This window comes from Grampus griseus, assembly GCF_964374135.1.
Source record: "Grampus griseus genome assembly, chromosome: 7".
NCBI classification, from domain to species: Eukaryota; Metazoa; Chordata; class Mammalia; order Artiodactyla; family Delphinidae; genus Grampus; species Grampus griseus.
In genome coordinates this window covers 31306319-31378407 of record NC_139001.1, presented here as the reverse complement: position 1 = coordinate 31378407, position 72089 = coordinate 31306319, and the positions used below count along the sequence as shown (strand labels likewise).

Sequence of the window (72089 nt, the reverse complement as noted above, 5' to 3'; positions counted from 1 at the left end):
TGATGAAACCAGGCCACTGAGGACTGGAGAGGAGCTGGCGCATCACGTTGGGACATAAAAATCATGTTGGGGAGGGAAGGCAAGGGATCGTTTCAATAGCAGGAAAGATGTAGAAAAGTTCTGGAGTGAAATAGTAACAGTGAGAATGTATAGAAGGGATGACTATAAGAGATTATTTAAGAATGTGGAAGTGATAATAGTGACTGTTTGAAAGCAGGAGTGGAAGACAGGATTACGTTCCACTTGCAGGCTTGAGAACTTTCAGGTAGTTTCATTCTCTGAACTAGACAACACAAAAGATGGGGTAAGTTTTGGACAGGATGGGTTTGCGCTCCTGTTGGATAATTCAGGTAGAGATCCTGCTAGGAGTTTAGGAGAAATATCTAAACTAGTAGTAAGTATTTTGGGAAATCATTCGCATTGGTTTGGCCCACTGGAGTGGAGATATACTAACAGCTAGGAAAGACATTGGTGAGAAGAATGTTGTAGTCAGCTCTCTGGGGAATACCAACACCTAAGGAGATGGGAAAAGAAAACTGAAAAGAAAGGCCCAGCATAAAAGAAGGAAAAGTTCAGTGTCACAGGAGTCAAAGGGGAGGATTTTCAAAAAACTTAAAGTTAACACTGCCAAAATACTGCCAACAAGGTATTGGTTTTGTCAAATAGGTCACTGATGCTTCTGCATTCCCTCTGGACATTTCCTCATTTCCTCTGAGCTGTGTGACCTTAAGAAAGTAGTTTAATAATAATCCTACTTCACAGAGTTTTTGTGAAAATTAAATGAAATCTCTGTCCACCTAGGACAGGCTTGTCTCTCTCTAGAATTTACTTTCTTTAGGCATATTTGCATCCACAGTGTTCCAATATGTTTTTAAAAATATATGATCTTGAAGAAAAAATAGTCTTTTCAATAAGTGATGCTGGAGCAACTGGACTTCCACATGTAAAAATTAAAATTAAAAAAAAAAAAGAATTTAGACACAGATCTTGAACCCTTCACAAAAATTAACTCAAAATGGATCACAGACCTAAATGTAAAATGCAAAACTATAAAACTCCTAGAAGATAGCACAGGAGAAAATTTAGGCAACTTTGGGTATGGTGATGACTTTATAGATAGAATGCCAGGAAGACACATCCATGAAACAAATAATTGATAAACTGGACTTCATTAAAATTTAAAACTTCTGCTCTGAAAAAGACACTGGCAAGAGGGTGAGAAGACAAGCCACAGCCTGGGAAAAAGTATTTGCAAAAGACATATCTAATAAAGGAATGTTATCCAAAATATACAAAGAACTCTTAAAACTGAACGATAAGAAAATGGAGGATCCTATTTTTAAAATGTGCAAAAACTTGAACAAACACCTCACCAAAGAAGATGCACATGGCAACTAAGCATATAAAAGATGCTCAACATCATATGTCAAAGGAAAATGCAAATTATAACCACAATGAGATACCACTACACATCTATTAGAATGGCCAAAATCCAAAACACTGATAATGCCAAATGCTGATGAGGATGTGAGGCAACAGGAACTCTCATTAACTGCTGGTGGGAATTCAAAATGACAGAGCCACATTAGAAGACAATTTGGTGGTTTCTTACAAAACTAAGAGTACTCACCATATGATGCAGTAACTGTGCTCCTTGATATTTGCCCAAATGGATTGAAAACTTATGTCCATATAAAAAGCTATCTTTTGGGGCTTCCCTGGTGGTGCAGTGGTTGAGAGTCCGCCTGCCGATGCAGGGGACACGGGTTCGTGCCCCGGTCCGGGAATATCCCACATGCCGCGGAGCGGCCGGGCCCGTGAGCCACGGCCGCTGAGCCTGCGCGTCCGGAGCCTGTGCTCCGCAACGGGAGAGGCCACAACAGTGAGAGGCCCGCGTACGGCCAAAAAAAAAAAAAAAAAAAAAAGCTATCTTTCATAGTATCTTTATTTATTATTGCCAAAACTTGGAAGCCACCAAGATGTTCTCAGTAGGTGAATGGATAAACAAACTGTGGTACATCGAGACAATGGAGTATTATTCAGTACCTAAAAGAAATGAGCTATCAAGCTATAAAACACATGGACGAAACTTAAATGCATATTACTAAGGGAAAGAAGCCAGCCTGATAAAACTACATGCTGTATAATTCCAACTATATGACATTCTGCAAAATGCAAAACTGTGGTGTCAATAAAAGTAACAGCATGGGTTAGAGGGGAGAAGGGGCATGAAGAGACAGAGCACAGAGTATTTTTAGGGCAGTGAAATTATTCTGTATGGTACTACAGTGGAGAATGCATGTCATTATACATTTATTAAAATCCATAGAAATATACAACATCAAGAGTGAATGTACATCAAGGGGGGAAAGTGGCGGGGGTGGTGGTGGTGGTGGTACGAATTGGGAGATTGGGATTGACAAATATACACTAATATGTATAAAATAAATAACTAATAAGAACCTGCTGTATCAAAAAATAAATAAAATAAAATTCAAAACTGCAATCAATCAATCAATCAATAAAAAGAATGAATGTAAACTACAGACTTCGGCTGATAATGATGTTTAATGTAGGTTCATCAATATACCACTCCGGTGTTGGATATCTACAATAGGAGAGATTTTGTGGGGTGGTGAGGGGGAGAGCCAGGGGGTATATGGGAATTTTCTATACTTTCTGCTCAATTTTGCTGCGAGCCTAAAACATCTTTAAAAAATTGTCTATTAAATATATATACATAACTTTAAATTTTTAATTTTAATATATATAAAACTTTATTAAATTTAATTTTTAATTTTCCCCCTAGAAACAATGATCTGTCAAAGTCTTCTATTTCTTAACTGGAAGTGGAAACATAGCATATATCACATTTGGTAATATTGCTCCAACCTATATACTGAATGACCCAGCACATCTTTCCCATAAATTTGGAAAAGTAATCAGTATTTAACATTATTATGTTGATAAATCTGATAAAATTGGGAAGCAGGCAATGACTTTCACTATCTCTACTTCCATTTTATGTTGGACTTGAGGTCCTAGCCAGTGTTATAAATGAAGAAAAAAAATTTATATGAAAGATATAAAACTGCCTTTGCATATGATATGATTATATACATAGAGAATCAAAGGGAATCTATGATCTAGTAAAATGAGCAAATTGATCTATAGACTTCATACAATCCCAATCAAAATCCCAGCAAGATATACATATATACATTGACAAGCCGATTTTAAAATTTAAATGAAAATGCAAAGGACTTAGTATAGCCAAGACAATCTTGAAGGTGAAGAAACATGGAGTATTTATTTACACTGTCAGATTTTAAGACTTCTTATAAAGCTATGCAATTAAACAGTGTGGTGTTTGGATATAGACAAATACATCTATGAAACAGAATACAAAGTCCAGAAATAAACCAACATTTATTTAATTATCTGATTTTCAACAAAGACCCCAATGCATTTCAATAATGAAAGAAAATTATTTTCAATAAATGATGCTGAAGTAACTGCATATCTCAAAGGGGACAAAATGAACATTGACCACTAACTTACACTATACATATAAAGTAACTTGGGATGGATCACAGACCTAAATGGGAAGGCATAGCTATAAAGTTGTAGGAAAATATCACTGTAACCTTAGGGTGAAGGAAGAGTTATTGGGCAGAATGCAAAAAGCACTGACCACAAAAGGAAACTATAACTGGGCTCCATCAAAATTTAATGCTTCTCAACAAAAGAAACGTTTAAGAAAGTAAAAAATGGAAGCCCAAGACTTCGGAGAAAATATTTGCAGTATATATGTCTAACAGATAATTGCAATATGTATATATTGATAATATGCAAAAAGACAAATATCCAATAAAACAATAGGCAGAACACTAGGCACTTCACAAAAGAAGACATCCAAGTGGCAAATAAGGACGTGAAAAGACACCCAACATTATCAAGCAACAGAAAACTGAAACTTAAAACCACAATGAGAAATTAAAAACACACACACAAGAATGGCTAAAAGTTTTTAAAGACTGACAAAACCAAGTTAACAAGGATGTGGAATAACTGGGACCCTCATATGTAATTAAAGGAGATATAAAATGATCCAACCACTTTGGACAATTGTTTGACAGTTTCTAAGAAATTTAAATATATGCTCACCTTGTGACCAGCCATTTTCTTCTTAGCTGTATACCCAAAATAAATGAGTACATGTGTCCACAAAAAGGTTTATCTAAGAATGTTCACAGAAGCTTCATTCATAAGATATCCAAACTGGAAACAACCTAAACATTCATCAACAGAAGAAGAGATAAGCGTATTTTGGTGTATCCGTACAGTGAAATGTTATACCACAAGAAAAAAGAACCAATTTCTGAAACATAAAACAACATACATATATTTCAAAAATCATGTTGAGCCAAATAAGTCAACACAAAAGTGCATATGATTCCCTTTAGATGAAGTGAAAAACAAGCCAAATTAATCTATGAAGACGGAAGTCAGAATAACTGTTACATTTGGGAGGGTGGGGTATTGACTGGAAAGGTCATGAAAAAGTTTCTGGGACAATAGGAATGTCCTTGATATGGGCCAATCTGGGTCATGATTACTTGAGACATCTCTCTGTCTCTGTCTCTCTCTCTCTCTGTCTCTCCCTGTCTCTCTCTCTCTCTCTATATATATATATATATAATCATACACTTAAAATTTATACTTTTTACTATATGAAAAAAGTTAAAACAAAGAAATAATGCTAAAATGCATATCTCTTTCTTCACGGTAGGAGGTTCAATGTGCAATAATTTGTCTTTTATATTGGAGGGAGTGTCCTGGCACAGTAAGACAACTAGACGCCTAAAAATATCACCAATGTGGGAGGTCCCTCTATCTTCATAAGATCTCCCTCTCACCATGATGTGCACATTTCTTTCAGGGCATTCAGAGTACTTGCCATTTCCTGCTCGATGGGTCTGATTAACATGATATCATTAGTATGTTGGATCAACTTCATATCTTTTGGAGTGTCAAACTATCAAAACTAGGTAAGTGTCATAACCCTGGAGCATAACTGTAAATGAGTGTGCTCCGTTCTCATTCCCAGGTGAATCTGAACGCCTTTTGATTCTCCTTCACGATGGGAATTGAAAAGAATGCATTCACCAGATCAATAGCTCTTTTCCAAGTGCTAGAGGATATTTTGATCTCTTTTAATAAAGATACCACATCTGACACAGTAGCTGCAACTGGGGTTCCCACTTGTTTAAGTTTATGATAGTTCACCATCCTCTGCCATCGTCTATCTGATTTCTCAGGGACCACACAGTGAATCAAACGAGAATAATATCCACCACCTCAGCAACCAGTAAGTCCTTGAGAGTGGTACTCACCGCTGCCATTCATCCAGGATGTGTTATTGCTTTAATTGTAACTCCTTGCAGGGGTGGAGAGTAGTTGCAAATTTAAGAGCTTCCTGTATTAGTTTTCTATTGCTGCTATAACAAATTACTACAAATTTAGTGCTTAAAACAACAGAAATTTACCTACAGTTTTGAAGTTCTCAGTGGGATAAAATCAAGGTATTGGGAGAACTATATTCATTCTGGAGGGTCTGGGGAGAATCTCTTTCCTACTTTTCCAGCTTCTAGAGGCTTCCTGCATCCCTTGGCTTGTGGCCTCTTCCTCTGTTTTCAAAGCCAGCATAATAGCATCTTCAAATCTCTCTTTGAATCAGACTTCCTCTTCTGCCTCCCTCTTCCATTTGTAAAGACTCTTGTGATTACATTGGGTCTCCCAGATAATCTAGAATAATCTCTCCAGCTTAATGTCAGCTGATTAGCAACCTTAGTTCCAGCTGCAACCTAATTGCTCTTTGCCATGTAACTTAACATATACACAGGTTCCAGGGAGTAGGACATGGGCATCCTTGAGGAGCCGTTACCCACCTACCATGCTTCCACTAACTTCCCCTATCATAACACTCCACAATCAAGTAATGAATGTGAGGGCTCTGTTGACTTATAGGTAAATCATCCTAATGATGTATGTAGGGCTGGAAAAACCATCATAGCGTGGTCCACAAATACACTGTATTCACTGTATAATGGACTTGAGACAGGACCCTACTTATCGTATGACTTCCATAGCCCCTATAGGCATTTTGATTCCCTTGCTCTATCAGTATCACCTATAATCCAGTACCCAAGAGCCCTTGAAAAATCTGCTTTCCCTGAATGTACAGTTATTCAGTAAATGACCTAAAGTCCTTTGCAGGTAGATTGGGGAAATAGCTACTGCTATGTGGTGTCATACTTCCTGTGACATCACAGCACCTTTCCTCTGAAGGAAATAACCTCCCCTTCAGCTAATGGGCTCTGGGTCTGAGAACAGTGCAAGGGATTGTGATTTTCCAATACAGCATCTGACATCAGGTTTCTGTTGGCCCACTGTTGATTTTTTTTGTTTATGTAGTTCAAGCAATACCATAATCAACTGTTCAACTGTCTTGCCAATAGGAACACCTTGATCTGTTAGATATCTTCACAGATTCCTGTGGGCCATGGGCTCCTCGTTTTAATTCCAGCTGTACACCCGTTATGGAAATTATTGATACATTCACCTTGCTTCTGATGGTTAAATGCTGCCAGCTGGCCTGTAGTGGGCCAGAGGCTTATCATCCCCACTGATACGAAGTAGCCCAGGTCTATAATAACCTTCCATTCCACCCCGGCTCACAAATGATATAACCACCATGAACTTCTCTCATTCTCTCTTGCATTAGTGAAGAGGTGTCTTCTGGGCCCTCTGGAGAACAGAGAGCTGGTTTGGGTTTTTTTTTTCTTTTTACATTATGTAATAAATCCATTCAAACATGTCCACATCTCTGATCCTTTTGACCCTTTCCTTAATACCCTGCCAAGACAATTCTGGCATCTCCTCTTTATTTACTCTAGGCCTCCAGAAAATGGGAGGCTGGTGAGTTAAGTCGCCATTCCTGCCGTAGATTAGGCTAGCCTCCAGAAACCCTTGCCAGGATGGAAATCCTGCCAGTACTCCTATCAATACACTTTTCCTGATCAAACTTGATATTCCTCCTCTCTGAGCAGCCTTAAGGTACCTTTCCAAGCATGTTGCCTTAAAATTTGTCAGTGAACGTAAGCCCTTTGGTGAATAATTCCCCTTTTTTCCCGTTGTGTAGAACAGTGTGAGGGATTGTGGTTTTCCAAGATGGTGCTTGACATCAGCTTTCTACTCTCCCACTATTGATGTTTTGGTTGTTTAAGTCAAGCAACACCATCATCAGCTACCAGGCTTTCTTGCCTCTAGGAATACCATGGTCTATTAGATACCTTCACAGGGTCCTGTGGGTCATGGGTCCTCGCTGTCATTCCAGCTGTATTCCTATTATGGAAATGACACTTACCTTGTGTATGAATAGTGCTTCTTACTGGCACTATACTAAGACTTGACCCTAGTTTTTGTTACAGATCTGTGGTTGGTCCATGAGGGCCCATGGGCTGGACACTGAAAGTTGTAAAATTAAGGAACACAGCCACGCCTACTTATTTATGTATTGTCTATGGTTATGTTCATACTACAATGGCACAGTTGAGTAGTAGAAACAAGGGCCATAGGGCCTGCAAAGCCTAAAATATTTGCTATCTGACGCTTTAAAAAACAGTTTGCCAACCCTGGTCTAGATCAGCTCTGTCCAATAGTCCTTTCAGTGAGATTAAAATGTAAATTCTGCACTGTCCAGCATGGTAACCATGAGCCACATGGGGTTATTGAGGACATGTAATATGGCTAGTGTGACTGAGAAGAAAAATTCTTGATTTTATTTCATTTCCACTGGTTTATAGTTACATGAGACCTCTGGCTATTGGATTGGACAACACAGCTGTAGAAGCAGTGAAGAAGTTGGGAAAAGGTAGAGATCTTAAGGAGGACAAACACATCTTGAAGTCATCCGTAGCAGGGAAGGATCTTGCATGGTCTTCAGAAAATGCAAGGTTGCTTTCCTCTAGCCAAGGTGAAAGGCTCACCTTTGCTGGTCCAGGGGTCAGAGGAATCTGGGAGTTGGCAGAGCTCAAGCACATCTACCCAGAAGTCCTTGTTCTAGGTCTCAAGTTGCGAATTCAGTCTCTTTGTAGTTCCCCCACTCATATTTAAATCTTGGGTCTGAATGCAGGAGATAAAGATCTCTTTAAACAATGCCACTGATGCATTCTGGTTTTCAGACCATACCTTGAATTGATAGATTATTGACCTGAGTTTTTTATTTTCTTCCTTCCTATGTATGTATGCAACTAATTTCCCAGTCCTCATATCTTCCAAGCATTGGAACTGCTGCATAAACCAGTACACCTCCTTCCACAAGTTCCTCCTCTCAATCCACCACAGGTGAAATCTAAGAAACTGGTGCTATGCCATGCCAGAGGTAATCGTTGCCTCACTTAATGGGGGCTACCCCATCTTTCCCATCAGTATGCCATTCTGAGTGTCTGCTTCCTATACCTACTTAGGCTGGGTTCTCCCAGGAGCAGCCCCCTAGACAAGCATTTGAGTGTATGTGGTTCATGGGGACTGACTCTAGGGGAGAGGGGTCAGGGAATGAGAAAGCAAGACAGGAAAGTGTAGGAAGCCAATACAAGGTATGTTAATAAGCAGGTCACTGTGGAGGGCACCTGGGGCTCAGTCCTGCTGGGACCCTTGGGAAATGGTGTGGAACACACCTCAGACTTGTCCTCCTACCTCACTGACCGAGGGGTGCCCCCAAGGTGTCAATTTTCTGGCACTTCCTGCTGGTCCTATTCATAAGATGAGATCAAATTCTCAGGTGAAGAGTTGCAGGTGTTTGCCATTTTCATATTCAGGAAAGGTGAGCATTGGGGTGTTAGGAGCAGGGCACCAACCACATCTGCAACAACACTGAATATATTAAAAAGTCCATGAGTCCATAATGGTACTCAAACAAAGAGAGGTAGCCAAAGCAATAAAAGCAAAAGCAAGACGCAGTGCACACACACACACACGCATACACACACACACACAACCTCCTTGGTCACCGTTGGAGGTAATCAGTAAATAATACTTGACTCTGACAACTGGCAATTAAACGGGAAAATTAAGCATTGAACTTAACTTTCCTGTATGAATTGTGTTTCAGAGTAATCAGTTAGCCCTGGTCAATGAGGAAGAAGTCTTCTTTAAAGAAAAATTACCATTTTCATCATTGTTTTGTAGGACTGAAATAACACAAAGTCATTAATTTGCTCTAACATTTTTCAGAATTCCTAAGATGCGTGTTCCAAATCATGATGCCCATTCCTGCTTTGATCACACTATAACCTTCAGATTTCCCTGATGAACTGATCCCCTCCTAGATAGACAAAGCTTGTTATGAAATCTTGCCCATGTACACGTCTCATGGGTTTGTTGTGTGGATTTTGAAAACGGTGACTACAGAGCTCCTGTCAGAGTGTCTGGCGCAGGGGGAAGGTCCTAAGTGTTGACACTGTTTCCCACCATCTCCCCCCCCTTCCCAAACCTAAGAAGGAAAAAGACCCTTTCAGTTCCTTCCAAATGTAAATATATTACCTGAGAAGGGCACTAAATTAACTCATTAGCAGCTTTTAACACATAAGCAGAGTTTACTTTATCAGATTAACTGCAGAAAACAAGGTCCCGAGGCAATGGGACATCAGCTGCATAAATATCGACAGGGACGAGGTAGCAGGGAAAAGTAAATAAATAAAATTCGATCTTACATTTGTTTGTGGATATGCACTTTCTGGGTGGCTTTTGTTATCAGTCTCATTTAATCTCCAGACCTCTATTTAACAGAGACGGCTCAATGAGCTTAAAGCATGAACCCAGCTTCCAAAAGCTAATAAAAGGGAAAGCTAGCATTAGAACTCGAATCTTCAGACTCCGAAGTCCAAAGGAAGTGTGGATGTCTGGAGCCCAGAATGAGAACACCGATGAACAGGGAACAGCAGAGTGAGAACTTCCTAAGGAAGGGAGAAGAGGTGGGATATTTGCCCCCTTTGTAACGGTGTCCCCTTAGGCTTCCCTGGTGTACCTGGGATTTCAGTTTCTATATTTGTCTCTATCTTATTTACATTGAACCACACCTGGGCCAATCCTCTCAGTGCCCTGGTATGCCTAATGTTCAATCCTCAAACACCTTCCCCAGAAAAGTCCTGATTGCGTTGTTTTTACACACAGCTAAAAGCAAAATAAGACCTCATTTCGAAATTTCTAAAAAAGTTTTCTAATTATACCTATAGAATATATTATGATTCTGGGGAAAAAATGTAATTTCATTTTTCCTATTATTTTTTTTTAAGATATTTATTTATTTTTGGCTGCGTTGGGTCTTCGTTTCTGTGCAAGGGCTTTCTCCAGTTGCGGCAAGCGGGGGCCACCCTTCATCACGGTGCGCGGGCCTCTCACTATCGCGGCCTCTCTTGTTGCGAAGCGCAGGCTCCAGACGCGCAGGCTCAGTAGTTGTGGCTCACGGGCCTAGTTGCTCCGCGGCATGTGGGATCCTCCCAGACCAGGGCTCGAACCCGTGTCCCCTGCATTGGCAGGTGGATTTTTAACCACTGCGCCACCAGGGAAGCCCCATTTTTCCTATTCTTGACTTCATATATGATATTTGATTTTTTTTTCCTTGAAAAACTATTGATAATTACCCAATTTAGTCATTTGAAATCCAGGGCACAATGAGTTTTAATGGCAAAAGATCGCCTATTTTTATATTCTTTCCTGTGGAAAACACTTTAAAAAAAGGAAAGATTCTTATATATTTTGCTGACCGTATGTCATACATATTTATAGCTTTAAAAATTCAATCATTAGAGGAGTATATAAATGAGACAGTTTCCCCCCCATCCCATTCTTCAGCAGGAACCCTAGTTAATAGCTATATGGTTCTTCTTTCAGACTTTTTATTTTGCAGAGTTTACAAAGTACTTTCACATACTTCATCTCATTGAAACCTCACAACAGCAGTATTCAATTATAAATGTGAGATTGGGGAAATTGTTTTCCAGTGAACTTTAATAACCTTCTCACAAAAGGGAGCTACCATGACTGACTACCTGTTATTCCCATTTTTGCAAACCCAGGCCAGGATTTATTTACTGTGACCTTTCATGCTCCATTCATACAACAAAGAGCAAACTGGGTTGTGGAGAGCAGAATCAATCCAAAATCTGCTAAGCACTTTGGTTCTGTCAGCTACAGCCTTAGCTGAACACAAAACATTTGCATGGGTAATAGATAAAGATGGAGCAGTCTTCCAAAACACTATCAAGGATGCTTCTTCCAGATCACTAACAAAAATGTGAGACTAGCCAGTCTAAAGTGTGGTATAAAACTGAGCTCAAATTAGAGTAAATTGTTGTATCTCCTCCCATATAAGTGGGTAGAGATAGACTTAACACACTGATTACCACTGGAGATAAAGTAACAGCTCTCAAATTAACGGAATAAAACGAGTTCCCCCACCCCCAGGCTAACAGCATAGTCTTGGGCTTAGCTGCTTAATTAGTGGGCTCTTTGTTCTAATAGATTTTTTAGACAAGATCTTGAAATCGAGTAGCTTTGCGGGGGAGCGGGGAGAGTATTGGAGACAGCTTGGAGTCTTAGGTGAATTTGGTTGCCATATTTTTAAACTAGACTAATGGAAAGATAAGGACCTTGATTCCAAAAAGAGACAAATCAATCTTATCTCTTGAATTAGTTTGTATATAATGAACTGTTTATTTTGGCCTAGGAATTTGCTTCAATGAACCCATTATGATGGCCAAGGGCTAAACATGATTAAATTTCCCTCCAAGGACGAATGAAAGGATAGTTAATATTTTTTTAGTCTTTCCAAATCATAAACAAAAACATTTACTGTGTAAATTATTCATCTTTATGATTGTGGCTTCTTTAACACTTGATGCCTGTATGCTTCTCTTCAACTCTTCAGTCTCAATGGGAAGTGGTGATTGAAATGGATTTGATTTCCACTGAAACAAAGAGGCAGTAAAAATTCTCTGAGCTCCCTGGCCTCAGAGCAAAATGCAGAGTGATTTAGAGTACTGTGACCTAGCTTGAAATGTTGTAATGGCCCTGATAGTGATTCATGTCCTCACAAAACAAACAGCTATCTCTCTAACCCTTCACAGCTTAGGCGGGGCCTCCACCACAGAGCTGCCTTTGGTCAGCTCTGCTGGCTTTGATGATGAGACACTGGCAGCCCATCTAAGAAAAAGACATTTGGGGAATTTTAAGTGGTTTGGATCAGCAGTTGTCATGTACAATTGATGTTCATTTCTATTTTACTAGCCAAAATCTAATGCTGCCCCAAATTGGCAAAGAAATATCTCAAATACTAATCAGGCCCAATCCTGCTTTAATGTAAAAACTGAGCTGTCCTACCTTTTTTCAATCCCAGTCTCAGAAGACAGGTTTAATATTTCCTAACAGTGCTTTAAATACTTTGCTGTTCAGACTTCAATGAATCACAATAACTACATCAGTTCAACAAGCCTGGTTTTTCCAAAGCTGTTTCAAGCTTAGGGTACTTCTGAACTCCTTATCATGGCATTCTTCCTTTGATATTAGGTTTAATAGAGAAAGAGCCAATACTCTGATGGGTCACGACTTAACCATTTAACCCATTTACCTATTAGCTATCTTTTTTTTTGTCTTTTGTCTTTTGTTTTCATCTATTCGTTCAGAGGTCTACCGTTTCCCAGGCTCCTCCTCTCCAGGAACTTAATTGCACAGACTTTAGGAGCCATATGCTATTCTCAGGGGAGGGTTTCAAGGAAGGCTCAGTGGTTTTTAATTCCCAGAGGATGAAACAATAAAGACTTCAGTAGATTATCATTAAGAACTGACTTAACAGTGTCTAACTAAGCCTTTTATAGGAGCTTTTATTTTGTCATTTCCATGAAGGAAGCTAAAAAATTATCTTTGTTTCACAGATGGAGAAAGTGTGAGATAGTACACCATTGTTCTGGGGGGGACCTGGGGAAGTATCCGATTCTTTAGCTGGAACTTCATTCTACCCATTCCTCGTCACTCCCTCAAGAAACCCAACAATTTCATCATAGTTTTGGCTTCAATCAGTGTACTCGTGCTTACGGAACCACACTCTCCAGTAAAATGAGAACGTCTCAAAATGCTGTATTGGCGATCTCCAGCCTTCGCCTCCACAACAATCAAACAAACAGAAGAGCCCAGTTGAGAATGATTTTCCTAAAGAAGAATAGCCGGAGAACCCTAAACACATTTACGTACAGCCATAAAGCAAGTGTAGGAATTGGAAGGCTTTCCCTCTGTGTGAGTGGGGCAGCGGGCCTAGCCTTCTGAAGAAGCATGGGAATGGGAGGTGTAGAACCCCTTTATTTCTTCAGATGACCATTGAATCCCCACAGCAGAATCTGTCTTGGCTTCTCTGAAAGTATAAACAATACCACTACAAATCAGTGATCAAATTTAGGAACTCTTTAATTGTTTTCCCATGATTTCCTCTGGGAAAATAAATTAGAAGCCATCCATAAAGTGGACGCTTATTAATAAAAAAAGTTATCAGAGAGGTTAACATAAGTGGTTATGAAATCAGAGCAGGCCTGCAAATACAGACATTGCAGAGTCAAAATAGAGGAGGGTGATAGTAAGACAAAGTTTGCTTTGAACTTCTCTGCAACGTTTATCATGTCTCCTCTTACTTTTCTAATAATCAATGATTTGTCATTTTACATTTGACCACATCTTATAAATCCAAACTTTCATTATCTGATGCTGTTTTTTGAGGGGGGGGTTTGGCGGTACGCAGGCCTCTCACTGTTGTGGCCTCTCCCGTTGAGGAGCACAGGCTCCAGACGCACAGGCTCAGCGGCTATGGCTCACGGGCCCAGCCGCTCCACGGCACGTGGGATCTTCCCGGACCGGGGCACGAACCCGCGTCCCCTACATTAGCAAGCGGACTCTCAACCACTGCGCCATCAGGGAAGCCGCAGACGCTCTGTTTTTTTAATTCTGCCTTAACCTCATTTACAATGATGCTCCAAGATTAATAGCAGCAACTAAATTTGCTGCTTTTAAGTGGAAAAATTTTTGATAATAGGCTAACTTAGAAAAGTTTACTCCTTAGAGCAATGAGTTTGGACTGTTTTAGAATTAATGCCAACTTGAAATGCTATAGTAGCAAGACTTTCAAATTTAGGAGTCAGAGGAGCTTAGGTGTAGTTCTGATTTTGCCCTTTATTAATTACATGAACTGCTTAATAGAATGTGTATAATTTAAATATCTCCTTTTAGTTTATAAGAAGTATAAAGTTATGTATATGTTGGTTAGCTTAAGCTACACTGGAAGGGTGGTCATTTGCCCTAATCAAAATGTCACACCCTAGGTGTCATCAGTCTTCTAATCAGAAATCCCACTGTCCAGAGGTGCTTCCTAGCAACGATGTAGCCATCTTAGCCTTCCAACACCATCACCAGAGTATTCTTTCTTTTTCTTTTTACTGTTTGCAACTGTCTATATGTATATTTATTTATTTAATTTTAACATCTTTATTAGAGTATAATTGCTTTACAATGGTGTGTTAGTTTCTGCTTTATAACGAAGTGAATCAGCTATACGTATACATATATCCCCATATCCCCCCTCCCTCTTGCATCTCCCTCCCACCCTCCCTATCCCACCCCTCTAGGTGGTCACAGAGCTCTGAGCTGATCTCCCTGTGCTATGCGGCTGCTTCCCGCTAGCTATCTGTTTTACATTCGGTAGTGTATATGTGTCCATGCCACTCTCTCACTTCGTCCCAGCTTACCCTTCCCCCTCCCTGTGTCCTCAGTCAATTCTCTATGTCTGCATCTTTATTCCTGTCCTGCCCCTAGGTTCTTCAGAATCTCTGTGTTTTTGTTTTTTTTTTTTTAGATTCCATATATATGTGTTAGCATACAGTATTTATTTTTCTCTTTCTGACTTACTACACTCTGTATAACAGTCTCTAAGTCCATCCACCTCACTACAAATAACTCAACGGTGTTGGCTGTGGGTTTGTCACATATGGTCTTTATTATGTTAAGGTAAGTTCCCTCTATGCCTACTTTCTGGAGGGTTTTTATCATAAATGGGTGTTGAATTTTGTCAAAAGCTTTTTCTGCATCTATTGAGATGATCATGTGGTTTTTCTCCTTTAATTTGTTAACATGGTGTATCACGTTGATTGATTTGCGTATATTGAAGAATCCTTGCATTCTTGGAATAAACCCCACTTGATCATGGTGTATGATCCTTTTAATGTGCTGTTGGCTTGTGTTTACTAGTATTTTGTTGAGGATTTTTGCATCTATGTTCATCAGTGATATTGGCCTGTAGTTTTCTTTCTTTGTGACATCTTTTTCTGGTTTTGGTATCAGGGTGATGGTGGCCTCGTAGAATGGTGGCCTCTGCTATATTTTGAAAGAGTTTGAGAAGGATCGGTGTTAGCCCTTCTCTAAATGTTTGATTGAATTTGCCTGTGAATCCTCTGGTCCTGGGCTTTTGTTTGTTGGAAGATTTTTAATCACAGTCTCAATTTCAGTGCTTGTGATTGGTCTGTTTATATTTTCTATTTCTTCCTGATTCAGTCTCAGAAGTTGTGCTTTTCTAAGAATTTGTCCATTTCTTCCAGGTTGTCCATTTTATTGGCATAGAGTTGCTTGTAGTAATCTCTCATGATCCTTTGTATTTCTGCAGTGTCAGTTTTTACTTCTCCTTTTTCATTTCTAATTCTATTGATTTGAGTCTTCTTTTTTTCTTGATCAGTCTGGCTAACGGTTTATCAATTTTCTTTATCTTCTCAAAGAACCAGCGTTTAGATTTATTGATCTTTTCTATCATTTCCTTCATTTCTTTTTCATTTATTACTGATCTGATCTTTATGATTTCTTTCCTTACGCTAACTTTGGGTTTTTTTGTACTTCTTTCTCTAATTGCTTTAGGTGTAAAGTTAAGTTGTTTATTTGAGATGTTTCTTGATTCTTGAAGTAGGATTGTATTGCTATAAACTTCCCTCTTCGAACTGCTTTTGCTTCATCCCATAAGTTCTGGGTGGTCGTGTTTTCATTGTCATTTGTTTTTAGGTATGTTTTGATTTCCTCTTTGATTTCTTCAGTGATCTCTTGGTTATTAAGTAGTGTATTGTTTAGCTTCCATGTGTTTGTATTTTTTTACAGATTTTTTCCTGTAATTGATATCTAGTCTCATACTGTTGTGGTCAGAAAAGATACTTGATACGATTTCAATTTTCCAAAATTTACCAAGACTTGATTTGTGACCCAAGATATGATCTATCCTGGAGAATGTCCCATGAGCACTTGAGAAAAATGTGTATTCTGTTGTTTTTGGATGGAATGTCCTATAAATACCAATTAAGTCCATCTTGTTTAATGTATCATTTAAAGCTTGTGTTTCCTTATTTATTTTCATTTTGGATGATCTGTTCATGGGTGAAAGTAGGGTGCTAAAATGCCCTACTATGATTGTGTTACTGTCGATTTCCCTTTTTATGGCTGTTAGCATTTGCCTTATGTATTGAGGTGCTCCTATGTTGGGTGCATAAATATTTACAATTGTTATATCCTCTTCTTGGATTGATCCCTTGATCAAAATTGGGTCATTTATAGAGACATGGGTGGATCTAGAGACTGTCATACAGAGTGAAGTAAGTCAGAAAGAGAAAAACAAATATCATATATTAACGCATATATGTGGAACCTAGAAAAATGTTACAGATGAACCGGTCGGTGTTCAGGGCAGAAATAAAGACACAGGTGTAGAGAACAAACGTATGGACACCAAGGGGGAAATGTGGCGGTGGAGGTGGTGGTGTGATGAACTGGGAGATTGGGATTGACATATATGCACTAATATGTATAAAATGGATAACTAATAAGAACCTGCTGTATAAAAAAAATAAATAAAATAAAATTCAAAAAAGAACGAAGGCCTCAGGGTAGTAAGGTGACATTGTACAGAGTATAGGCTTTAGCAAATCTAACCTTCATGACAATTTTTACTCCTCCACCCTGAGCCTCAGCTTTCTCATCTCTAAAATGGAGACTATACAAATTCATCTTAAACATTTACTGAGAGTTGTGTGAAATGTCTAATTCAAGTGGTACATATGTGTGTATTTTTCATTATTATTAAGTCCCCTCTCTTACCAATACAAATGGAACAAATCATCTCACCCTCTACTACTCCTTTCTCAATGCATCCCTCTGTCTTCTCGTTATAATAAGAATGGTTTTTGGAAAAGGATCTGCCCCTAGGGTTTGGTCCTGGTTTTCATTTTAGGTAGACTTTTTGAGGTTAAAAAAAAGTTGGTGGGGAAGGGAGTGGGGAGAAGAAAAAGTCTGTAGAGTATAACCCCAGGCATGGATTGACTCTGCTTTCAGGGAGAAGAGAACCCACAAGAAGAGAGAAAACAGCTCCCCCTTCCTCAGATCTTGCATTTCTCCCAAGTAAAAAGACTTGAGTTTGTGACGATATCTTTAGGCTCATAAAGTATAACTCCACTTTTAATTAAGGTTTTCCTCGAGAGCTACGTCTTCTGAAGTACGCTTTTGGTATCAAGTCATGATCATCCATACTATATATTTGTAATATGCACATATATACACCACATACATATTTATATATAATATTAGAGTCTGTTACCATGACGACTATTACAGTACTAACAAATCAAGCATTGACTCTGCTGTAATAAGAAAAAAAGAAATTCAAATGAAACACGAAGCATTTGTTTAAGCACAAATAGCTTTAGTAATTAAATACACAGAGAAAATTTTTTAAAAACACACATTAATATTTAGAAGCCTTTTCCAGTGTGCAACTCAGCTTTGATGTTGTTTTCCATTGCATTGCATTATACATCTTTATAAATTAAGTTTGGCATTGGGTTAATGAGAACAGATCTGCTGTGTTGGAGCCCTCACACACCCAGAAGCTCAGTTCCCATTCTAAATAGTTACACTTTACATAGTTGGTGAGAAAGATTTTATGGCTTTTTATTCATCAGAAAGAGGACTTTTTAAAAAGAAAGCTTAAATGTGAAGTTGGTCTTACATCCCCTGTTTCACTCAGACAACATGTAGAACTACCCCTGGGGTTTTGAATATATTAACATCCTTTCACAATTAACCTTAATGGGACAAGTGTAGCATTTTTCCAAGTAGATTTATTCAAAGCTGGAAAATACACAGTGTTTAAATAGATCTCATTATATCATCTACACCAAATCTCTCCTCTTTACATACAGAGGATTGTACCTCTTTTCACTGTCATGCAACATTAGAATAGGAAGGCATACACAAAGATGACATGGATATGACAAAAAATTAATGATTTGTACATCACTTTAATGCTTCAAATCTGCAATTCATGTATGCTAATTAGTTCATAATGGTCTGTTGAAGAACAGAACTGTCATCCCCCTTCTTCACAGGTTTCTGGAAGCTCCGATTCAGCACAGACTTGCCCGGTTGGCTGCTGGATTCTGGGCTGTAACATGGCAGATCTATGAGAACATCCCCCTCCCCCGGTGGCATATCTCAAATAAGTGATTCCTGGGTGCCGCAGTACACACCAGGAGTAAGAGCATAGCATCGGTATATCTAAATGATTGATTTCTGGATTTTAGGCTGTCAGGCTATATACCTCAGAGGGCAGCTGTCAGCTTCCTAAATGTATGAAGTTGTATTATGCGGCACATTTTGAAAATGTATGTACAATTTTTTAAAATTTATTTACAGATAAAAAGGGCTGCAAAACGTGGAGAGAGCTGACAAAGGGGGCTAAAAAGATCAGATATCTTTTATTTCTGTGAAATCATGTCTGTCTTCTCCAATGCAAGAAAAGCAGCTACCCATCCCATTTTCCTTTAGTCTTTGTGCTGCTGGGGCGGAGACAAAGGCTGTCACAACATCACGAGAGGGTGAGCTGAACTGCTTCACAGACCAAATGGAAACACAAGGGCTTGCTGGGAGCTGCAAGATTTGAAAACACGTTGCTCCGTTTTTACTGGCGAGAAAGCCGATTTTCCCTGATCTCATGATAGAGGCTTGACCCAATGTGTTTCTCATATCACATCTGCTGATCTGTGAACCCAGCTACAGCGCATGACCGAAGAGAAGTTTACGCAAAGGAAACAAGCATCAAATTTGTCTTCAGGTTTGAAATATCAGTCAGGTTCCTGCTTGCTGAAATTTTGTCTTGAAGACTCTAAAATGAAGATGTATTTAATTTAAAATATTTTTTTCACTGGGAAGTATGAATCAGAGATGATAACGGAAGAACTGAACTAGGCCAGGAAAAAAAATGCTCCAAATGTAGTTGAGCTATTAAGAGATTTTAGATAATGAGGAATAGACAGTTAATAAACATACAAAATAATGATATCATGAAAGGGAGTTTAAAAGTGATCAAATTAATAAGAAATATTTTGTTTAGATCTTTAAGTAAGGAGTGTATGTAACCAGGGAGGAAAAAATATTTACTAATCAGAATAGACGTTTAATAAATGTTGAATGAATGAAGGATGCTCTTCAAATAATGTTGTGACTTAGGACAGATATAAAATGATATTTCAACCTAGAGGCTGAACACGGTTCCCCGGTCAGCAACAGGAAACCTCACATTGACCGGAATGACTGTATTTTATCTACACTGGATATCTGAATAACACTTTCTTGTGAAGAAAACTAAACCACAAACTTGAAGCTCCCTCCAAAGCTTGGGTTATTCAAATTTGCAGATTTAAATTTGTGTTCTGGAAAATACTTAGGAGTGGGATGGCTGGGTCATTTAGTAGATGTACGCTTAGCTTTTGGAGAAACCGACAAACTGTTTTTCAAAGTGGTTGTACCATTTTACACTCCCACCAGCAGTTTATGAGGGATACTCTTCTTCCACATTCTCACCAACACTTGATATGGCCAATCTTTTTAAATTTAGACATTCTAATAGATACGGAATTATATCTTGCTGTAGTTTTGATTTGCATTTCCCCAATGACTAATGATGTTCACCACTTTTTCATGTTCTTATCTGCCATCCATATACCTTCTTTGGTGAAGTGACTGTTCAAATATTTGCCAGTGTTTAATTTGGGTTGTTGGTTTTTATTTTTATTGTTGGTTTTATTCTGGATACAGGCTTTTATCAGATATACAATTTGTAAATATTTTCACCTAGTCTGATTCTTCTCTTTTCATGCTCTTAGCACTATTTTTGGAAGAGCAGATATTCTTCATTTGGTGAAGTTATATATATATGTGTGTATGTGTATATATATATATAGGCATACACACACACACACACACATATACGTGTGTGTGTGTCTTTTGGTGTCTTCTTTCCCTAATCAGTCTGTCAGTCTGCTAGAAGTTTACTATTTTATTACCTTCTGAAAATACAAATTTTGTCTTTCTTAATTTTTACCTGTTTTTCTGTTTTTGATTTCATTGATTTTTCTGTTCCCATCTTTACTGTTTCTTTTCATCTGCTCATTATACATTTCATTCGCTTTTATTTTTCTATGTCTTAAGATGGATGCTGAGGTCATTGATCTTAGACCAAAGAGAAATGAAAGCATATGGGCATGCAAAGATTGTTATACAAATATTCATTTGATTTATTTTTATTTATTTTTTGCTTTTGTTTTTGTTTTTTTGTTTTTGTTTTGCGGTACACGGGCCTCTCACTGTTGCGGCCTCTCCCGTTGTGGAGCACAGGCTCCGGACGCGCAGGCTCAGCGGCCATGGCTCACGGGCCCAGCCACTCCACAGCATGTGGGATCTTCCCAGAGGTTCGTGCCCCCTGCATGGGCAGGCGGACTCTCAACCACTGCGCCACCAGGGAAGCCCTGATTTATTTTTAATAGTCAAAATCTGGAAACTATTCAAATGCTCATCATCAGATAAATAAATACATAAATTGTGCTATATTTATGCAAGGGACTACTACTCAGCAATAAAAAGAGAAGAAATATCATTATACAAACTATGTAGATACATCTTAAAATAATTATGCTAGTGAAAGAAACTAGAAAAAAAGATGTAACACTGATTTTATCTGTATAAAATTATAGAAAATGCAAAGTAAGCTATAGTGACACAAGTAGATTGAGTATTGTAAATACTCAATTGCCTGGGGATGGACATGGAAGAGTAGTAAAGAAGTATTCAAAAGGGGCTCCAGGAGACTTTTGACAATGATGGAATTGTTCATTAACTTAATTGGAATCAGTGTTTCATGGGTGTACATGTATTTTGAACCTGATCAAATTGTGTATTTTAAATATGTGTAGTTTATTGTATGTCTATTATATCTCAACAGAGCTTTTAAAAAAGACACCACTATAAAAATGATAAAGGCCACAGAAGAGGAGAAAATATTTACAATACTCATATTTGACTTGTACCCAGAATATATAAAATAACTCTTACAACTTGATAATAAGGAGAGAAATACCCCAATAAAACAATGGGGAAAAGATTTCAACAGACATTTCGTAAAGAAATATATATGAAGGGCCCATAAGCCTATGAAAAGAGGCTCAACAATATTAGTCATCAGGGAAATACAAATTAAAACCACAATGACATATCACTACATGCCCATTAAGATGGATAAAATTAAAAAGAGTGATAATGTAAAAACATTGGCAAGGATGCAAAGGAGCTAAAATTTTAATGCATTGCTGTAGTGAATGTAAAATAATAAAACCACTTTGGAAAATTATTTGACAGTTTTTTTAAAAAGTTAAACTTTTATGATCCCTAGGACCCAGCAATTTCTCTCCTTGGTGTGTACCCAAGAGAATTTAAAGCATACGTCCACATAATGTATGAATATTCATAGCAAATGTATTCAAAATAGATCAGAACTGAAAATCCCTCCTCTGCTCTGGGGACTCCAATTACATGTATATTTGATGCTTAAAGTTGCTTCCCCTCCACCTCAAGTGATGCTCTGCTCATTTTATTTTTCAATTTTTTTTTAACATCTTTATTGGAGTATAATTGCTTTACAATGGTGTGTTAGTTTTGGCTTTATTGTTTTTCAATTTTTAAAAAATTCTTTCTGGGTTTTATTTTACATAGCTTCTATAGGTATGTCTTCAAGTTCACTAATCTTTTTTTCTCCAGTGTTTAACCTGCTGTATTTATTTATATCAGATATTTTAGTTTTCATCTTTGGAAGATAATTTGGGTCACTTTATGTCTTCTATGTGTCTAGTTTTCATGTGCAATCTTTCCTCTAGCCTCTTGAACTTATGGGATACTGTTGTAATAACCCTATTAATGTCTTATCTACTAATTCTATTATCTGTATACTTCTTCAATCAGTTTCTATTGACTGATTTTCATCCTCATTATGGGTCATACTTGACATCTTCCAAATGTTAATTCAGAATGTTAATTCTGTTCATTGCTGAATGGATGTCAGACATTGAGAATTTTACCTTTTTGTTTGCTGGATATTGTAGTATTTCTGTAAATATTTTTGAGCTTTGTTCTGGGATGCAGTTGAGTTACTTACAAACAGTATTATCCTTTCAGAACTTGCTTTTGAGCTTTGTTATCTGGTACTGAAGCAGGCTTTATTCTAGGGTACCTTTGTCTCAAAACTGAAGCTAAGCCTTCTGAGAACTCTACCCAATGCCACATGAATTATGAGGTTTTCTACTCTGCCTGCTGGGAATAGGAACTATTTCTGGCTTTGTGTGAGTTCCTGGTACTGTTCTTCTATTCTTTTCAGAGAGTTCTTTCCCCAGACCTGGATAGTTTCTTCACAAACCTGCACTGGTCAGTACTTAGCTGAAGACTTGAGCAGGACCCTCTACAGGTCTCTTTTCTATCCTCCAACTCTCTACCCTGCAAACTCTATCCACACAGACTCCATCAAAGTACTCTCCCTGGGATCCCATTCTCCGCTTCAGACAGAAACTCCCTCCAAGGGGCACATCAAGGCAAGTGTAGGGTTCACTGCATTTATTTCCCATCTCTCAGGGTTCACTGTCTTTCATTGTTTGTTGTCCAAATCTTAATAACTATTGTGCCATATATTTTATCCAGATTTTTTTTAGTTGTTTTAGGAAGGAAGGTAAACCTAGTCCCTGTTATTTAGACATTGCTGGAAGCAGAAATCCCATCTAATTTTGCCCCGCTACTCAATGATGTCTTTCTTTTTCTTTTTTATTTTTCTTTAAAAATAATTTATTAGTTTTGGATCACAAAATATAGGGAAGACACAAGGGCAATGCCTGTGACCCCTTGGGCCATATTTCCCTTCCATAAACACCTTTTAGAACCCCAGACTCATGCTGCCCAAGCATTCTCTCACATCCTGACAGCTGCAGAGTATAGTACTGACCATGTGGGACACTTAAACAGACTCCCTGTAAGCGATGCGGGGGTCCCTTCCAATTAGGTCTTCCAGCTCACTTTTGCCAATATTGCAACACAACTGGTTGTTCCAACTGTCCATGTCCTAAAACTCTCACGAATGAATAGGTCACAGGCAAATTCTGCCTGCACAGCCCTTATAACTGTCTACTCTTTTAAAATGGCCTTTCTTAAACAGCAGTGACTAAGGCCACTTCACTATACCCAGTCTTCTAAGCCCCAGACTGCCTGTGGCACCTGGATGGCAGCCCCTGGGGGTCCCCCACATCCTAAGGTGGCGATGGAGGAAGGGCAGGCCAGGCCAAGCATTAAGAATAAACAGTCCGTTTTATTGCGCTCAGACTAGGAATCCATGGGTCTTGAGGACCTCTGTGAACTTGTCAGTTTTCTTCTCTCTGTTCTTTTCGGCCTGCTTCCGTAGCCTCAGGAGCTGCTTCTTTTTGCGGTAGTGGATCTTGGCCTTCTCCTTTCTCTTCTCCTCCAGGGTGGCTGTTACTGCCTGGTACTTCCAGCCAACCTCACGAGCCAGCCGCCCTAGGTAGGCAAACTTCCGCACAGGCTTCAGACGCACAACCTTGAGGGCGGCAGGAACCACCATCTGCTGTTTCTTGTCATAGGGTGGCGGGATCCCATCAAACACCTTGAGGCGGTCCCGAGCGGCCTGGCCTCGCTTGGTCCTGTGGGGCAGCACGCCTCGCACTGTCCGCCAGAAGATGTGGCTGGGGGCTCGGAAGTGGTAGGGGCCGCATCCGTTTGCAGAGGAAGGCCAGGTACTTCAACTTGTTTCTATAGAAATTTCCATAAATGCTGATGCCTTCACGGCCGCACGACCACCACCTTTCAACCCAGAAGCACCTGCTTGGCCATGATGGCCGCCTGGAGGCCCAGGAGATGGCCTCGGCCATCGAGCACCAGGACCTGCCCCTCCGCCATCTTCGGCAGCTGCCTGGGAAAGCACTCAGTGATGTCTTTCAATGGGCAGGAGTTTTTAATTTTCAGTAAGTCCGTTTTATTGACTTTTTTTCCATCGTGCTAAGGACTACGAAGAATGCAACAGTAAGTAAGCAGAATACAGCATCTGCTTTTCTTAGACGCTCTCAATCTTGTAAAGGAGTAGGAAGTTACAAGTAATACTTTGGGTCAGTTGAGATGAGTAGAGCCAGAGTTAAATATAGAAATGTCCAATAGCTTCTGGCTTGAAAATGAAAAGGGGTACTGGGTTTGGCAGCATAATAGCCTCCAGAGATGTCCAAGTCTTAGTCGTTGAAACTGTGAGTATATTACCTTACATGGCAAAGAGGATTTTGCACATGTGATGAAATATAATGATCTTGAGATGATCCTGGGTTATCTGGTTGTGCCCAATGTAATCACAAGGGTCCTTATAAGAGAAAGAGGGAGTCAGGAGGGTCAGAAAAGGAACCGTGACAATGGAAGCAGGTGTCAGAGTGGTGGGATTGCTGGAAGGGGCCACGAACCAAGGATTGAGGGCAACTTCTAGAAGCTGAAGAAGGGAAGGAAACATATTTCCCTCTAGAGTCTCCAGAAGCAAAGTAACTCTGCTGAAATCTTGATTTTTGTCCAGTGAGACCCATTTTGGACTGCTGAACTCCAGAATTATAAGATGCTAAGTTTGTGTTGCTTAAAACCAGTAATGCCGTAATTTGTCACAGAGGCGATAGGAAAATAATGCAGGTACTGAATTGAAGGGCTGCTTTTTCCTCTGGTCACAGCAGGGAGGTACCTGGCTGAGTAAATTTCTCATATGGAGGCTTCCTCATACACAGGTGATCATTGCTTACCTGTTGCTCTATGAAGGACTAAATTCAAAATGCCTGTCAGTTTCTGTCAGCCTCTGCTGCTGGACTAAATATTTGGACTCAAAATGATAGGTAGTTCTGAGGCAGGTGCTTGTAGCTACACTGGTTTCCTATGAATCAGAAGGAGTCCCTCACACACTACCCTCACAGCCAAAGGGGATCTAAATCACGTAAGGACTGAAGGGAGGCAATGACTTTACAAGACCTGGACTTGGAAATTTTATAATACTTTTAGCACTCAATGGAAGAGTCTTCTTCCCTTTGTAAAATTTAAGTCTATTCTTCAAGCTTCCTACTTATGTTCAGCAACACAGGCTTTGATATCCCTAAACAGAGGACTAGTTATATATGAGTCTCTTGGCCATATTTCTCTTCAGCTTGATTTCCCTTTTCTTGAAGTAATTTTCTAGTATTGATCCAGTGAAGTTCTCATCGTGATGCCTGGATACCTTAGTGACCACTTGAGGTTAAGTCAAAGTGCCTTAATAACCAGCACAAGATGTCCATATAAAGACTACAAGCAAACTCGAGTCCTTTTCCCAGATAATTGCATTAGAGGGTTAGCAGCCAAGGAGATAGAATGCAGAGCACAGAGCAGTCTCCTTCCTGTCCCTGGTGGGAACAAAGCCAAGGACACATGGTTGTCACTTTGGATTGCAAAACTCCTCCCCGTGTGTGGGGATGTACATGGACAAGCAATGAGCTGAATGTGCACAAGCGTTGTATTGGATGAGAACCCTGCTCCTGGCCAAATAGCAAATAGCAGGGTGCATTGTTGAGGCTAATCCCGACTCACTTGGCCTCTCTGTGAGCAATGAATAATGCTCCACAGCCTCATACGTCCAGGCATTGTGCTCTAAGTCCAGGCAAGGCTAGGAGGAGACAATGGGCTTAATGACTGTACTGCTCCACTTTTTTGGTGGGGGGGACGGGAGGAGGAACATTTCATAAGGTCCTTGTGGAACAAGCCAAGACAGGATTTCAAAACAGAACAGATAAGACAAGAAGATGCTCATGAGTGGAATTAGGTTTGCAGTGTCCTAAATCTGTTTGGTTATTTACCAGATGAATAATACTTTCAAATCAGACTGGTCCTACATAAAATCAAAACAGCTGTAAAAAAACAAAAAATCTAGATAACCAACTTTTCCTTCCTTGAGGACATGATATTGAGGAATTGGTTTGACTGACAATTTTCTCTATTTTTGTTTTAGTTTATTGAAAGAATTCACTTATTTCACTTATCTACGAAAGTTTCAATTTAGAAATGGGTTCAGGGGCTTCCCTGGTGGCGCAGTGGTTGGGAGTCCGCCTGCCGATGCAGGGGACATGGGTTCGTGCCCCGATCCGGGAAGATCCCACGTGCTGCGGAGCGGCTGGGCCCATGAGCCATGGCTGCTCAGCCTGCGCGTCCAGAGCCTGTGCTCTGCAACGGGAGAGGCCACAACAGTGAGAGGCCCACGTATCACCAAAAAAAAAAAGAAAAAAAGAAATGGGTTCAGTATGCAGTTGTAGTGTGTCCCTGCTTTAAACACACACACACACCTTTCTTTCATCTCTTCTTTCCCTCTCCTGACCTGGGAGATTCTCAATATGGCAGAGGCTAAAACAATACTCTTAAAATTGAGTTGAAATTATTGTACTTTTTGTGCTATCATATGGCTCTCAGAATACTGATATCGAAGTCCACAAATAATAAGTGCTGGAGAGGATGTAGAGAAAAGGGAACCCGCCTACACTGTTGGTGGGAACGTAAATTGGTGCAGCCACTATGGAAAACAGTATAGAGATCCCTCAAAAAACAAAAATAGAGTTGCCATATGATGCAGCTATTCCACTCCTGGGCACACATCAAAAAAACTATAATTCAAAAAGATACATGCATCCCAATGTTCATAGCAGCACCAGTTACAATAGTCAAGACATGAAAACAACCTTAATGTCCATCAACAGATAAATGGATGAAAAAACTGTGGCATATGTATAACATATAGACACACTGCAATAGTACTCAGCCATAAAAAAAAGAATGAAATAATGCCATGTGCAGCAATATGGATGGACCTAGAGATTATCATACTAAGTGAAGTAAGTCAGAGAAAGGACAAATACCATATGATATCACTTACATGTGGAATCTAAAATATGACATAAATGAACCTATCTGTGAAACAGAAAGAGATTCACAGACATAGAGAACAGACTTGTGGTTGCCAAGGGGGAGAGAGGGGAGAGGAAGGATGGATTGGGAGTTTGGGGTTAACAGATGCAAACTAGTATATACGGGATGGAAAAACAACAAGGTCCTACTGTACAGCACAGAGAACTACATTCAATATCCTATAATAAACCACAATGGAAAATAATATGAAAAAGAATGTGTATATATATGTACAACTGAATCACTTTGCTGTATAGCAGAAACACAACCTTATAAATCAACTATACTTCAATAAAATAAATTTTTTAAAAAGAATACTGATATCAGGTACTCCATTTGTAGATTGCCAACAAAGTAGTATGTAGAGGTTGGAAATAGTGTTTGAAGAGCTCTGGCTTGGAGATACACGGTTGGGCCAAAAATCTCTTAGAAGCCTGTTGGGCTGGAGGATGCAGCTGATTCCTGCAAATTGTGGCATTCATGAGGCAGGTGAGAACACTTTTAAAGTAGAAGGAGTTCAAGGGAGTTTGGTCCCAAGCGTTAGATAATTAGGCAAAGATAATTTAATGTAGAAAAACTCTATAGACAAAAATAGTGAATCACTGAGTCGTGGAACAGGTGGTTTTTAGAACAATTTTGGCTTGAGGCTAGAAGGTCCAGGTAGAATGGGCCCTCTTTCCTTAATGGCTACAGAACTACAAAAGACATTACAGTCTTAAACTTGGAAATAAAACTGAAACATGGAATTATAAAATCTAAGCGAATTGCATGCAAGTGGCCCCAATGCTATTACTTTACGCAGCAAATGTATTATTTAGCACCTATAATGTGCAAGGCACCTGCTAGCAATCTGAGTGCAGCAGTGGACAAGACAGGTGTGGTCCTTATCTTCAGTAGAGCTTAATATTTGGGGAGAAGACAAATGTGATAGGCCAAAGAGTGGCCCCCAAAATGTCTACATCCTAACATTTGGACCTTGTAAATATGTTACCTTGCACAAAGGGACTTTGAAGATATTATTAAGCTAAGGTTCTTGAGAAGGAAAAATGAGCTTGGATTATCCAGGTAGGCCCAAGGTAATCACCAGCATCCTTATAAGAGAGAGGCAGGAGGACCAGAGTCAAGAGAGATGTGATAAAAAGCAGAGTCAGGAGAGAGAGAAGGGGCCACAAGCCAAGGAATGTATGTGACCTTTAGCAGCTGGAAAAGGCAAGAAAATGGATTTTCCCCTAAAGTTTCCAGAGGGAATGCAACCCTGCTGACACCTTGATTTCAGCCCAGGGAAACACTTTTTGGCTTTCTGACCTCCAGAAATGTAAGATAATAAACTTGTGTTATTTTAAGCCACTAAGTTTGTGGTAATTTGTTATAGCCACAATAGGAAAATAATACCAAAAAAAATAAAATAACAAGTAATCAGTCTAAACCCTGTTTCACAATCATTGTGATGGTACCATGAGGATTGAAAGCACAGGATGCCACTAGAAAGGGTGACAGAGTCTTGCTCTAAAACAGGACCAGAGCCCACCTCCCCTCCTGGAGGAGATGAGGAGTAAGTTGAGCAGGAGAAGATGGGGAGTGCTGTGTTGCGGGCAGAACGACCTTGGCCAGACCCCAGTGCATGAAGGAATTTGACTCACTGGAGATGGGGGAGGGGAGGAAGGGTCGGAGTAAGTGGGTGCCAAGATCAGAGTCATGTTTTGGAAGATCACTCTGGCTGCTGTGTGGGGAATGGATGTGAGGAAGGATGAGCAGAAGGGGGGAAGCCAGGTGAAGACTGTTGCATTCCTCAGAGTGAGGGATGATTATGGGAGTTTGGACTAGCATGGTGATAGTGAGGGGAGGGAAGCAGATAGATTTTGGAGAGTACAGTCCATAGGACTTGGTGATCAGTTGATTTAATCAGTAATTGTTTTTAATTGCTAACTACTGTTCCATTACATGATTATATTATTATAGGTCTCTCAATTCTCCTGTGGAGGAACATTTGGGATTTGTCCAGTTTGGGGCTATTCTGAATAACATTGCTGTCAGTATTCCTGTACAACCCTTATAATGAACATAAAGTTTCATTTCTCTTAGGTAAATACCTAAGAGTCAAGCTGCTGGGTCATGAGGGAGGAGTATATTTAACTTTTTAAGAAATTGCCACACTGTCTTCCAAAGTGATTGCACCATTTCATCCTCCCTTTGATGATTTATTGGACTGTGAGGGTGGTGCAAAAAAAACAGGGGTGTTCTTTCAAACTGAACAATGTGCCCAGCTCTTTAAGCAGCTCCCTGTGTTTTGAGTGTTGAGAGAGACAGAGAGGTGAAGTCCATTGTCCTATGAGCACCTCCCCCGAAAGACAGAATCCCTCGGTTCCTTGAGTAGAGGTGGGGAAAAATTTTTTTAAAAGTTGCTTAAATTGTCACCAAATCATTCTGGGAAGTATTTTGCTTGCAAACTTGTAGAGACCATATTTCACCAAATCAAATAATAAGATTGGATCAGAGGTTCAAATTTCAGAAGCTAATTGCTCTTGGACTATTTCAGACAGGGAAACAGGCCCCACGCTGTTAGGAGAGGCTCATTCTCCCCTTAGTCAGTGGAATGGAGTCTGGTCTTGATCTACTCTGTGGCCTATTCTGTGTGCTACTCTCTCTTTCAAACCTTCCCCACGCCCATTTTTTAGCCTCCAAATTTGCAAGGTCAGGCAAAGGCCTCACCCTCTTCATCACTCATCACTCACTAAACAGAATGCTTTCTGTCAATTGTCCCTTAAGTCCTGCCTCTAGAAAGGAAAATGTTCCAGCTAAGGGGTATCACCCAAACCAGGATTTTGAGAGATAAGAGGGTATCAACCAGAAAGGACACTGAGATCAGCCAGGACTGTCTCAGGCAAACCAGGGTGTACAGCCTCTGGTCTGGAAATCTAAATGGATCTGTTGATACATAGTAAAGTAACAAAGGAAGGACTATGAAAGGTATACCGACTAGAATGAGAGCTGAATACATAGAACCCTAAAGCCAAGCAGACTAGGAGTTTCAAGGGAGATCTGAGAAAGAGATTACAAGTGAGTGATGATCTTAAACAGCTGTGGCTTATAAGAAACCTGGAGAGGCCAGGAAAGTATGTTACAAAATGCCTTGGTGGATAGAAATGGATTCCTTTTTGATTGATTATTCTCTTGCCTAGGGAGTAAGAAATCCTTGAATTTAGAAGAAGGGGTTCAGTGATGGCTCCCCACCAATGGATATGACCACCCCAAACCTCTGGTGGGACTTTATTCTGAAAAGGGGTCTTTGCAGATGCCAGTAAGTCAAGGATCTCCAGATGAGATCATCCTGGGTTATCTGAGTGGGCCCGAAATCCTGTGACAAGGGTTCTTATAAGAGAAAGGCAGAGGGAGAGGAGGAGAGGGCTATGTGAAGACAGGGGCAGAGACTTGAGTTCTGCAGCTGCAAGTCGGGGAACACCTGGGGCCACCAGAAGCCTGAAGAGACAAAGAAGGATTCTCCCTTAGACCCTTGAATGAGAGTTCAGTCCTGCCATCCCCTTGATTTCAGATTTCTGGCCTCCAGAACAGTGAGAGAATGAGTTTCTGTTGATTTTAAGCCTCCCGATTTGGGGTAATTTGTTACACAACTACAGGAAACTAATATAGGGTGAAAAGGAGACTCTTGGTAAGCAGATCTGAGGCTGGGGAGGGAGGCAATGAATATATGAGTATGAATGGGTGTGAAATTCCAGATAAGTCCAGACAGAGTGGAATCTGAGGGCAGGAGAAAAAAAAATAATAATAAAAGTGGAAATTGTGTACATGGCCAGCTTCTCTTACAGGGTCACAGCCAGGGTGACCCCAGGACAGCTCTCTCACTCTGCTGTTAAATTATCCACCCAGTTTGAAAACAAAATCCAGTTAGAGATTGGGAGGAACCTACTCCCCCCATCTATCCTGTAGGTTCCATAAATACATGCAACTTAGTTCAGGCTCATTACCCATACAGCAAGCCACACAATTCAGTTCTTTTAATCATTTTTCTCATTATTTTTCGTTCTCTATTTTAGCTGTCTCATATTTCTTCACTTCTGTCAACCAGTCCCTTGGTTATACATTTTTCTTGTCATTTGCCTTGGAAAAACAAAACTAAACAGCATAATTAGTATAGTTTGTATGAAAGATGTGACTTTTTAGGGGGGAAGAAGTTGCTCTTAACTGCTGATTCACATTGTAAACATCTTTGACTACTGTGAGTGTACTGGATTTCTGGTCCCCACAGGGCCCTTCATGGGGTCCACAGACTCTGTCCAAAAATGGTGACTCAGGCGTGACTGTAGCAGAGGGACCTGGACATTGGGACGCATGGCTAAGACTAGGGTGGCATGTGGTGGGGACAGATGTCCATTCTCAGCCAGCGCTCCACCAAACTGGGTGTCTACATTGAAAATTTTAAACCCAAGATTTTAAAAAGGAGGGCATTTAATCCTGAAAATAAAATAACAACTCCCTTTGAAATATATTCTCTTTAATCCAGCAGCACTTGATGTTTGCAGATGGTTTTCCTCTGCAAAGCCTAAGGAGAAAAACCTTCCTAAACCTGGTTCTTGAACTTCAACCCCCAGCATCAGAGGATTAAGTTGCTAAATTTGATTCAAATTTTAAATTGAGTTTAGAATTGAGACAGGCGGTATAAGAGGGTGGCTAAAAGCCTGAGCTTCAGGTTAAGCTGAATGTGTGTTTTGAAGTGCAAACGTGTCCTGCTCTGAGACCTGGTCTACATGATAACAGGGCTGTTGTGAGCATCAAAGGAGAAATGTCTGCAAGGACCAGGCACACAGTAACTGCTCATTAAATGTGTTCATTTCAACAGCACTGGGGTGGGCTTACCCCACCATGAAGTGTGGAAGTGAGATCTACCCCTTTTCTCCTTTTGAAGCCATTCATGAATTCTACCATTTAAGCCATTAAGAAAAACCTCAAGGAGGGGTCCCAGCAGCTCCTCCTGGCCTTTCTACCACAGCCCTCACCATCCACTAGGAGGCACTGTGCTCAGCCTCCTCTGCACCAGCCCTGGGCTGACGGTTGGCTGAGATTCCCAAGGGTGGCATGCAGCTTCCAGCCTCTCCAGGACCCATGCAGCCAACCCTATTTGAGTCCTTCCTACCCTGGTGCAGGTCCCTGACCCTCTCAGGGCCCTGAAGAGCCCAGCTTCCAGCTTTAGATTGGGCCCCCTCAACCCTGAGAAACACTTTGAGACAATCCAGTCCCGTGGCATCAGGGGTCTGGACTTCGGAAAATGAAAGCTTCTCAGTTCTTTCCCAGATCCAGGGACACGTAAGGCACTGGGTACAAATCCATTCTAAGAGGGGGAAAACATCACTTTCATCATATTCAGTTGGTTAAAGCGGTTGTAGACTCAGCCCAGAGTCAGATGAGAGGATAACACTCAAAAACCTGGATCCTGAAAGGGATGGTTCTCTGGGGTCATCAAAGTGCAGTCTATCATATCTACTTTGTAGGTTCTATAGTACTTCCAAAACAGTACTCGGTCTCATGTATACTATTCAACTGAACACGTATTTATGAATACTATCAATTTCAAGTCACTCTACTAAGTTTTGTTTTGTTTTGCTTTGTTTACGAAACGGATGCTTGTTTCCGCTTTACTTAGGGGTCTCACAGTTGAACAGACAGAACAAATACACATGTACACAAATTCCAGTGGAAGGCATATTACAAACCCTTGCTATTTAAATAAGTCAAAAAAGAAGAGGATTTCGTAAAAAGAAAGATTATTTTGAGATATAGGATTATGGGAAAGTTTCATGGAAATTGCTGGGAATGTGCTTTAGAAATTGTAAACCACGATTAAAACATTTATTACCATCGTTGTTATAAAATCATAGCCTCTGCAATAACTATATTTAGGAGTTTCTGCTTCCTCAACATCTAGTGGACCAATCTGTTCACTTTGCAAAAGCATACTGGTGAAGAGTTTGGGCTCTAGAGTCAGCCCACCTGGGTTGAAATCCTAGCTGTCTGACGTTGGGCAAGTTACTTAACCTCTTTGCGCCTCAATGGCATGACCTTAGGGTGGAGAGAATATTATCTTTCTCATCAGGTTTTTTGATTGAATGTATTTGAGGTGCCTAGAATGGTGCTTATCACGTAAACAATGCTCGTAAGTGTTGTGTTGTCAGTAATTATGATGGCCTGAATGTTGCCCCTCCCCCAAGATGTGCACCTCCACAGGAATCTGTGAATATGTTATCTCACATGGCAAAAGGGACTTTGCAGAGGTGATTAAGGGCCTTGAGATGGGGGGAGGGTATCCTGGATTATCCAGGTGGGCTGATGTGATGTGATGAGCACAAGGATCCTTATAAGAGGGAGGCAGGGGCTTCCCTGGTGGCGCAGTGGTTGAGAGTCCACCTGCCGAAGCAGGGGACACGGGTTCGTGCCCCGGTCCGGGAAGATCCCACATGCCGTGGAACGGCTGGGCCCGTGAGCCATGGCCACAGAGCCTGCGCGTCCGGAGCCTGTGCTCCGCAAAGGGAGAGGCCACAACAGTGAGAGACCCGCGTACCGCAAAAAAAACAAATAAATAAAAATAAAGTGTTTTTTTTTTTAAAAAGAGGGAGGCAGGAGAATCAGATTTCAGAGAAGGTACGGTGATGATGGAGGCAGATGTCAGAGAGATGCCAAGAGAGTCATTGACCCAGGCGGCCTGTAGAAACTGGAAAAGGCAGGGGACAGATTCTCTCCCAGAGCCTCCGGAAGGAACACATCCCTGCTGACCCATTTTGGACTTCTGACCTCCAGAACTATAAAACAGTAAATCTGTGTTGTTTTCACGAAGTTTGGGGGAATCTGTTACAGCAGCAATAAGAATTAATGCGATGATGATGATCATCATCATCTGAAAGCCAGTGTCTCCTACACACAGTCAAGAGACAGAATGTGACCAATCAGAAAAGTGTATGCTCTCTAACACTAGGGAGAGATATCAGGTAGGGGGCTTGACAAGACTGAATGTAACCAATCAGAATGTGACCAATCAGAAAAGTGTATGCTCTCTAACACTAGGGAGAGATATCAGGTAGGGGGCTTGACAAGACTGAATGTAACCAATCAGAATGTGACCAATCAGAAAAGTGTATGCTCTCTAACACTAGGGAGAGATATCAGGTAGGGGGCTTGACAAGACTGAATGTAACCAATCAGAATGTAACCAATCAGAAAAGTGTATGCTCTCTAACACTAGGGAGAGATATCAGGTAGGGGGCTTGACAAGACTGAATGTAACCAATCAGAATGTAACCAATCAGAAAAGTGTATGCTCTCTAACACTAGGGAGAGATATCAGGTAGGGGGCTTGACAAGACTGAATGTAACCAATCAGAATGTAACCAATCAGAAAAGTGTATGCTCTCTAACACTAGGGAGAGATATCAGGTAGGGGGCTTGACAAGACTGAATGTAACCAATCAGAATGTAACCAATCAGAAAAGTGTATGCTCTCTAACACTAGGGAGAGATATCAGGTAGGGGGCTTGACAAGACTGAATGTAACCAATCAGAATGTAACCAATCAGAAAAGTGTATGCTCTCTAACACTAGGGAGAGATATCAGGTAGGGGGCTTGACAAGACTGAAGTGATTCTGTGCATTTGATTCAGTCAAGCTGTCACAGCTGTGTTTCTTCTTTTTCGATTTTGAAGCCACTAGTTCAAACATCAAAACAATGCTAACTATTTGCATTTATATTTTATGACTTGTTTTTGAAATTTTCATCAATATTTTATCGTGAAGTCACGCATTTTACTTTAACTATATATATACATATATATATATTATTATTTATTTATTTATGTTTGGCTGTGTTGGGTCTTCGTTTCTGTGTGAGGGCTTTCTCTAGTTGCAGCAAGCGGGGGCCACTCTTCATCGCGGTGCGCGGGCCTCTCACTATCGCGGCCTCTCTTGTTGCGGAGCACAGGCTCCAGACGCGCAGGCTCAGTAGTTGTGGCTCACGGGCCTAGTTGCTCCGCGGCATGTGAGATCTTCCCAGACCAGGGCTCGAACCCGTGTCCCCTGCATTGGCAGGCGGATTCTCAACCACTGCGCCACCAGGGAAGCCCCCAATTATATATTTTATAAAGGTTTTCATCATGCTGAAGTATGATTTTCTTATGTATTGGGACCATTTGGGGGTTCTTTTCACCTTTGGGTTACACCTCTCTAAGCATGTTACAGCAGGTAAAGAGAAGTGTTCAACATTCTGCAGTTACTAACAATTCACATCTGCATAGTACTTTACAGTTTACATGGTTCTTTTGTCAACCTCATCTCACTTTACCCTTACAACACTCCTGTGAGAGGAAAACAAGACTTAGGGAGGCGGAGGATGAATTAGGGGACTGGCATAGCTATTAAGTAGTAGAGCCATGTTTCAACACAGGCCTCTTGACTCAGAGATTACTATCCCTCAGATATCTTCAGAGTTTCAGGAAAATTTTCAGAGACTTATCTATTTGGAAAAGAAGGCTTCCCATCTCTCCCTTTCTCTCCCCCACTGCTCGTTTAGTTTGGAAACATCTAAAATGTTCCAGATGTGAAGATACATGCATGACATGCAATACAGATGTCATGGTAAGTCCAAGTTTGAACACTGGTCCATTAAAGCATGTGTATTACCATGGTCAAAAGCAAGACGTTGGAAGCTGAGTGCTAAATATTTGTTAACACTATCAATAGAAGACACATTTTTTAGGGACTTTGAGGGTTGTGGAGTAAGAGAAGGTAATATGACTTCTTGGCTACCAGTCATTCTTTCAGAATCACTCCAAGTTCAATTTCAACCTAGTAAGCCAAAAGTCTAAAATGTTTATTGAAAAACTTGGCTGTGGACTTCCAATATAGTTCCTAGTAAAAAAATCTGAATTCACGTCTTAGCTCTTCAGATTTGGGGGCAAAAGAAGATATTGATTACCAGTAAGAACAACTGTGAGCAATGCTGGAGCTGTTTCGGGAATTTCTGCTGCAATGCTTACTCAGCCCATCACGTTATAGCACCTTTGGAAACAATTGTGCAGGCAGGGATTGAACAATAAAGAAATGCAGAGGAGCCTGAAGGAAGCAGAAAGCCTATCACTAAAAGTAAACAAACCACTAAAAATAAACAAACACACAGACTTGGAGACATTCCCACCAGTAGAATTAGCCTTAAATAATGATGACAGTGAAATCTCACCCCTTCCGTGAAGCTTTTCCTTTGACCTTGACCAAGTATCACCTTCCAATTATGAAGTTCTATAACACCTAAGTTCTAGCACTTTTAGAGCTGAAATGGGAATCCTCGAAAGCATCTGAGGGAAATAATCTAGCCAGCTGGCTGAATACAAAATCAAGATTAATAAAAAATAATAGCTTTACCATAAATTAGCAAAAACCAATTAGAAAACACAATGGGAAAAAAACAAATCCCATTCACAATAGAAACAAAAGATATAATACCTAGCAATAAATCTAACAAGAATGTGCAGGCCCTATGTAAGTAAAACTAAAATGTTACTGAAGGAAATATGGGAGATCTAAATAAATATGGAAGATCTACAGAAATGGAGGGTTATGCTATGTTCCTCCTAGATGGAAATACTGAAAATTTTAAGATGTCGATTCTTCCCAAATGAATCCATAAATTCAATGTAATCTCAATCAAAATTCTACTGAATTTTCACAGAAATTGACAAGCGTGTTTTAAAATTCATAGGGAAGTGAATATGGACAGAATTAACTAAGGCCTTTAAAAAAAAATAAACAGAGGCATTACTCTAACAGATTGCAAAACATCCCATAAATCTATAGCTGTTAAAAGTGTGATTTTAGCATAGAAATGTGTTTTAAAAATCAGTGGGAAAATTTAGTGGGACGGGATGGTTTAAAAGTATAGAAAGAGAATCATGTGTCTATGGGAATTTAGTACCTGATAAATGCAGTATTTAAAATTAATGAGTATAAGTTACGGATGCATTCTGCAACAAGTAACAGACACCTGAAAAATAGTGGCTTCATCAAACAGGGATTTATTTTCTTCACATAAGAAGTAGAGGCTCTGAAGATCCATGTTCCCTTCAGCTTTTTATTCCAACCTCCTAACCACATGTTCTTACCTTCATGTTCATTGCCTCCTAGGCAACCAGCTGCCCATCCTTCAGTCTCATGTCCCCATTTTAAGCAGGAGTAAAAAAATAAAATCAAAGAAACAAGGAATAACGAATGTTTCTTGAAAGCAGGACTTCTCCAGAAGTCCCAGTAGGCTTCTGCCTCCATCTCGTTGGTGAGAACTCTTGTCATGCCATCACAACACGAGTTATAGTCATCTTAAAATTCTTTTATCTTTGAACTTGTGTGTTGTAAGTGAAGTCCAATGGGACAATGGAGCATGTGCATGAACCCAGGAGGTACGTGCAATATGCATGCTCACTGGTCTGGTTGCCCCGCTCATGTATAGCATTCATGATGAAAAAGGAGCAAAGAATTCTAGTGGATACATGGAAATTCAGTGAGACTCAAAGCGAATACAAAATAAGCACACTGTATCTGTAACTGAGGGAGTGGGGGCTGTGACAGCCCGAAGAGGCATGTTTTTCATTCAAACCAGAACTTGCTTCAAGCACAGAAGAAAGTTCCTTGTCCTTTCTGTTGTTCCTTACTAATCAGTAAGTTTAAGGTAGAGAGCGTTGTTGGAATGTGCATGTATCAAAAAGTGACATTTAAAAAGCTGAATTAGTTTTGTACAGTGTCCTCACCATTCTAGTAAGAATAAAATACATATATGCATGTACAAGCCATGATATATTGATACAAATTGTACAATTTCAGGGATTGTGCAAAACAGTTATGCACAGGGCTGTGAACATGTCAGGACGGTTCACATGATTAGAAAAGACCTGAGAATACCCTGAGCTCTCACCTTTGGATAATGAAATCTCTGGTGGATTACTAGGGACCACCAAAGCTAACCAAGCAGAGAGTTCAGTGGTCACACATGACAAAGAATACAGGCTCTACAGAATTGTTCAGAAAATTTACTAAGTAAACAACAATTACAAAAAACAGCAATAATAACAAACTCTGGAAATGGGGCAGACTCTGAATTCTAGAATTGGCACATTGTATTATTTTAAACGTCCAGTTTTCAACAACAACAAAAAATATAAGACATGCAAATATACAAGAAAGTATAAACCATACACAGAGGGAGGAAAAAGCAATCAATAGAAACTGTCCTTGAGGAAGCCCAGACATTGGACTCACTAGTCAAAGACTTTAAATCAACTGTTTAAAATATGTTAGGGGATTCCCTGGTGGCGCAGCGGTTGAGAGTCCGCCTGCCGATGCAGGGGACGCGGGTTCATGCCCCGGTCTGGGAAGATCCCACATGCCGCGGAGCGGCTAGGCCTGTGAGCCATGGCCGCTGAGCCTGCGCGTCCGGAGCCTGTGCTCCGCAGCGGGAGAGGCCACAGCAGTGAGAGGCCCGCGTACCGCAAAAAAAAAAAAAACAAAAACAAAACAATAAAATATGTTAAAAGACAAACAAACAAACAAACAAAATACTTAAAGAAAGCCATGTTTAAAGAGCCAAAGGGGAGTATGAGATTAATGTTTCATCAAATAGAGGTTATTGTAAAGAAACAGAAATAACAAGAAAAGAACCAAATAGAAATACTGAAGTTGAGAAGTACAATAACTGAAATTTTAAAATTCACTACAGGGGTTAAACAACAGATTAGATCAGGCAAAAGAAAGAATCAGTGAACTTGATCATGTTAATTAAGATGATCTAGTCTGAGGAATAGAAGGGTAAAAGAATTAAAAAAGAAAAAGAACAGAGTCTGAGATATGTCAACCATAACATCATATGCACAGTGAGAGTTCCAGAAGGAGAGGAGACAGAGAAAAGAGCAGAAAGAATATTTGAATAAATAATGGTTGAAAGTTTCTCAAATTTGATGAAAAACATTAATCTACATATCCAAGAACTCCACTGAACTCCAAGTAGTATAAACTCAGAGATTCATGCCGGGATACATCATACTCAAACTCTCTAATACAAAAGGCAAGGAGAGAATCTTGAAAGCAGCAAGAGAGTAGCAACTCATTACATACCAAAAAAAAAAAAAAAAAGGCTTCAATAAGTTTAGCAGCCAATTTTTCTTCAGAAACCATGGAGGCCGGAAAGCAGTGCTGAAAGCAGTTTCTTTCAAAGTGCTGAAAGAAAAAGGTGTAAATCAAGAAATCTGTGTACTGCAAAACTATCCTTTGAAGAAGAAATTGACAAACAAGCACTGAGACAGTATTCATGTATTTTTTGTTTATAACACTTTTTTTCTCCTAACTTTAAAGACGGAAAATAATAATTATAAATATGTGTTGAAGGGTACACAGTGCAAATTTTTATAATAATAACAACACAAAGAAGTTATATAGGAACAATGTTTTGTATACTATTAAAATTAAGTTGGTTTTAATTTGAACTGGACTGTTTTAAATTAAGATGTTAATTGTAATTCCCAGGACAACTACCAAGAAAATAATTCAAAAATATATAGTAAAAGAATTAACAAGAGAATTAAAATGCTACACAAGAAAATAGTTATTTAACACAAAAGAAGGCAGTAAACGAGTAATACAGGAGCAAGAAGACATAAGATATGTAGGAAACAAATGGTAAAATGGCAGATGTAAATCCTACCTTTATTAGTCTGCTCAGGCTGCCGTAAGAAAATACCACAGACTAGGTAGCTTAAACAACAGATACTTGTTTTCTCACAGGTTTGGAAACTGCTAGCAGGGTTGGTTCTGGTGAACACTTTCTTCCTAGCTTGCAGATGGTCACCTTCTCACTGTGTCATCACATGGGCTTTTCTCTGTGAACACGCAGAGAGAAAGACCTCTGGTGTCTCTTCCTGTCTTAGAAGGATATAAGTCCAACTGGATTAGGACCCCACTTTTATGACCTCAATTAACCTTAACTACCTCTTTTAAGGTCCTTTCTCCAAATATAGTCACATTGGGGGTTTGGGCTTCCACACATGAATTTTAGGGGGCACAGCCAATAAAACTATCTCAGTAATTACAGTAAATGTAAAAGGAATAAACACCCCAATTAAAGTAAATGATTGGCAGAATGAGTTAAAAAAATTTGACTCAACTACATACTGTCTACAAAAGACATACTTTAGATTCAAAGTCACAGATAGATTGAAAGTAAAAATAACAGAAAAATATGCACCTTAAAACAATGATCAAAAGAGAGCTGAAGTGGCTGAAGATAAAACAGACTTGAAGAAAAAATTGTTGCAAGAGATGAAGGACATTTTATAATGATAAAAGGGTCAAGAAAATATAGGCTATATGTGCATCATACAGAGGTATTATATATTACATATATTATACACCTATATATAATATATAATGTGTATATATTATATGGTATAATATAGATGTATAATATATATTGTATAAATATATATATTATATATTGCATATATATACACCTAACAAGAGAGCACCCAAAATACATTATATATTATATACTTTATCATCTATATTATATTGTATAATATATATATTATATATTAAATATAGATGTATAATATATATTGTATAAATGAATATATATTTTATAATATACATATAGTGTGTGTGTATATATATATATATATATAAAACAACAGAGCACCCAAAATACATGAAGCAAAAACTGGCAGAATTAAAGGGAGAAATAGACAATACAACAACAATAATGGGAGATTTCAATATACAACTTCCAATGATGGGTAGAACAACTAGCCAAAAGATTAACAAGGAAATAGACTTGAATAACTCGATAAAACAACTAGATATAACAGACATCTATAGAAAACTCCATTCAATAATGACAGAATACATATTCTTCTCAATTGTACATGGAATATTCTCCAGGACAAACCATATGTTAGGTCATAAAAAAGTCACAAAACATTTAAAAGGATTGAAATAATACAAAGCATGTGTTTCCCAATCACAATGGAATGAAGTTAGAAATCAATAACAAGGAAATTTGGGAAATTCACAAAAATGCAGAAATTAAGCAACACACTCTCAATAACCAATGTGTCCAAGAATAAAACCACAAGGGAGATCAAAAAATACTTTGAGATGAGTGAAAATGAAAACAAACTTACCAAAATTTATGGGGTGCAGCTAAAGCAGTGGAGAACTTTTGCCCTATCTGCTTTGTTTGAAATTCATAAGAATGCACTCAAATGCAGTAATACAATTTTTAAAAGTTTGTAATTGTCAAAAGTTTGGCAATTCCTCATTTAACAGTTGGAGACCCAGTGGTCCAGAAAGGTTGAAAAATTTTCCCACAGTCACAGTGCTCGTCAGTGGAGACTCAGTAGAACCCAGGGACCCCAAGTTCCTGCATTATTTGTGGATCCATCACACATCCCTTCCTTCTCCATCATACGTCTGTATTACACCACTAATATTCAAATCATTCTTTCTTTGCTGTCACAGGCTACAATTCATTGTGCATTTACTTTAATCCACTAGACTATTAGTTCATCCAATATGAAGACTTCCTTGTGTTTCTCTGGGTGCATTTGCATGGCACTTTGAATAGTGATTATGAAAGCATACTTCGGGCACCCATTATATTGCAGACACTGGGCTAGGCAGTAGAGATAAAAGGTGAACAAGACACAGTCCCTTCCACTGAGGAGGTCAGTCACAGTCTAGTACGTGCTCAATAAATTCTTTGCTGATAAAGTAAATGGATTATGAAGCCTCCAAATAGACCATCCTGCTTACTTAATAGCACTTTCTACGTTTACTGAAATACTTTAAAACATCACATAAAAAGCTCAGAATGAAGAGCTAATCAGACACTTACTTCTCCAACAGTGTATTAAAACCACTAGTGAGCATCCCAAACTCACATTTTTCAGACCAAAAAGATCTAAACTAAGGTCTAAGTAAAGCTTTTCCCATCCAGATAGGTGATTTGTGCCGATAAATGCAGTCATATGCTTCCAAGCAGTAGGTCCTTGGGGATATTTCCTGCACTTTGAAAAATAAACTTAAGGGAGATTTCTTTTTAAATTATTGACAGCAACAATATAAAATGCATCCCTAGTTTAGAAAGTAAATTCAATTGCGGATGCAAAGTTAACATACTCACACAGAGAAAGAAACCTGAAAGAAATGGGTTGCATTACAGACTGGATTGGTCAGGTCTAGGTCTTTCTAAAGAGCAGTAGTTTCCTGGGCCTTTCCTAGCTCTGTTACCACCAGACACACACAACTGCTGTAGAAGGGATAGTGCCAAGGCTCTGAGGAGCTGGGCAATACTGGTTTTTATTCTCTGTGGGCTCTGAGTGTCAGGCTGCTGCAAAATGTAGCTCTGGGAAGACCCTGCACGTTTGTTTTCAGAGGTCACCGCTGCCTCTTGATGCTTGCTGGAGCTTTTCCCTAAACAAACAAACAAAAAAGCTCTGTTACTGACCAGTTCAGTTACAAAGGATAAAGGCTGGAAAGTGTAGAAAAGAGTTCATGGGTAACAGGAGGTTTCAAAAATGGGACCCAGAATTGGAGTCATGGTGACCTAGAACCTAAAGAAGCATTTTCATAACTTCTAAATGGATGGCCCAAGTCACTGAATTCAGATTTTTAAAAATCTTAACTTAGTACTTATTAGTATTTAGTGACTATTTTAGTCAGGGCTGGCTAGGTTATGCTACAGCAAAACAAACAAACAAACAAAACAAACAAAAACTCCACATATCTTCGTGGGTGTTAATAAAGTTTTATTTCTGGTTCTTGTAATATGTCTATCACACGCTGGCAGAAGCCTCTGCCCATTGTAGACACTCAGAATTCTAGGCTACTGGAGCTGCCACCATCTCAAACACTGCTGGTCACCATGTGAGAGGAAAGAGAGATCTGGAGGGTCTTTTTCTGGCAATTACATGACCTTGCCCAAAGCGACACACATCCCTCCACTGACAACACAGTCGACAGAACTAGTCACGTGACCCCACCCAACCTCAAGGGGGCAGGAAGTGCAAGCCTACTGCTGCACCCAAAGTCAGAGAGCCAGAAATATTTGGAGAACAGCAATGACCTTCACAGGTATAAGAGCGATCATCAAAGCAAAACAGAAATTCCAGCATTCCAGTTAGTAAACCTCTGCCTATGTACCATCAACCCTTCATCAAAAGCATTTCAGCTCCTACTAGGGGCCAGGCTCTGCATTACTGTATTCCAAACATCTGCCCCATTATTTTGTGATCAGCCCTATCCTGTTCAGCCCATCATTTATGTACGAGCAGGCAATTTGGACTCATACCTTCTACGTCTCCATTGATTGCAGAACCTACCGTGTGGATAAGCTGTGACTAAATAATCAGTTCAACTGAAAATTGCAGGTGGAGTCATTTCAAAACAGGTTCTGCTGCAGTAGAATATGGGGTTTAATATGATTTGGAGTTTGATATCTGTAAAGACAGGGTTGCAAACTCAACTGCCCACGGGGGACAGACAGGTAACGTAACATAAAGGCACGGAGAGGTTGGGTTCTTATGGGAAATTTTGGTTTGGGATTTTGGTCCCCCCCAAATCTATTTTTTAAAATTACACTCTATGAAGCAAATAAAGCATATTATAAGCAAAATTTCACCTGCAGGCTACCAATTTTCACTCTCTGCTGAAAAGGTTTGGGTTATTAATATGTGTCCCATGAGGCTGATTATTTCCTGTTAGGTGCCACTTCGTGTTAGGCACGTAGGCTCACACTTTAGGTGCCTGACACTGGGTTAATGATGGAAGGGGCATCTGAAGTCACAGGCTGTGAGTGAGGATGCAGTGTTACGGTTGAATTATTGAAAGAAAGGGTCAGAGAGGGCATGAGGTTTACCTTGATGAACTAAGAATCCTTCTATAGAAAGATCACTCTGACAAATTGAAAGGACGCATTTTAATAACAGCCAACATTTCCTTTCAAACACAGAGAGTACTGAAATACATATTCAAATAAACAGTTACAGTTAACGTTTGGCTGTCACTAAATTTCATCATTACTAACTTGTATTGTGATAAATTTTTATCTCATCCAATGCACGTCCTCAAGTTTTCCCCTCAGCTCCAAGCTCCTCCTCAGAGTATATGTACAGGATTGTTTAGTGATTTCAGAACATGGAATATGGAGCCACCTTCACCTTCATCAGCTTCATCACCTTAGGTAAGTGGCTGAACTTCTCTGTGCCTCAATTTCTTATCAGAAAAATGGGGATAATAATAGCACCTTCCTTTCTTAAATTAGTTTCTTAGCACTTTCTTATTAACTATAAGAAACTTCTGTGTTGTCACTCTTTACTAGAAAGAAAATAATTTTTTTGTTTTCCAACAAACTCTGTCCTTGACATCTATTCTTTGAGTGTTTTTCAAAGTTTTTGAAAATAAAGGAATGTCTGTATAGTTTCAGTAAAATCTTAGCACAATAGTCCTTCTTTAGTTTAGTTTCATTACCATTTCAGAACCTGGCTCTGGTCAGTACTTCTCAGAAAGCCCAAACCTTGCCTCCCTTTAGATAGCTGGTGACTCCTATCTCACACCCCATCCCTCTGCAGACACTTTCAAATGCACTTGAACACCATAGACCAATCACATAGCAAAGTTAACAATAATTTCTTCACAGGGGACTCCTGAGGGGATCTGTGGTGCTTGGATAATCTGCAGTCATGGCAACAGCAGATGAAGTGTTTGGGTCATTGGAATGCTTTGAACTCACTCTTCCTGTGGCACAGACTACTAATTGCTTCTCGATAGAGTTTTTCCTCTTCCTTTTTAGAAAATTTTAGCTGAGTACATTGCTATCCCACTGAAACATTTCTCTTACAGCTTAATGTTGCCATATGAAAGTGTTAGCCAAAGAGATGTAAGGAGGAATGCTGTGAGCCTTCCAGGAATTCTTCTTAAAGAGAAAGTACCAATCTTTTCTTCAAACTTTGTCATGACACCTTGAATGTGAATAGAATGGCTGGAGCTCCAGCAGCTACTTCAGACCATGAGGTTTAAGACAGCAATTCTCAAAGTGTAGACTGAGGACACATAGGGTCCCCTAAGTCCTTATTTGGGAGGCCCAAAAGTTTCAAGTCCCTTTTCCAATCACATATCTATGTGAAGCCTAGAATTTTCTTCATAGACTTCAACCAAAGCAATTCATTGCAACAGATTGCATGCAGTAACAGGTGTTTGATTCAAGCTGTTTTCTATTAAGCCAGCTAGGGATTTACAAACATGTAAAACAATTATTCTTCTCAATAATTTTGTTTTGTCTTAGAAAATAGCATTAATTTTCAGAAATCTGTGTTATTAATGTTTACATTCAATGGGTTTACTAGTATTTTAAAATAAAATAAATTTGTAAAAAATGTCTCAGTTTTAATTTCTAACATGGTAACCCACATTAAAAAAGTTCTTGGGGCTTCCCTGGTAGCACAGTGGTTGAGAGTCCACCTGCTGATGCAGGGGACACGGGTTCGTGCCCCGGTCCAGGAAGATCCCAGATGCCGCGGAGCGGCTGGGCCCGTGAGCCATGGCCGCTGAGCCTGCGCGTCTGGAGCCTGTGCTCCGCAACGGGAGAGGCCACAACAGTGAGAGGCCCGCGTACTGCAAAAAAAAATAAATGAATAAATAAAAAGTTCTTGGGGGGGGGGCTCAATAATTTTTAAGGGTGTTAATGGTATAAAGGGTGCCTGAAACTTGAAAACTAAAACTGGTCTAGTCCCACATTCCAGGAATGGCAGAGAAATGAGGTACAAAGAGCTTGAGTTAGTGTCAACTTCCTTTCAGGTGAACAAAAATTAAACTTCTATTGTGTGTAAGGCACCATCATTGGAAGTATTTCTGTTATATACAGGTAAATTAATTTTTAACAGATACATTCATACCTTCTGTTATTTCAGTTGAGACTGTGGCTAAGAACACAACAAAGCAATTAAAAACTCAAGGTGTTGGGCTTCCCTGGTGGCGCAGTGGTTGAGAGTCCACCTGCTGATGCAGGGGACACGGGTTCGTGCCCCAGTCCGGGAAGATCCCACATGCCGCGGAGCGGCTGGGCCCGTGAGCCATGGCCGCTGAACCTGCGCATCCAGAGCCTGTGCTCCGCAACGGTGAGAGGCCCGCGTACTGCAGAAAAAAAAAAAAAACTCAAGGTGTTTTATGAAACACCCTTGGTTGAGAGCGCTATTTAAACAAGACAGTGTGAAGCGTGCATTCCTGGCCTTTTTTATACCTGGAATGTCACAGATGTCTAACTGCAGATTTTGCTGAAGTTCTGCATCCAGTTAGTCCTTCCTGTCATCAAACCTAATTTTAAGGGAACAGAACTGGCTCCAGTATCCTGGTACTGGGGTAGCCAGGTGTGTCTGAAGATCAGGATCACTCACAGGTCTGCCCCAGTGCCCCTGGCAGAGGGCCAAGTAGGGTGCAGCAGAGGCCGTGCCGCTGCGCAAGCTGCCCCCAGTCTCCAAGGCACCCCCTCTGTGTTTCCTGCCTTCACAAAAGATGAGAAGGAAACCCAGCAGCTGGTCACTGCCAGGAAGTAACAGACACAAATTCTAGGGCCGTGGGAAAGGGAGACAGGGAGGCCAGGGGAGGCCCTTCCATCTGAGCACAAGCCTAAGGAGCATTTGGGAAGAAGAAAAGCAGAAGCTTCCTGTGATGTGAAACCCACTTTCTATACCAAAAGGAAGAGCCTCTGGTCTGCCGTATAAAGTGCATATAATTCCCCTTTGTAACAGAAGATACAGCAGGTGGGCTGCACTTCCTGCAATTCACAGGGCTGAAACACATCATTTCTAAAATTCAGTTCGCGGCTAGAATTTAAACCTGGTTTGTGTTGAACACTTGAATAAAGGTGAAGCAGGATTTTCTCCACATATTTGCAATACATTTTAAGTCATAACTCTCTTGAGAATAATATGGCAAATGTGCTCTGTTTTAAGGCCCACCAATCTCTGCATTGTTCTCCAGTCTAGACTTTCTTCCCTTTCTTTACATTGCTGTGAATCTCTATCTGATCTGCCCACCACTATACCTCCAGCACCTATAATAATACTGCAGGGCTGAAAATGCTCTTATGCTCAGTTTGTCATCAGCAAAAGGAGTCATTATGCTTCTACAAGAGACATCTTGGGAGGACCTTCAGTATATCTAACGGCCATAAGCAAATTATTTGGAAAAGATTATTTAAACTGTACACTGGCAGGAATTAAATATTCAAGTGTAATCATTTAATTGATTAAGGGATTTTTTTTCCAGATGATGTAGTAACTAAAAAATCAAATTGGTGCAAATGTACTTTTAAGAATATATTTAAATGATTGATTTCCTGTACAGCTCCCCCATTAAGAAGCTGTTTTGTTCCTACTGAAATGGAACCACCACTTAAGGGCTGTGAAATCATGGAGGTTTCTGTGAAGAACTCAGCCAGAGAGACCTGTCCTTGTCCAAGCCGGATGCACCTCACCAGCCTGTGCAGAGCCCAAAACTACACGGGGGGGAGCATTTCTTATTCTTCTCCGGCTTCTGAGCTGACTCTCAGATGGTGATGTCTATTTTGTTGGGTTGTATAAATTGCTAGCCACGCATCCCCCCCAGAAGGCCCCCTGGAGTGCCAAATTTGTGCACGTGCGCACGCGCGCGCGCGCGCGCGCGCGCGCGCGTGTGTGTGTGTGTGTATGCATGTGTGTCCAAGTTTTCCTGTGTTGTGCTGTATTGTATAGTAGATTGGAGAAGCAGGACTCCTAGGTTTAATAGGAGTGAGTCATGCCTCAGTCATGCCCTTTGGAAAGAACTTTAAAATAAGTGCCAGTGGGCTCTCCGGATTGTTAAATGAGGGATTGAAAGGTCATAGTAATAATGTTGGCAAACCGAAAGAAAACGCACATGTTATCTCATAAATGAAGAAACAGAGGCCTGGAGAGGTTCCATGACCTGCCCAAAGCCACACAACTAGTTAGGGGTAATAGACCCAACCTACAGCCTAATTCTCGTGGCTCTTAATTAGTGCTCATTTCCTATACCACACCACCAAAGGTAGCCTGTAAACAAAGCAAACCTGTGAAGGCATTAGGAATACACTTTCTGTATCCTTATAGCATTTACCACCATTTATTAAAATTATTTGTTGACGTGTTTCCTCCAGTAAATTATGAGCTCCTTAAAATAAAAAAATATGTATTTATTTATTTGCTTCCCCTGTGCCTAGACCCAGTGCCTTACACATAGTGGGCACTAAATACCTTTGGGAGAAAATTCATATTTATTTTGAATTTGTCCTGACCATTCTTACAGGAAGCTACGAAGTGGCCATAGTGGGAAGATAGATCAGTTAGGGTCCAGCCAAGGAAACAGAAACTACTCCCCATCTTTATAGGGCATATACAGTATAGGAAATTAGCTACACAGCATGGAAGAACTGGGAAGACAAACAGGGGACGGTGAGGTAATGATCAGAGATTATTAATGGAGGGAACTTGGGAGGAAGTGGTGCTGAAAGAAGTGTTTAATGGGAACTAGCATCATGGAGGGAATGGTTGTGCTGTAGGATCTGGGGTCTTTGTGGAGATGGACCCAAAGCTGGAGGCCCCAGAGACAGAGGAGAAATACCCATGTCCCCTCCTACCACCACTGTCTCGTCAGTAAATGGAGAAGGAAAGAGGACATGGTCCCTGGGAGCCTGACCCACTCCTCTGGTGTGCTCGGTGCGTCACTTCCACTAACACATGGAGGTCCTTCAAGGTGATCCACTTCCCTTCGTGCTGATTCACTACGCACCAAGTAGCCCTCAAACCTGAAGCCTAATTCTATTTGCCATGTTGTTATTTCAACCAAAGTGTGAAAAACTTTTTTTAAAAAAAATAACTGGTCAACTGATCCACAAGTAGAGGGGGGAAAAAAATCAGTGAAAACAACTAAAATTTGTTAGTTTAGGGGTTTCTCTTGCTTTTTTTGTAAATTATGAATGAAGGGCCTAGAAGATATGCAGATGGCCAACAAACATATGAAAGGATGCTCAACATCACTAATCATTAGAGAAACGCAAATCAAAACTACGGTGAGGGGCGGGTCCCAGGGGCTCGGGCAGCCGGAGGTGCGGCAGCGGCCAGGCAGCCCAGCTTTGCGAAGGCTCTCGGTGCGCCGCGGCCCGCAGGCACCGGACACGCGCCTGCCCCGCCGGCCCGTTGCCCAAGAGGAAGGTCAGCTCCGCCGAGGGGGCTGCGAAGGAGGAGCGCAAGAGGAGATCGGCGAGGGTGTCAGCTACACCGGCTCCTGCAAAAGTGGAAACGAAGCCAAAAAAGGCGGCAGGAAAGGATAAATCTTCAGACAAAAAAGTGCAAACTGGGCTTCCCTGGTGGCGCAGTGGTTGAGAATCCGCCTGCCGATGCAGGGGACACGGGTTTGTGCCCCGGTCCGGGAGGATCCCACATGCCGCGGAGCGGCTGGGCCCGTGAGCCATGGCTGCTGAGCCTGCGCGTCCAGAGCCTGTGCTCCGCAACGGGAGAGGCCACAATAAGGGAAAAGGGGAGCAAAGGGAAAACAAGCTGAAGTGGCTAACCAAGAGAATGGAGAAACTAAAAACAAGGAGAGCCCAGCTTCTGATGAAGCAGGAGAAAAAGAAGCCAAGTCTGATTAATATCACACACCTGGTCCTATCAGTGGCCCCAGTCTCCCTTCTTGTACAATCCAGAGGAATATTTTTATCAACTCTTTTGTAAATGCAAGTTTTTTAGTAGCTCTAGAAATATTTTTTCAAAGGAGGGAATCCCAACTCATCCCATTTTTTAAGTGTAAATGCTTTTTTTTAAGAGATGAAATCATTTGCTGGTTGTTTGTTTTTTTGGTAAAACCAGAAAATAGTGGGATATTGAATATGGGAGGTTTTGATTGTCTTGGGTGTCAGCTTAACATTCCACAGATGGAGGGTAGCTTTTATATCTTATAATACAAAGCATACTAAGTGGCAGTTTGGAGTCCGTTGTGCATTTAATGTTTTAAACACTTTAAATTACTTCTCTTCCCATGTTGTTTTTGGTAGAATTGTTTCCTAAAGCAAACCACTCACCCCTTGATCTTGGCTCTCCCGGGCAGAATTTTGTGCACTCTGGAACATATTTGGTCGTGGTTGTCCAGTTCTTCTAGAAACTGTCAGTGTGCTATGAACGATTGACAATTTGAGTATGTAGTGTATATGATATTAAATTGTGAATTAGTGGGACTTAACGATGTAACAGCATATCAATATTTGAAGATATTGGTACTTGATATCCTATGAAGAAAAATTTGCCTCCAAATTTTAAGCTGGAAAGTCACTGGAATAACTGTTCAGAAAAGAATCACAACTACATAATTTTTTAGATTTTTGGTACGTATGTTGAGAACTGTGTACAAATTGAAATGTCTGTGTACTGGTCCTCAAAACAACCAATAAAATCTCAACTATGAAAGAAAACAAAAAAAAAACTACAATGAAGTATCACCTCACACCGGTTAGAATGGCCATCATCAAAAATCTACAGACAGGGCTTCCCTGGTGGCGCAGTGGTTGAGAATCCGTTTGCCAATGCAGGGGACACGGGTTCGAGCCCTGGTCTGGGAGGATCCCACATGCCGCGGAGCAACTAGGCCCGTGAGCCACAACTACTGAGCCTGCACGTCTGGAGCCTGTGCTCCGCAACAAGAGAGGCCGCGATAGTGAGAGGCCCACGCACCGCGATGAAGAGTGGCCCCCGCTTGCCACAACTAGAGAAAGCCCTCACACAGAAACGAAAACCCAACACAGCAAAAATAAATTAATTAATTAATAAACTCCTACCCTCAACATCTTCTTAAAAAAAGAAAAAAGTCTACAGACAATAAATGCTGGAGAGGGTGTGGAGAAAAGGGAAACCCTCTTGCACTGTTGGTGGGAATGTAAATTGATACAGCCACTATGGAGAACAGTATGGAAGTTCCTTAAAAAACTAAAAATAGAACTACCGTAGGACCCAGCAATCCCACTACTGGGCGTATACCCAGAGAAAACCATAATTCAAAAAGAGTCATGTACCACAATGTTCATTGCAACTCTATTTACAATACCCAGGACATGGAAGCAACCTAACTGTCCATCAACAGATGAATGGATAAAGAAAATGTGGCACATATATACAATGGAATATTACTCAGCCATAAAAAGAAACGAAATTGAGTTATTTGTAGTGAGGTGGATGGACCTAGAGTCTGTCATACAGAGTAAAGTCAGTCAGAAAGAGAAAAACAAACACTGTATGCTAACACATATATATGGACTCTAAAAAAAAACGTTCTGAAGAACCTATGGGCAGGACAGGAATAAAGACACAGACGTAGAGAATGGACTTGAGGACACAGGGAGGGCGAAGGGGAAGCTGGGACAAAGTGAGAGTGGCATGGACACATATATACTACCAAATGTAAAACAGATAGCTAGTGGGAAGCAGCTGCATAGCACAGGGAGATCAGCTCCGTGCTTTGTGACCACCTAGAGGGGTGGGATAGGGAAGGTGGGAGGGAGACGCAAGAGGGAGGAGATATGGAGATATATGTATATGTATAGCTGATTGATTTTGTTATACAGCAGAAACTAACACACCATTGAAAAGCAATTATACTCCAATAAAGATGTTAAAAAAAAAAAAGAATGTAGGACCTAAAACTTTTTGACAAATAAAGCATATATTTCAGCACAACCGTGGAGTGTCAGTGAGACAGGGTGGGCCAGGGCAGCCTCCCAGCAAGGGTCTTGCAGTTGCTTGGATTATTTTACAAGTTCCACATGAGGGTCATCTTTTACATCTAGGTGTTTCTCCCCTCTTTCTTTTGGAAAAAGATAGAAATAAATTCTAGCCCAGAGAAAGAAAGATATCGTGGCCTAGGATTAGGAAAAAGATAAAGAAATAAAAGGAGGGAGATCTAAAACTCCTTGCTGAGACCCTTCCTCCCACTGTCTCCGGCAGTCCTGGCCTCATCCCTGAAAATGAGTTTCCAGAGAAGCCCAGAAAGAACTCCCTTTAGTCTTGACTCTCAGATATGTGCACAGTTAAATTTGTTGATCTCAGTGGTTGCAGCAGAAACTGACAGATATCGACATTTAGACAAAATGCTGCAGGCCAGATAAAATTGAGATTAAACCAGAGCGGCTCTGAGGTCCAAAGGTGCCCCTGCTCCCCAAGTCTGGCTGGCAAACACATGGCATCAATAAGTATTAGATATTATCAAGGAATTATTGCTAGGGTTCTTAGGTATGATACTGGTAGTGTGGTTAGAAGGAGATTGGGCATAGTCTTAGGAGATGCCTGCGTAAGTATGTAGGGGTGAAGCTTTAATGATGTTTGCAATTTATTTTCAAATGATTCAACAAAAAATATTTTTAGATATCATACATGTATGCATAGCTATATACCTATAAATGTAGATGGTTAAATGACACAAATATGGAAAAAAGGTTAACTATTAAACCTAGGTGGTGAGTATAAGGATGTTCTGTATTTTCAAAGCTTTTATGTTTGAAAATTTCACAATAAAACTCAGGGAAAAATAACTGCTGTCCATTTGGCAATTATAGTTCCTATCATCAACTATTAACGTGGAATTACTTTATTTAAAAAAACTGTATCTCTTGAGTTTGGCAAATTTGAACCAATTAACTACAGTCTAAGTGAGATAAAGAATGGACTTTCTAAACCTGGTAAGCTTGAGTGATCAAACCCTTGTCTAGATAGAGTTCACCGTGATGAAGCAAGAATTAAGACCCTCCAAAATACTGTGACATTCCAACTACTCTTGACTTAGGGCACTATTCTCAGCTGTTCATTCATTCATTCGGCGTTTAAGCACATGCTATGGCCCTAAGATTGGGGAATAGGCACCGTCTGCTCTCCAGGAGCTCCTAGACCACAGAGGAGATGAACATGGGAATGAAGTGGGCAGTGAAGTATGACAGGTACAATGATTCAAGGGGTCACAAGGATAAGAGTGGGGACAAAGGAAGGAGCAGGCATTTCAACTAGGCATCAATGAAGGACCAGCAGGATGGGATTCAAAAAGGAAGCATATCAGTCAGAGAGGTTAATGAGGGATGATTTACAAAAGTGTGGCTGAGTTAGGGAAAACCAACAATGGATGGTGAAGCCACAAACTGTGGGGACCCATTCCCTGCCCTCAGTGTGAAAGGAGCAAGAGGAAGGGGCACTACCAGACCTCAGAGAAAGCAGTCATGACTTTCATTTGAAGGATCCCATCAACCTGCAGTGACTCAAAAGAGAGGATGCCAGGGGAGGAAATACCCTGGTCCTGTCCTCCCGTCCAGCTCTCATCTTCCACCAAGACCTCCCACTGGCTCAGCTCAGTACAGAAAGCTTGGTTGATGCAGTCCCTAGAGCTCAGCCCCCAGAGGCAGAGGGCAGGGTAGAGAAGGTCAGGGACAACAATGTTATTCAGCAAAATGGATAATGCTGGAGGGGGCATTAAACAGGAGTAGGGGAAGTGTGGGCCAGGGGGGAAGGTAGAGACGTGTCCACTACGGGAGAGTGAAGGACATGTTATACAGCAGGGACAGCATGAGCCAGGGCAGAAGTTAACCTCACATGCTCAGGAATTGCAGGCGTCTCAAAGTGAGCTTTGAATTGCTTCACCAGTGGAAGAAGGGAATTAGTTGTAGCCATCTCCCTCTCTCATGGACACTCCCTTAGGATCAATCTTTGACCATTTTGGCATTTTTATATATGCAAAATAGATGAGCTTTAAATTCCTTGACAATTGGTCCATATGGATCTTAGAAACCTTCACAATAACTCCACAGTTAAGAGTCTTCCAACTATAAGAGACACATGCTTAGCTTAATTAGCATAAGCAAAAAGGGAATTAATAACTGAGACATTCAAGAGGTGGCATGAGTTTTAAGCAAAGCCCTATCCAGGCATTGAAATGATGTCACTATGCCTTTATCTCCCTCTTTTCTTCTAGTAACTTTACTTTTTCATCTGTTGGCTTCAGTCTCCAGCTGATCTTCTCTAGTTGGTGGCAAAGATGGCCACAGAAGTTCCAGGGATATTTTATCTTTACAACCAGTGAGCCAGGAAAAAAGAAGAGCAGCTTCTTTCTCATTCAGCATTCCTATCAGTCCCTCAGTGTGGATTTACATCAACCCTAGCAGCTTCTTTCTCATTCAGCATTCCTATCAGTCCCTCAGTGTGGATTTACATCAACCCTGACTGTGTTAAATGCCCACCTCACCCAAACCTAGTATCCAAGGAGGAAGAAATCTTTGTCATCCAAGATCGTGTGATCATTATGTGAGGGAAAATGGCAGAGGAGAGGTTGTAATTAGGCCTGGGCAATTCATAAATGGCCAGTGATGAAGAGACTAAAATATGGATGGATGTTACTGCAATCCACATGCTGTGGATCCACCCTTTTCTGCTTCTATTCTCCATTTTCCTCATTCATTCATGCAGCGTTTTTGAAGATTCACTTTACATCAGGTGCTGTAAGAAGAGTAATACACCAGTGAACTATAAAGCCCAGTTGTAGCTTATAATCCCTTTCTTATTTTTGCAGTTGTTATTGTTTGCCATGATTCATATACCCCTCCAAAAATAATGCAAAGGCTATTATAATTCTACAGTTTGTTTTATTTTCCTGCATATACATTCATTCAGCCAATAATTTATTGAACAATTAAAATGTGCTACATAAAACAGTGAATATGAATATAAAATTTTAAATGTTTGGGTGTTTTTATTTGCTAAAATCTAAATTAAGAACTCTTTAAACAGTGAATAACATTACAGCCATGTAAAATAAGTTTCCATGTCTACAGCTCTCTGTTGATATTGGTGTTATTGCTGAAGAAATAATACAATTTTTTTTACCATAAGGAAAGAAAAGAAAGTGATCTTTATGTCCCTTTTTAGTGATTTTTAAAAAATATTCTCAGTCTATTATAAAATATTTAGTAGATTATTTTAAGTCTTGAATAATCATGCTGTACCTTTATCACAGTAATGAGAAGATTTTAACACAAGGTTATTTTCCTAAGTATGAATTACATATTTTGTTTATGAGCTATAGTATTTGAATTTGAATGTCTTAATAATTTTTTTTAAGTTATAGAAAAGATTTACTCTGTTGACATTTTTAATACTCTGCTTTCCCGTTGGCTATCTATCCTAAACTTTTCTTCCATGTTAGTAGAAATTGTTGCAGTGAGAGGAGTGGAAGTACCAGCCAGTCAGAAACCAGCATATTAAAAAGGTCAACATCGTACATTTTTCTTCTATAATTCATAAAAATATTAAACATCCAGTATTTCATCTCAGGCCCAAGATTGTAATAAAAGCAGAAAATGGCACAATATTAATTCATCTTCATGACAAATATTGTAATGTGAAAAGGAAGTATACAAGCTACAAATATTTGGTTACCATTTAAAAAATATCTTCCATCCTTTACAATGTAATGAGAGTAAATTTATACTTCCTCAAGTTGAGCCCTTTCACTAAATACCTACTGCCTTTTAAATTAATAGGACTCCTTTGGGACTATACTGAAATTAGACTTAATCCCCAAGAGACCTACTAGTACCACTGGTAGCTAATAAAAGACATTCATTATTTTTAAAAAATAAGTAGAAGTTTTATTTTAGTTAATAGTTCACTTTTGCTGTTATTAAGTTATTTGAATATGACTAATTATAATTTTCTCACCATTTTAGATGGTTATTTCATTTCTACCTTTATATCAACATAATTCCCAAATAAAGTAGTATTCCTTCATGATCAATTCTATCATATGACAGAAGTTGCATTATATAACTAAGAACAGAAATAAGAGCTTGTATATTCAGAGTCTGAAAGAACTCAGTCAATCAATTCAAATCAGACAGTAAGCCTCATATGCATTCAACACAGTTTTGAATTTGTCTTTTCGTTTGTGTGTATGTGAGGTGAGAGGGAGGAAAACCAGAGACCTAGCAGGACTCAGAATCCAGCTCAAATCATTTATTTAAAGGACTGATGGCAGAGCTGTGAACAGGAGTGAGGGAACCTGCAAGGTGGATGCAGCCAGAGACTAGCAACAGCGGAATTTCATGAATGCCTCTAGGAAGAGGGGCAAGGGGAGGAAATGCCGGTGCAGCCCTGTAAGATCTGGAGCTCTGGTTGAGGAGCCGGCACCAGGAGCCATAGCATGGAAGGATGAAGCCCGTGGCCAAACAATGAAGAAGAGCAGGGAGGAGAGAGAAGGGAAGAAATACCTGGACCTCTCTCCCCCCGCATCCTACTGACCAAACTCAACCTAATGCCAGCTGTCAAGGAAGCCTGGGTGAGGGAGGCACCAGGACCAGGCTCTCTGGCTCAGAGCAGGAAAAGGATAGGCAGAGGCACAAACGAACAATAAGCAACAGAGATGTTAAAGGGGGACTCAAGGAGACCTTACTGAAGGCAGTATTTGAGGTCTCCTAATATTGTGAGAAGGAGCACAGTGGAAGGAGCTGAGAATGGCTGTACAAGAAAATGGAGATGGAGAGAATGAAGGAAAAAGTAATCAAATATATAGCTCTCTGGGTCGGACTAGAATGTGGGTGATGCTCTCCCTTTTAGAGTATTATTTGAAAAGCTGCCTTAAATGATGTTAAAAATAAATAAATCTGCCAAACAACTGTATAGAATATTCCTGGCGCATTCATTTTGAAACGGGAGATGATGCTGAGAGATTGTGAACTTCCATCTTTGGTAGTTTTTTCTTTTATGAGAGCTTTGGGCATTAAAAAAAAAAAATCCCCTATAAAACCTGCCATTCCAAGTTCTTTTGGTATTCAACTTGCTCTCGACAGAGTGAATACAACTAGAGTGTTGAGTGACTTGTTACCAAGAGTATCATTGCTGCTTGCCTTTTTACCATAGCTTATTTACTACTAACAAATATCATCTTGCGATGCTAAAGAGTGCCTTTCACCCACTGGATCCCAGTGCTTTATGAACTACGAATGCAGGAGTAGCTAAAATAGAGCTCTCTCTGGGATGGAATAAGACAGCTGTTAGCCTTGCAGAAAGGTTGCACAACAGCCTGAGTGCAAACCAGGGAAGGGTTCTCAATCTAACTGAAACTGCAAGAAGAATTTTAGTTGATGGACTAATTGCTGAGGCTGGCATTTATTCAAAAAACCAGGGCTTATTCTTCTCTGGTAGGGAGCAAGATTCTTCACTGAGTTCCATTTAATAGATCCTGTTGCTTCCATTTAAGAGATGAGGAAACTGAAGTTCAGGGCCACAAACTGTGCCCAAGAGAATTGGGTTGTGATGCATGCCTTCTGAGTTTCCGGTTGCTATTTATCTTTGGAGTCACATGGCAAACAAGAGCATCAGCAGGGAAACAATGACTTGGTACCAACGTGAGAGAAACAGTACACCCAAGGTGTGCATGTTTTTGCAGAAATTGGGCTGCTCTGGGAAGGTCACCACGTGATCCTGGTTCAACTTCACCCTACATAGTTTATGAACTCAGGCAAGTTCCAAGAGCCAGAGGTGGTATGAATGCAAAACACTCTTCTGCCTTTAAGAAACAGCAGATCGTGAGTCAATGAAACTTTAAACTGATTAGTTTGAGGTGGGCTTCTCTTGCCTCACACTTCTTTCATGCTGGAATGTCACATTAATTGGTTCTTAATTGAACAACGTGCATCCAATTTTCAAAACCCAGCAGAGTATAAAACAGGAAGTCAGACTCTTTTTCTTTGGAATAGAAGGTCATATGGGTAAAGATACAGTTCATAAGGATTAAACTCTCACAGAGGCTGGAAGCTGTCATGCAAGCATTCTTCTACTCAGCACTGTAAGGTATAGTCCTTCAGGCTGTCGATTTTCACATGGAAAGCATTTTAATGCTACTTATCTGCAGGAGACCATCATCTTGTACTTGAGCTATAAGATGATGCCAAAAACTTTCTCAGCTACTTGATTTCTGGAAAACCAAGATCTCTAAATGTAGCTGTGTGATGTATATGGTTAATTATCCATTTCCTCTGTAAATAAATAAGTTGCTCTTAATTTGTGTATGTAAAATAAGCCGTCATTGGATGGTAGCTAGTTAAGTCCTAGACGTGAGGGTTTCTTATCTACAGTGAAATTTGGACCAAAAGGTCTACTTTCCACCTGTTTAAATTAAAAACCTGTTTGTTCATGTTCTCTCTTTGGAAATCTTTCATGTAGAGGCAAGTTTATTTTTCTCTCCTGAAGAAATATTATTTTTAAACAGGATCTGTGTTCTGAATTCACATGGTGTGAAAAGTCAGAGACAGAAGGAAAGTTGCCTTCTTGCAACAAATAAACCTTTGAAAAAAACTTGTCAAGTTGCTGTGCTATTTTTTTCCCCCAATATGGCTGTGCCTGGGGAGAGAAAATGAAGCAGAGTTCCTTAGCTCAGGATACTTAAGAATTAGATATTTGTTTGTTTTCAGTCACATCTGTATCACACTTACTCATCTTACAAGTGAGAGAAGGACTTTTCTAATTGCATGCTCAAACATAGATCATTCATCAAAGTTGGGGTATTTCTGCCTCTTGCAACAGAAGTAGAAATTACATTCTTTCTCCACCTTGCATCATAAAATATGGTCTTATATTGGGCTTCCCTGGTTGCGCAGTGGTTAAGAATCCGTTTGCCAACGCAGGGGACAACGGTTCGAGCCCTGATCCAGGAAGATCCCACATGCCACGGAGCAACTAAGCCCGTGCACCACAACTACTGAGCCTGCACTCTAGAGCCCGTGAGCCACAACTACTGAGCCCACGTGCCACAACTACTGAAGCTTGTGTGCCTAGAGCACATGCTCTGCAACAAGAGAAGCCACTGCAATAAGAAGACCATGCACTGCAAAGAAGAGTAGCCCCTGCACGCCACAACTAGAGAGACTGTGCAGCTACGAAGACCCAGCACAGCCAAAAATAAATAAATGTATTTTTAAAAATAAAAAATAAAATATGGTCTTATATATTATAACAATTAGTTAGCAATTGATAGAGACTTTGCTTCTTTCAGGGATGCACTGGTCCCGTGGTTATAATAAAGGTAGATAGAAAAGGGAAGAAAAAGCCCAGGAGACAATGCCATTTTAACCACAATCTCTCTGATTTTATGGTGTGTGTTATGATGACATGTTGGATTAAGGTGCAGTTAGATTATGATTTTAAAAAGAAAAAAAAACACTGTAATCACCAACAAATCAAATACTACTTGATGTGTTGCTATTGCCTCTCATTAATGAAGAATCCTTGTAGACTTGCATCCTTTAAAAACAGTCTGGAATAAAGGTTAACCAAAGAAACACACCATGATCTCACTGAGTTAATGCTGAGCATCTCCAGCTGTGGAAGGCCTCTGACTCTTCATCCTTGTGGCAATTTACTATGCTGATACCCTGATCACACATCTTCAAGTTAATTAGTCTCATTTGCTCAACACCCGTTCCTTCTACTCTAACAAGACTTCCTTAAACTTCCCTGGGACCAGATCTGGCATCAGAGGAGCAAGCAGAGCAGCAGTGCTGCCACAAGAGATAAATGTTTCACTGGGTACAAACTCAATAATAAGTGCAACATGTGACAAAGAAGAATGCTTTGGTAGCCCTGTTCAATCTCTCTAAGAAATTGACACTGTAGACTACAGGAGCAAAGCCCAGGTAATGACAGCTACAAAAAGCTTTTGTAAGCAAAGTAATCAGGCCCATGTCAGCTGGTCTCTCCTCTCATGATCTCTTGCCTGAACAATTGGGAAAATGTGATCAATGAGGTATTTTTCAACCTCTATGGCAAGTCATCAATCAGTGTAAGGTGACGCTCAAGAGCAATGACCTAACAAAAACAAAGTAGGAAAATGGCCCCTAGATTGAGGAAAGAGCTGCAGATGGTAGATTACAACTTTCAGAACTCTTTTGTCACCAATTTTCACCCAGCAGAATTCAGTCACTATTTTATGCAAGCAGCCATGCTCAGCTGATTTCTATGCTATGTAGGTGCTTATGGCACCTGTATCTCTGCTGCTTCTGGGTATGGGGAGAGTCCAAAGATTCCTCCTTGGGTGACTTCTCCTCCTCAACCCCCTCCAATTGCTCCACTTGTAAAATAGAGGTAAATGGTTACAGGTAGAAGTCATTGTTGTTCAAGCCAACGATCCTCTCAATCCATCCATTACTTTAGAAATCTTTCACTTTCAATATATACAATGACAAGTTTCTGTGTCAGCTTTTATGAGAGACTGTCACTGTGAGTGTCCCTGATGAACATGAGGAGTTTGCTACTAGAGGGGGGATCACACACATGTCACTGCTTTAGAGGATGATGAGTTCCATAATATCAGTATAAAGTGTGAAGGTGATTCAAGGAGGTGTGAAGCACTTGTGGCAGAAATTAAAAGGAATTAAAAGGAAGGGCTCCTTGGAGGCGGTGGCATTTGAGCTAGGTCTCAAAGATGTGTAGAATTTTAATCTGTAGAGATGTAAAGTAAACAATGCAAATGAAAAATATCGTGGCAGAGAGGCTTCTTGCTAAGATGTTTTAGCCTGAGGGAGAGTGGTCTGGGCATGCCCTGGAAGTTTATTAACAATGGATTTCTTGCTTTAACATTTACAAAGTGCTTATACAATAGTCCCCCGTTATTCCTGGGGAATATTTTTCAAGACCCCCTGCCCCAGTGGATGCCTGATACCGTAGATACTATCAAACCCTGTATAACTATGTTTTTTCCTAACATACATACCTTTGGTAAAGTTTAATTTATGAACTAGGTACAGTAAGAAATTAACAACAGTAACTAATAATAAAATAGAATTATTGTAACGACATACTGTAGTAAAAGTTATGTGAATATGGTCTCTCTCTCACACACAGAAAATATCCTATTGTACAAATTTAATGCTTTTTCCGTCTTAACTAAGCACTTATCCCGCGTTGCGGCCATAACTTTTGCAGTTTGAGGTGCAACCGCAAAACTGGCACAAATTTCTTTTTCCTTTTTCACGACTCCAAGGATAGAAGACTCTTTCTTACTGTAGCTCTTAGCAACCTCAGCGTACAATCTTTTTTCTTTGCTTATTGGATCGAGAATTTCCACCTTTGCCCTTAAAGGAAGCACTTTATGGCTTCTCTTTGGCAATAACTGATTTGCCAGCATCACTGCTCTTGAGCTTTGGGGCCATTATTAAAATAAGGGTTCTTTGCACACAAACACTGCGATACTATGACAGTAACCAAATCAGCTACTAAGTGACCAGTGGGCGGGATGCTCTGGACAAAGGGATGGTTCACATCCCTGGCAGGATGGAGCCGGACAGTGAAGGACTTCATCAGGCCACTCAGAGCAGTGTGAAATTTAAACTTGAGTTGTTTATTACTGGAATTTTTAATTTAATATTTTCAGACTGCGGTTGCCTGTGGGTAAATGAAATTGTGGCAAGCAAAACCACAGATGGGGGGGGACTGCTATATCCACTCAACCTTAGAGGGGCTATGTGGTGTAGAGGTAGAGATGGAGATTCAAAGCCACAGTGCCTGGGTTCATAGTCCAGCTCTGCCACTTATCAGCTATATGACCTTGGCTGAATTATTTCTCTTCCCTCAGCTGTACAATGGGGATAATCATAGTACCTACCCCACAGGCTGATACAGGGATTAAATGAATTACTTCATTAGAAACACCCAGAACAGGGCCTAGAACACAGTCAATGTTCAATAAATATTAATTTTCTATTCTAATTTTCACACAACTCTGTGAGGGTAAGTGCTACGTGGCAGATGAGGAAACTGTATGGTTCAGAAACAACCCAAAGGCCTGGCAGAGTTGACGGTCGCATCACGTCCTCTGTCTCTCAAACATGTCTCAATACACCCCAGCAAGCCCCAAGTGAGAGAACTCTTTTTTTCTTCTTTATTAAAGTATAGCTGATTTACAATGTTGCAATAATTTCTGCTATACAGCAAAGTGATTCAGTTATACATATATACACACTCTTTTTCATATTCGTTTCCATTATGGTTTATCACAGGATATTGAATATAGTTCCCTGTGTTTTATAGGAGGACCTTGTCGTTTATCCATCCTCTATGTGAGAGTTTGCATCTGCTAATCCCACACTCCCGATCTCTTAAACACACCATACAACAACTCCACACTTCACACTCGGTGCAGCTGTCCCCAGCCAGGAGTGGTTTTGCACAGACACTCCCCAAGGGACAATTGGCCGTATCTGGAGATACTTGCAGTTGTCACAGTTGGGGGTTGCTAGCGGCATCTAGCGGGGTAGGGGCCAACAGAATGCTGCTAAATGTCTTATACTGCACAGGATAGTCCCACGACAAAACATTTTCCAGCCCCAAATTTCAATAGTGCCCACGTTGAGGAACTCTGACCTAGAGCTATCTCTTGGAGGCAGGTTCATATTGAAATGTTTCAACAAGACTCCCTCTTACATACAATATACTTTGCTGAAAACCATCAAAGCAAAGGACAAGTTGTGGAGCCAGTGAAAAATCTGAGCCAGTGAAAAATCTAAGTGTTGATGGAATTGTTAGGGGTGTTCCTCTTGAATAGAATGCCAATGTTCATGCGGGAAGAAACGCATACCTAGCAGTATGGGGGAAAAAGAGCGAATCACTTGAAACCATGATCTACTAAAACAAATCCTAAAAAGCAGTTCAGCTGCTATAAGAGGCAAACAGCCCATGCCTTCTGCCTACTGCCCGCAGCGTTTGAAGTCTCCAGCTTCACACACACACATAGCCACAAAAATGTTATTTATTTCCATCCACAGCTCAAGGCTACGTCAACTGTCAAAAATTCTAGAGAAAAATTTGTCTCCTTCACATAGATAATCGTCATTCAACTTCAATTTACTCATTCAATGAGTAAATATCACTCATTCCATTGAGTGTGCTGTGATTATACTTTTTCTCTTTAAAAGGCCATTAAATCAGGTGTAAAAGGCCCACTAATTTTCTACTCTAAGTAGGCTCAGAAGCACTAAATACGTCATTGTTTGAATTAGTCACTGTAGTTTACGCAGATGAAATTCTCTGCGAAGCCATGGTTTTATGCCCTGTGTCAGCCACTCTCATCTTCCCCCAGTCCTGGAAACAATAACTCAGTTTCCAAACACATTAAATGCATTGTAAATAGTACACGCCTCGACAGCGCCACCTTGACGGACTGATCGACCTTGTTGCAGTGCCATAAATTTGAAGACATCTAATAAAGGCCGCCACATGCAGCCCGACATTTCTGTTCTAAGACACACCAGGCAGTTCAGCAAAGCTGCTCACCTTGCTCGTTCTTGCCCTGCCGTCGCTCCCATCTTTGCTTCTGCAGACACACCGTTACTGTATCTTAATAACAAGAAGAGTTATAAAAATCACATTTGTGTAACACTTTCCAACATACAAAGCACCTTTGTGAACATTTTCTTATTTGTTCTTCATAACAATATTTTGAGCTTGGAGTGGAGCTCGTAAAATGATCCCCACTTTGTAGATAATCGAGCACATGCTACTACCGACTCAAGTTATATAAAAACATCTTCCAGGGCCTCAGGGCAGGTAAGACAAGGAGACCCACAGGAGATGTTCTCATGGTGCTGGGTCTTAGCTTGAGTTCCTCCAGAAGTAGAACCTAAGACATGGATTTGAGTTTAATTGGTTTGGGAGATGGTGCTAGGACGTGCCAGGAAGGGAGTGGGGAAATAAGACAGGCAGGCAGGCAGTAAAGGGTGCTTCGTGAGTACATTACCACTGTGCCCGCTCAGGTTCACTGCTGCCGGGGAGCTCTGTGGTTAGTGTGGAGTGATCCTCCCTGAAGGTGGGGAAGCTGGTGCTCGACGCTCCACCCCCCATCCATTATCACCTGGAGGCTGTTCTTTGGAAGGCATATGGGATTAACTCTCCGGCATTCTGTCCAGGCTGAGAAAATCCCCCCAGGGATTTCAGGGCTTGCTAGAGATCATCCAACGAGCCAATGGAAGGCCGAATGCACAAGGCGGAGTGCTTCTGTCCTCAAAACCACCAGTGTCAACTATGGTACCACAGTGCCAAACCTACTCAGTGAAAATGCGGAGATGGACCTCAGCTCTCTTTTCTGTGCCATTGTGTCCCCGTCATCCTTGTGATTTGCATCTTTTAATTGTAATAGACTCTCTCCCCTGACTTCTGAGGCTTAGTACCTTCAGACATATTTCTCCCCCACTTACTGATGGGACGTCTTCTCCCCTCTTAAAGCTTCTTCTCAGATTATGGATTTACTCCAAGGCATGTCTGATTGATAACTTAAAAAATCTCCCTTCTTAGATAGCAAAGCAGATGAAAGTCTTAATCAACAGTAGTCCCCAAAGATAGATCTAGGCCTATATATTGTTTGGTTTGACCCACTCATGGCTTTAAAATTTTTAATTAGGGGTCACATTTATTTTTAATTGAAAGACTTCACTTAAAAAGTGGAATTCTCTTCGGTCTCCCTGGTGGCACAGTGGTTAAGAGTCCGCCTGCCAATGCGGGGACATGGGTTCGATCCCTGGTCCAGGAAGATCCCACATGCCATGGAGCAACTAAGCCCGGGCGCCACAACTACTAAGCCTGCGCTCTAGAGCCTGTGAGCCACAACTACTGAAGGCCGCACACCTTGAGCCCATGCTCCGCAACAAAGAGAAGCCACCACGATGAGAAGCCAGCGCACCGCAAGGAAGGGTAGCCCCCGCTCGCTGCAACTAGAGAAAGTCCATGCGCAGCAACAAAGACCCAACACAGCCAAAAATAAATAAATAAGTACATTTATTTAAAAAACAAAAATTGGAATTCTCTTTTTCTCCTGAAACATCAGGTGATCTGGCAACCCGACTCTTGTGAAGAATCTACTGGAGTGGGGTAGAGGCTGCCCATCTAGACTGGGCTTGCCTTCTCCAGCTCGCCGCAATCCTGCCACCTCTACGCTCAGCATCTTCAGTCATTCCAGCCACCTGCCTGCTTCTCCAGGCTTTTGAATTGATGTCACCTGACCTATAGCCCATTAGAGAAGCGGGAGAAGATTCTTAGAGGTGGCTGCTTTCGTTATCCTCTGTCAGCGTCCTTGAAATCCCACTCTCCAGTGTGTAATGATTCTCAACCCTTACCTAACCTTCTAGCTCTGTAAGACAATAAGGCTTTGTTGCAATTTTTGAATGAGGAATGACACAGACCGTTAGATAAACGTAGATTTAATTTTCATTAGACTTGTTCTAGGTAGTGCTTGAACTTTAAATCCTATAAAGTAGAAGTAAATTTGTGTTTGAAATAGAAATTGCCAGAAGAAAGAACAAGGAAGACATTTAGATAATTTCCTCTGGACGTGCTAAGTCAGAGCAAGATCCATCTTTGCATTACCTGTAAGTCGGGAACCACCTGTTCTTCATGACTGCCTGACGGCTGGAATGCGAGGCCCTGAGTTCAATTAATTTACATGTGTGGGAGGAACAAGCTTTGTAGCAGCAGCAGTTAGATTATTAATGGACTTGTATATTGAATTGCTCATATGTTTGAAAGGCTAATTACAATATAATTTTAGTTTTAAAATATTGCTTTGTCAAGGGTGGGAATTATATCATGTACCATGAAGTGGTACTTTTTTTGTTGTTGTTGTTGTTTTTTGCGGTGTGCGGGCCTCTCACTGTTGTGGCCTCTCCCGTTGCGGAGCACAAGCTCCGGACGCGCAGGCTCAGCGGCCATGGCTCACGGGCCCAGCCGCTCCGCGGTATGTGGGATCTTCCCGGACCGGGGCACGAACCCGCATCCCCTGCAGCGGCAGACAGACTCTCAACCACTGCGCCACCAGGGAAGCCCGGTACCTTTTTTTTTTCAATCTTGGGGTAAATACTGGTTTGGTTATGGTAGTCTTTAATACCTGTTTTTTTCCCTTGCCTTTGTGCTGCATGTATCTAACTCTTGGAATAGAAAAATATGTTCCATGGTTGTCCAATACCGAAAAGCTACACTGGAGTTTTTTGGACTTTTCTATTTTTTTTTGCATGCAAAAAAAGTTTTTTAATTGAAGTATAGCTAATTTACAATGTTCGTTTCAGGTGTACAGCAAAGTGATCCAGTTATACATATATACATATATTCTTTTTCAGATTCTTTTCCATTATAGGTTATTATAAGATATTGAATATAGTTCCCTGTGCTATATAGTAGTTCCTTGTTGTTTACTTGTTTTATATATAGGAGTGCATATATGTTAATCCCAAACTGCTTAGAGATTGAGTAAACTAAATATCGTGATTTTCTTTGCTGTCTGAGACCCGTGATCTTATCAATGATACAATTTCAACATTTCTGGGGGGAAGCTTGAAGTAGCTGTCTAATGAGCTAATTCTGGAATGCATGCTACCATTACCCGGTTGTGGGTGCATACATAAGTAGGGCTCCGGTTGATTGTAATGGGAATCACATGATTTTTAGATTCAAAGGCTTAATTTAGGTTCTTGTGTTGGAAGCTCTAGTTACTACATATTCCAAATGGAGATCAACACACATACTTTCAACCTGCATATCCTCCCATTGAAAACCATGGTCACTCAGTGAAATTTCAGTTTTACCAAATCAGAGAGAATTAACCTACAGAAATGAACATGAATAGTGAGTAATTAGGACGTTGCTGGGAGGAGCTTCAGGCAGAAGAGGTGTTTTTCAAGCAGCACCTATTCAGAGCAGTCTTCAATGAGGCCAGGGCTAGTCGGGTAGCTGTGATTAGCAAAGGTTGGCATCGGCATTAAAGCTGCCCCCAGCTCAGCATCTCCATGTGGCTGTCCAGACAGACATTGCAGTGGTTGGCTAAGTAACATTGCACTGATACAAGGCTCAATTTCCTCCCATTAAATTTTGCTGTATTTTAGTTTTAAAAAATCATTCTGCCTGAAGGAAGTACTAGAACTGAGGAGAAAGGCCTCATGTGCCCTGGAAGATGACCAATCCCTCAGGCCATTCACATCACTCTCTTGTCTAGAGTCATACTTTCTCCGGCATGACCGGTCCCTAGCAATGAACTGGGATTCTGCCATCCAATCTTTTGTTCAGGCAATACCAAGCCCTGTTATCCTGGGAACAGAGGGGTGCCCATGGAAACCAAAACAACACAAAGTATCCTTTTATCTGATTATTCCAAGGCCAAGGGTGTTCCTGCGTTTTTTTGGAGCCTGTGACAGAAGTCCAGTCCTGCACTGCCTCTTCGCTCCTCGTCTCCAGTGTGTTCTGACTGGTAGAAAGCTGATATCTTCCTAAACCATTTCAAGAGCTAGTCCCATAACTTTTGGTGGCAAATCTACCCCCTACCGCCTTACCCCAACTGAAACCTTCCCCAGTGTTGTTTACATATCTTCAGTTCTAACTGGGGCTCTGAGTCAGCACCTCACTGCTGATTTGCTCTTACCTTTTATATTTAATCATTGTAGTAAATCCAATTCTCTGATCCCTCCAGCGGCAGCTGTTTAACTGCTGAAAGAGGAAAGGAAGAAAATTTCACTACTTCTGCATATCCTGTTAGCGATATTAGGAGGGTCAGGAAGAATAAGGAGTGAGGGAAATGCCAAGACTAAGCGCTCATAAGAATGCCCCGAGACTGGTAAGGGTGTGATCGTAGAAGAAGGAAAACAGCCCTTGTTGAGCACCAGCTGTGGACCAGGCTCTCTGATCTGGTTGTACTCGGGCTGAACGTTGTCTAGAATTGGCCACAGTTAAAGATGAGTCTGTGACCTTGAAAGAGAAGAAAGCCAGATGATCCAGAAAGAGACTGAACTCAGAACCGCGTGCACTAGAGTTTATAGCTGGTACTATAGCTAGAAATTCTGGGGGAAGGAGCAAAGATGCTTGATTTACTCAGGTGGAAGATATATGCAAGGCCATGAAGTGAGTGATAAAGCAAGTAATGGCTAAGTATTAGGTCTCTGGGATTTTATTAGACTTGCAGTGCTTGGGGGCACAGGAAGAAGAGAGAGAGGTGGCAAGTTTTTAGAAGGCTTCCTGGTTCTTATTCTGTCCCAGGCAGAAAGTATTAGCTATAAGGGCTGCTTAGTTAGGGGGTAATTGTTCCCTCAAGCTCTCTAAAATACAATTTTCCAGTGCTGAGGACCCTGACGCTTGAGCCTTCTCAGATAACCTTCTTCAGTGCCTCAGGCTCTTGGGTTATGTGTACAAAAGACCCAGGCATTCCATAACGACCTCCTCAGGACCCTGAAATCTCCCAACCTAAGGATCCACCATTACAGGAAATGAGTGCTGGGCTTCTTCCTTGTGTCCTCTTTCTGGTTTTAGAAATGCGGAGCAGTTGTTTGACATAATTCCTTCTTCCCCTTCATCATTCCCAATTCCACTTTTATCCCACTTAGTCTATACCACCGGTGGCCACTAAGATGCATTAATTACCTGTAAGCAAGGGCAGAGGCCTAGATAGCTGTTGTGCAAAAGCCCAGGTGCCCACGGGAGGCTTTCCATACCTGTTTGCATGTTGGTACAATGGTATGCTCAACTTTTGACAGCAATTTGTCAGTATAATCCTTACATTACGTGGCTCGCACGGAATCTCTTTTCCCCTGGGCTACACTCTGTCACCACCCAAAAAACTCCGAGTTGCTAGGTAATGTCCTCCAGCCCACAGAAACCAAGAGGGAGCTGTGGCTGGCCTCCACCTGGCACCGCTCTGAATTTGTAGTGAGCCAGGGGATTCAGGTCAAAAGATAAGAGCCTTAGCTCCAGGTGCAAAGGTGTGGATTTTTGTCTGGGTGTGAAAGAAATGAGGTCAAAGAAGGTAGGAGATGTCTATCGGTTACATGTCACTGTGCCCTCTGGGACCCAGGCCTTCTCAGGAAACGCCTCCTTCTCAAACTCCTCTCAGGCCTCCTGCGACTGTTTTGTTCCCTGAGGTTAGTGCAGGCCCTACAGTCACGTCAGAGAAAGGCACACATGCCTCTCAGTAGATCTTTCCTCCTTCCTCTCCCCTCCCTCACCATGGTAGCTTCCAAACCACTTCTCTTTCCTGCTTTAAAAACCCGTGCTCAGGGCTTCCCTGGTGGCACAATGGTTGAGAGTCCGCCTGCCGATGAAGGGGACACAGGTTCGTGCCCCAGTCCGGGAAGATCCCACATGCCGTGGAACGGCTGGGCCCATGAGCCATGGCCGCCGAGCCTGCGCGTCCGGAGCCTGTGCTCCACAACGGGAGAGGCCACAGCAGTGAGAGGCCCACGTACCGCAAAAAAAAAAAAAAAAAAAAACCCTGCTCAGGTGAAACTCAAGACTTCTACTACCCACTTCAGCTGCTCAGCCATCACCACCTTTTCTACCACATTTATGAAGGACTTTAGCGCTCAGCTCACTGCCTTTTTCTCATCCCAAGGCCTCATTCAACAGCCCAGTCTATCTGCGTTTAGGCCTCCTTGTCGTCATCATTTTCCTCCATCTGCCTCAGCCATCTCTCCGCTTGGTTGTGTTCTGATCTATGTCATCACTCATTTCAGACGTCATTCTTAGCCACAATTCCCTGTCCTTCTAGGTCAGTCTCCTTTGAACCCTCCACTGCAACGATTCGTCCATGCAATGGAAATCTCCAATGTGTTGAAGCCACCTATTTTTAACTATCCACAGGCCTCTGTCCTGGTCTTCACTCGCCAGTTTATCCAGGTAGATTCCAAGGTCCCTTCCTGAATCACGGTTGCAAACATCCTAAACTTCCGCCCTGCTTGGCCTTGGTCAGACTAGAATGGTAACATTTCAACCACCCCCTGGCTGGACATACACCTGGCCAGCTCAGGGTGACTGGAAAACATTAAACAACCGGACTAACTCCTTTTGCTTTCAATTTGTGACCACCCAGTTTCACCCATCCATTATATTCTTTTTTCCTAAGGAGTATAGCTCATCTTTTGAGACCATTAAACTTTCCCTACCTCTCATTTCTCTGCGCTCTTAGCTGCTGTGTCTTCCTTCATTCACAAAATGAATACCATCTGAGCAAAACATCCTTATCCTTCCATCACCAAATGTACAAACCTGCCTATTCCCTTCTGTCATAAAGGATGCAGTATCCTTGCTCATGGCCAAGTGGACTTCCTCCACTGGGACTCTGATACCCACCTCCTCTCACTGCTACTAGATGTCACTCCTCAGTTATTATCTCTCTTTCCTGCACCATCAAACTTTCTCTGCCTGATTGCTCAAATGTGCTTTAGCAGAGGCTATTTATTGGCTAATTTTTGGAAAGGTGGTGCATTCGCATCATTCAAATTTTGAAAGGTACGAAATGTTTACAAAGGAGAGCCTCCCTTTCCCAGTGCGTTCGAATTACGTCATTCTCCTCCCTCTAGACAGGCTGCATTTTCACCATCTAGTGTACATATGCTTCTTAAAATGCTTCATGCAAGTGTGTAGATACCTACAAATATGCGTGTCCTTTTTCCCCCTTCGAAAACAAAGGTAGCACACTACACAGATTTTTCTGCACTTACCTTTCTCACTTAACGTTACGTGTTAGAGATCATTCCAATTTAGTTCATACACAGCTTATTCATTCTGTTTTACAGCTGTATAATTGCATTTTGTAGATGTATCATAACTTATTTAACCAGTTCTGTATTAAATATCTTTTTTAACATCTTTATTGGAGTATAATTGCTTTACAATGGTGTGTTCGTTTCTGCTTTATGACAAAGTGAATCAGCTATACATATACATATACCCCCATATCCCCTCCCTCTTGCATCTCCCTCCCTCCCACCCTCCCTATCCCACCCCTCTAGGTGGTCACAAAGCACCGAGCTGATCCCCCTGTGCTATGTGGCTGCTTCCCACTAGCTAGCTATTTGACATTAAATATCTTTTTAAAAATGAACAAAACTGCAGGCTTCTGTGCCCTCATATTCTCCCTCCAGCAGCCTTCTATTTTCCTGTTTCTCTTTTCACCCAAACTCCTCAAATGAGTTGCTACTCCATGCTGCACCTAGATCTTTATCTCACATTCGTTCTTCACCTAACTTCCGTCTGGCTTCATTCTTTACTGAAATTGTTCTTTTCCAGGTTACTAAGTTCAAGGACTGTTTCTCTGACTACATCTTACTTGAATTCTCAGGAGCAAAGTTAATCACTTTCCCCTCTTGCTCTTAAAATACCATATACTCATGGTTTTCTATCTGCCAGTTCTTGGAGCTTTCTCTACCTACTTTTATTTTTTGGAGTACTTTAGGTCTTCCTGTCTAGTCACCCCCTGTCCCTAGGTGAACTCATCCTGACTTTTGGCTTTAAATTCACATACCATAATGATATTTCAAACCCAGGCGCCTCTGAACTCCATATCCTCCTGCCTGTTTAATATCATCACTTGGATGTTAAATAGGAATCTCAACCTAGACTCACATCAGATCCTCTTGATTCTTTTCATCTTCCCCAAGCCTGTTCCTCCAGCAGACTTCTCGCCCCAGGGCATAACGCCACTCTCCACCATTGCTGAAGCCAAAAACC

The 72089-nt window shown here is 40.8% G+C and overlaps 1 protein-coding gene and 1 pseudogene across 2 annotated transcripts; one reads left to right on the top strand and one right to left on the bottom strand.

Annotated features, from left to right (window-relative positions):
* Positions 1-23815: 23815 nt before the first annotated feature.
* LOC309825177 (large ribosomal subunit protein uL13-like) lies at positions 23816-24411 on the bottom strand (annotated as a pseudogene). Its single transcript has one exon. The product of its transcript is annotated as a large ribosomal subunit protein uL13-like (transcript).
* Positions 24412-44685: 20274 nt separating this feature from the next.
* On the top strand, positions 44686-50191 carry LOC309825347 (non-histone chromosomal protein HMG-14-like; the record flags this gene model as incomplete). The annotated part of the gene is made up of 4 exons (XM_082658904.1): positions 44686-44731; positions 45525-45585; positions 49631-49917; positions 50073-50191. The coding sequence occupies 4 exons, from the start codon at positions 44686-44688 to the stop codon at positions 50189-50191; spliced, it is 513 nt and encodes a 170-aa protein (XP_082515030.1).
* Between the last annotated feature and the right edge of the window lie 21898 nt (positions 50192-72089).